The sequence below is a fragment of the Sorghum bicolor genome, chromosome 5 (assembly GCF_000003195.3).
Source record: "Sorghum bicolor cultivar BTx623 chromosome 5, Sorghum_bicolor_NCBIv3, whole genome shotgun sequence".
In the NCBI taxonomy this organism is placed as follows: domain Eukaryota; kingdom Viridiplantae; phylum Streptophyta; class Magnoliopsida; order Poales; family Poaceae; genus Sorghum; species Sorghum bicolor.
In genome coordinates this window covers 62,319,271-62,390,618 of record NC_012874.2, presented here as the reverse complement: position 1 = coordinate 62,390,618, position 71,348 = coordinate 62,319,271, and the positions used below count along the sequence as shown (strand labels likewise).

General features: G+C 41.8%; 6 protein-coding genes, 1 long non-coding RNA gene and 1 pseudogene across 9 annotated transcripts; 3 read left to right on the top strand and 5 right to left on the bottom strand.

Moving 5' to 3' along the window:
• LOC8058610 (DUF724 domain-containing protein 6) lies at positions 25,217-31,998 on the top strand. 2 transcript variants are annotated; one of them, XM_021461863.1, is made up of 7 exons: positions 25,217-26,379; positions 29,313-29,855; positions 29,965-30,060; positions 30,149-30,203; positions 30,281-30,402; positions 30,477-30,612; positions 30,730-31,998. In XM_021461863.1, the coding sequence occupies exons 1-7, from the start codon at positions 25,276-25,278 to the stop codon at positions 31,635-31,637; spliced, it is 2,964 nt and encodes a 987-aa protein (XP_021317538.1). In that variant the 5' UTR covers positions 25,217-25,275; the 3' UTR covers positions 31,638-31,998. The 2 variants fall into 2 exon arrangements, with proteins under 2 accessions (XP_021317538.1, XP_021317537.1); XM_021461862.1 differs by having other exon boundaries at positions 25,218-26,379; positions 29,307-29,855.
• On the bottom strand, positions 37,217-37,694 carry LOC110435525 (floral defensin-like protein 2). The gene is made up of 2 exons (XM_021461146.1): positions 37,624-37,694; positions 37,217-37,545 (listed from the first exon to the last, which is right to left on the bottom strand). The coding sequence occupies exons 1-2, from the start codon at positions 37,679-37,681 to the stop codon at positions 37,313-37,315; spliced, it is 291 nt and encodes a 96-aa protein (XP_021316821.1). The 5' UTR covers positions 37,682-37,694; the 3' UTR covers positions 37,217-37,312.
• Positions 40,966-43,414, top strand: LOC110435259. Of its 2 annotated transcripts, none has more exons than XR_002452874.1 (4): positions 40,966-41,391; positions 41,489-41,607; positions 42,307-42,414; positions 42,518-43,414. It is a non-coding gene; the product is annotated as an uncharacterized LOC110435259 (long non-coding RNA). The 2 variants fall into 2 exon arrangements; XR_002452873.1 differs by having other exon boundaries at positions 41,489-41,612.
• LOC8059344 lies at positions 46,676-49,491 on the top strand (annotated as a pseudogene).
• On the bottom strand, positions 50,218-50,798 carry LOC110435362. Its single transcript, XM_021460831.1, has 2 exons — positions 50,689-50,798; positions 50,218-50,591 (listed from the first exon to the last, which is right to left on the bottom strand). The coding sequence occupies exons 1-2, from the start codon at positions 50,759-50,761 to the stop codon at positions 50,335-50,337; spliced, it is 330 nt and encodes a 109-aa protein (XP_021316506.1). The 5' UTR covers positions 50,762-50,798; the 3' UTR covers positions 50,218-50,334.
• Positions 53,440-54,039, bottom strand: LOC110435799. The gene is made up of 2 exons (XM_021461846.1): positions 53,932-54,039; positions 53,440-53,832 (listed from the first exon to the last, which is right to left on the bottom strand). The coding sequence occupies exons 1-2, from the start codon at positions 54,002-54,004 to the stop codon at positions 53,600-53,602; spliced, it is 306 nt and encodes a 101-aa protein (XP_021317521.1). The 5' UTR covers positions 54,005-54,039; the 3' UTR covers positions 53,440-53,599.
• LOC8058609 lies at positions 54,518-67,252 on the bottom strand. The gene is made up of 5 exons (XM_002449641.2): positions 67,243-67,252; positions 66,925-67,017; positions 66,514-66,557; positions 65,427-65,676; positions 54,518-55,018 (listed from the first exon to the last, which is right to left on the bottom strand). Exons 1-5 carry the CDS (start codon positions 67,250-67,252, stop codon positions 54,681-54,683), a joined length of 735 nt encoding a protein of 244 aa, XP_002449686.2. The 3' UTR covers positions 54,518-54,680.
• On the bottom strand, positions 69,954-70,497 carry LOC110435492. The gene is made up of 2 exons (XM_021461084.1): positions 70,383-70,497; positions 69,954-70,269 (listed from the first exon to the last, which is right to left on the bottom strand). Exons 1-2 carry the CDS (start codon positions 70,471-70,473, stop codon positions 70,028-70,030), a joined length of 333 nt encoding a protein of 110 aa, XP_021316759.1. The 5' UTR covers positions 70,474-70,497; the 3' UTR covers positions 69,954-70,027.

Genomic DNA, 71,348 nt, shown 5'->3' with positions numbered 1-71,348 from the left:
GTGCCAATAGGAGTGAGCAGACCCTGCAGTGTAGCCTGATCCAGAATTTTCTGTATTGGGTCCATAGCAAGCATGAATAGCATTGGAGATAACGGGTCTCCTTGCCTAAGCCCTCTTCTATGTTTGACCGGCCTGCCTAGATCACCATTTAGGAGAATTCTGGATGTTGTTGATGCCCATAACAGCGATACCACTGTTGGAGCAAGAGCTGCTCCGGCGACTCTTGTCACGTTGCTGACAACGATCTACGATGGCGAGAGCTGGACGGTGACCACGGAAAGTATATAGATGGAGAATACGATAAGTTAGGGTTTTGTGCTGCCCAAGCCGCAGCTCCTTCGGTCCACTTTATTCATATATATAGAACATGATCTCAAGCACAGACCGCCTGGATCAGGACTCCCGCGCCACGACGTGCATCGAGTGTCCGACATTTCACCGTGTCATCCACCGCGTGCGCGACGCCCGCCATGGCGCCTACCAAACCGACTCAGGATTGAGTCATGACCCGGCACGCCTCCGGTCATGCCCATCCTCTAATCTACCTGATATTCTACTTGATAATTTGGAAACAAAAAATTACAAGATGTGTAACAATTTAGCTAACATTTCTCCCCCTAAATTTGTTGCACATCCACCACGCCGATAGCCTTCCTCAACTGAAGAAATCTAGCTCGTCCCAAGGCCTTTGTGAACATATCTGCCAGCTGACCTGCTGTGCCTATATGCTCTACCTCGACCTTGCCTTGCTCCACACATTCACATAGAGAATGAAATCTCGTGTCTATGTGCTTACTTCTGTCATGATGCACAGGATTTTTACTCAGAGCAATTGCCGATTTGTTGTCCATGAGCAACCTTACCGATGCTTCCTTTGTTCCCAACAAGTCCTCTATCAGGCGACTCAGCCAGACACCTTGACATGCAGCTTCTGCACCTGCCACGTACTCTGCTTCACATGATGATAAAGTCACAATCTTCTGCTTTTGTGAAGTCCAGGTGACAAGATTATTGCCCAGGAAATAGACAACGCCAGTTGTGCTTTTTCTGTCTTCTATGTCCCCTGCAAAATCACTATCACTGAACCCAAACAAGAAAGGATTCGGTTCTTCACCTCTTGCTTGCATACCTGCAGCCCAAGCTTACTGTCCCCTTCAGGTATCTTAAAACTTGTTTTACAGCACCCCAATGAGTTTTGCTTGGTGCCTCCATGAACCTACTGACAACACCGACTGAAAAAGCAAGATCAGGTCTAGTGTTGACAAGGTACCTGAGGCTACCAACAATGCTTCTGTAGTCTGTGGACCTGACAACCTCATTTTCCATCTTCTTGCTGAGTTTGAGCCGAGCTTCCATTGGAGTTGCAGTGGAGTTACAATTCAGCATCCCTGCATTCTTCAATATTTTATTTGCATAAGCATATTGACTCAATGTGATCCCTTCTTCTCCTTGCTTGACCTCAATGCCAAGATAGTAACTCAGGAGGCCTAGATCACTCATGTTGAACTTCTTCTGCATTTCTTGCTTGAACCGACTTATGTCATTGACATCTGGTCCACATATCACTATATCATCAACATATACTCCCACAAGAAGTAGAGAACCTTTGTTGCTTCTTCTATATATTGCATGCTCTAGTTTACTTCTCTCAAAACCCAGAGCAACTAATTCTCTGTCAAGCTTAAAGTTCCAAGCTCTTGGAGCTTGTCTCAGGCCATAAAGAGCTTTTGTCAACTTTAAGACTTTGTCACCATTGCCAACAATAAATCTAGGAGGTTGCTTCACATACACATTTTATGTCAAATCTCCATTCAAGAAAGCGGACTTGACATCCATATGATGAACTTGCCAACCACCTTGTGCAGCTAAAGCTAGCAGCACCCTTACTGTTTCTATCCTGGCAACCGGAGCAGAAACTTCTTCAAAGTCTACTCCCTGTACCTGAGCATAGCCTTTTGCCACCAACCTGGCCTTATGCTTGACAACATTACCTTCAAGATCCTTTTTCAGTTTGAAAACCCATTTAAGGCCTATTGCCTTCTGCCCTTTTCGGCAGCTCACTGATATCCCAGGTTCTATTCTCTTCAATAGACTGCATCTCGGCTTTCATTGCTTGCTTCCAACAATCTTCACCTAACGCCTCCTCAACTGAGCTGGGCTCTTCTGCAGCAACTAAGCAAACTCCACTATACTCCACATCAATAGGATCTGTGGAATCTAGAAGATCAAGGACAATTCTATACCTGAGTGGTATGCTGCGCCACCAGTCGGAGGTGTGGCAAACTGTACTGGATGATGCAATGGTGTGGACCCTGGTGTGCCTGGTGTGCCAGTTTCACTTGCTTGGGATAGAATTGAAGATGTATTTGGAGAAGCTGGTGCAATTGCGCCATCATCGCTCAGTGAAACATCACCCTGACCTATCTCTTGGTTTATTGTCGGACCAGGAACAGTGTCTGCATCTGAATAATCCACTAAAAACGTGCTCAGTGCTGTTGTCGTTGCCTGTCTTCCATCATCTTTCTCCCCCCAATTCCATGCTTTCTTTTCATCAAACAGCACATCTCTGGACACCATTAAGCGACCCTTCGCTGGATCATACACCCTGAACCCTTTTGAGCCTGGTTCATAACCGAGAAACACCCCCGAAATCGTCCTGTCAGTCAATTTGGATATCCCTAGACCCAGCTTCTTTGCGTATGTTGTACACCCAAACACACGCAAATGTTTGACACCTGGTTTTCTTCCATACCAAGCTTCAAACGGTGTTTTGTCGTTCAGACTTTTTGTGGGTGCACGATTCAACAAATACACAGCTGTCTTGACAGCTTCACCCCAAAACATACCTGGGACACCCATCGATTTCAATAAACAGCATGCCATCTCCACGATGGTTTGATTTCGTCGTTCGACTATGCTATTTTGCTATGGTGTATATGGTGTTGTGGTATGATGTTTAATGCCTGAATCCCTGCAAAATGTCACAAACAAACCCGAGTTGAACTCCCCAGTCCCCACCACAGTCTGATCTGAAGGCTTTAAGCTGACGATCTGACTCCAACTCAGCTTCAGCTTTGATCTTCTTGAACTGGACAAACGCCTCAGCTTTTGTTGCCAAAAGTTCTAACCACATATATCGGCACTGGCGGAGCTAGGTGAGGGCCATACTGGGCCATGGCCCCCCCTTGCCTCCGTAATTTGCTGATGGAGCCCCTCTGTTCTTGCACCATAAAGTCTTCGAATTAGCTGTGACAGACTAGGCGTAGATCGGCTGAGGCTATGGTCATTGGTCAGCCATGCATGCCCCTAGATAGCAACCGTGTAGCACTCCCGCCATTTAGAAAAATAAAAAGCAGTTTTGTAGCAGTGCTCCCACCGCTGTTGCTAGGATCCATTACTTCATTACCGTTTTCTTTGCTTATGTTGCTATCGTCGTTATAAGTCATGTTGATTCTTCTAAAAGTACTAATTGCATTCTGTATACCGGGACTTAATTATGAGTACTAACACTATTTTTTTACTATACTTATGTTGATTCAATTAGCAAATTGGCTTCTGTATGCATGCGCGGAAGCATGCTTTTGATTTTTTTTGGCAAATTGGCCCCTGCTTTATCTTATTTCTGGCTCCGCCACTGTATATCGGCTATGATCATCAACTACCGGGAGAAAATAGGATTTACCCCCTGGTGTAGGTGGCATTATCTGTCCACAGAAATCAGCTCCAATCCTTCCTGAGCTCGATAAGCAGTTGCTCGAGGAAAAGGAGCTCTGTGGTGTTTGCCCAACACACAGCCATCACAGACCTGCTCTGGCTCTTTGATCTGTGGTAAGCCTCCCACCATGTCCCTTTTATAGAGTTCCTGCAGCGACCTGAAGTTCAGATGACCATATCTGGCATGCCACAGCCATGCGGTCTCTTCTAGCTTTGACAGCAGACATACGGGTGTGGTCAACTTGATCTTCATGACATAGAGACGATTCTTCCTTTCTGCCCTGATGAGCACTCCCCGCTGCCCGTTTGCAGTCTGGGTTCTATCGAAGACCTCCATCATGCCATGATCAATTTTCACCCGGCACCCTGCTTCTTCCAACTATCCAAGGCTAACAATGTTACATTTCAGCGATGGAATATAATACACATCAGTGAGAACACGATGTTCTTCATTCTTCCCTGAGATCGCCACTGCACCAATGCCCTGAGTCTGCACTGTTGATCCATCTCCAAAACGCACAGCGCCATGAACTGACTCATCTAGACTTGCCAAGGCTTCCCGGCAACCCATCATATGATTAGTTGCCCCCGTGTCAAGGATCCACGCTCCCTCGTGGTATTCTCTAGGGAATACGCGTTCCTGATTCAGGAACACACTCGGCGCTCGCCAGATTGGCGATCGCACCAACGAGCATACCTAGGCTACTAGCAGAGCCCTGGTCTCACCGTCTGCAGCAGCATGGTGAGCAACTTCCTTCCTCTCCTCATTTGGCTTCGTCTTACATTCTTTCGCATAGTGACCGTAGACTTTACATTTGTTGCATCTGCCCTTCCTCCTTGGGGTACCCATCGACGTGAGTCCGTTTCCATAATCACATGCGTCCTCGGTGCCCCTGTTCCAGACTTGTCCTTGCGGACATACCGGTTTACCTCCTTTGTGCCCTGATGAGGATGATGATGACTCAGATACGAGTTTCCATAATCTCTTGGTCGTCCACTCATCAGTTTTCTCTGTGACCTTCTTGACAGCAGATTCAAAACGTTCCTCAGCCGCCCTCAGACGACCAATCAATTCCTCAATGCTGAGCGTGTCAAGATCACAAAACATCTCAGTGGCCACTGCTATCTGATTGTAACGAGCAGGAACTACTCTGAGAAATTTCCTCACCACCCTTTTCTCATCGACACTCTTATCCCCAAGCCCTGACAGATCAGTTGAAATCTTGGTAATTCTGATGGCAAACTCCTCGATTGTTTCTCCAACCTTGAAGGTAATCCACTCAGATTCTGCCAACAGCTTCTGGGCACTCACCGCTTTGACACGATCTGCCCCAAGACACATCAATTTGATGGCCTCCCAAGCTTCCTTCACTGTCTTCTTGCTCAGCAACATGGGGTGCATCTCTGATGGCACGCCACGAAGCATGGCCCCAAGTGCCAACCTGTCCTGACGTCGCTCAACCTTGTCATCAGTGATCGCGTCCTAAAGGAACATGGCTTCTAGATTGCACTGAATATGCGATGACCACTCCTGATAGTTTCAGCGTGTTAACATCAGCCACATCAGGTTGTTCGATGCCTGATTGAATGCCTTCTCCATCGCCTCCTGGTTTGCCGACGTGCTCATCACGACAATCTTGGAATCCTCCTTCTTTTCATGGGTGTTCGTCTGCACCTAGCTTCTCCTCTTCTTCTACCTCCTGACACCGGCGTCTCCTTCTATCAGCCTCGACTCTAATACCACGTGTTGGAGCAAGAGCTGCTCCAGCGACTCTTGTCACATTGCTGACAACGATCTACGATGGCGAGAGCTGGATGGTGACCACGGAAAGTATATAGATGGAGAATACGATAAGTTAGGGTTTTGTGCTGCCCAAGCCGCAGCTCCTTCGGTCCACTTTATTCATATATATAGAACATGATCTCAAGCACGGACCACCTGGATTAGGACTCCTGTGCCACGACGTGCGCCGAGTGTCCGACATTTCACCGTGTCATCCACCGCGTGCGCGACGCCCGCCATGGCGCCTACCAAACCGACTCAGGATTGAGTCATGACCCGGCACGCCTCCGGTCATGCCCATCCTCTAATCTACCTGATATTCTACTTGATAACTTGGAAACAAAAGATTACAAGACGTGTAACAATTTAGCTAACAACCACGTCCCGCCATCTCTATCCGAACCCCAAGTGCTGCATCACTTCTAGCAGTTATTCCCAGCGAACATTGTCGAAGGCTTTCGCAATATCTAACTTGACAAAAAACCATTGGAGTTTTATTTCTGTGGAAGTGTCAAATTGCCCCTTGGACGTATTGGAAGTTGTCCTGAATGCTTCTCCCTTTTAAGAATGCACTCTGACTCTAGATACTATTGTTTCCAAATTTGGTGCAAGTCTGTTCGCCATCACCTTGGCCAAGATTTTTGCCACACTATGAATGAGGCTTATTGGTCTGTAGTCCTTGGCCGACTGAGTGTCCTCTTTTTTGGGCACCAAGGTATTGTTCGCTGTGTTGAGTAAATTCCAGTGGCGCCCTCTGAGATTGAAAATGTCTTCCAATGCTTTCATCAGATCTGTCTTCATGGTGTTCCAGCAATGCTTGTAGAACAATCCTATGTATCCATCTAGTCCCAGCGCCTTCTCTGTTGGAGCCTCCAAGATTGCCTGATGGACCTCCTCCTCGGTTAATGGTTCATCAAGGTGTTGCAGATTGTATGGCTGTATGTTTAATAGGTCCCAATTTATTGTCAGCACTCTTTGTGTTGTTGTTCCTAATAGTTCGGTAAAATAAGATTGCAGCGCTTGTGCTTTGTCAAGATGAGCTGTTAGCATTCGACCATCGTGCTGAAGGCTAGGAATGAAATTTTTCCTTCTTCGGCCATTGGCCCTTAGATGAAAAATTTTGTGTTAGCATCTCCCACTCATATCCATGTCAGCCGGGCCCTTTGTCGAATTTTAATTCTTCTTAGTGCAGCAATGCCTAGCAGCCTGTGTTTGGCTAATTTCCTTAGCTCTATTTCCGGTGCTGCGAGTTGTGGCTGTTCTTGAGCCTGGTCTAACCTGAGTATTATCTCCTGAGCAATGTGTGCTGTGGTTCGCAAGCTGCAGGAGATCATTTTGTTCTAGGTATTCAGTGATTTCCCCAACTGTGCAAGCTTTATGTGTAGAGTTCTTGCTGGATCCGTACTCCTACATGGTTTATTCCATGACTGCTGAACGACTTCCTGGAAACCCTCGAGCTGGACCCAATAGGACTCAAAACGGAAGCCCTTGTATCTGTGCTGTAAAGGTGTGCAAGTTAGAAGTAGCAGGCAGTGGTCTGACATGCTGGAAGAGATTGCCTGTAAGTAGTTGTTTGTATGCTGCACCTCCCATTCGCGTGTGCAAAGGAGATGATCAATTCTTGTCAATGTTGGGTTTGGTGTTTCACTTTGACCATGTGAACCTGCGTCCATGAAGTTTTATCTCCTTCAAATCCAATTCATCCACAGTCGCTCTGAACCTGCCCATCATTCGCCGGTTTACTCTATGGTTGTTTTTATTGGCTGCCCTTACAATTAGGTTGAAATCTCCGATGATAATCCACTGTGGCAACAAGTTTTGTCTTATATTCTTGATCTCTGCTAAGAACTGTAGTTTCTCGCTGTCCTCTTGGGGTCCATACACTCCTGTTAAACTCCAAGTTGAGTCATTTGTTCTGCACGTTCACTATGATATTGTAGAGGCTGTAAAAATCTCTGGAGACTGCAATAGTAACCCCTCCACAAACTCCTATTGCTGGTAGGAAGGCATATGCGCCTATGAACTGCTGTGCTGGCCCAGGGTCTGATTAATGATAAGTGAAAAAAGGATCCTTTTGGTGGAGGGACGTGGTCAAGTTGTTGGATAAATTCAAAGGTATGGCAAAAGTTCAAATAAATAATGGTAAAACTTGCTACCTTTGGGAAGACCTATGGGACAATGAACCAATGGCACACAAATTCCCAGAACTATACTCTTTTGTAAAAAAGAAAAAGATGGTACTCAAAGATGGTATATCCCAGACCCCGTTTCACAATCTATTCAATCTGCCTCTTTCTACTCAAGCCCACTCTCAGATGATCCAACTTCAGACTCGGTTGTAGCAAATTCAATTAGATAAATCAGCAGAGGAAAAAGTCTACATCACCCCCTGAACTATGGGGTGGTGTCTACTTTATTCCTCGAACTATGAAAGAGTCTAATTTACTCCATGAACTATCCAAAACCATTCAAATCACCCCCCCAGGTGGTTTTTTATGGTGGTTTTGCTACAGTAACCATGGTTTTGCTACAGTAACGGTGGTTTTGACTTTTTCTTTTGTTCTATTTGTTTTCATATAGTCTTTGAAAAATCATAGTAAATCACAGAAAAATCATAAAATAGAAAATTTAATTTTGTTGGACTCCACATGAGTAGATCTACGCAATGAATATATAATATGATATACTTTAGTACAATTTTTTCTATAGCTTTAAATTAGTTAGAAAAATCAAATTTTATCTGTAATTAATTGGAATAATTCATAGCTGCAGCTTCTGTGGTCAAATTGTGGTGAAATTTTTTGGGTGGACTAATTATTCTATGCTTGAACTATATTAAATATTTCAAACTCATCGGATCATGTATAACTTAGTTATAGATTTATTTATATTTAACAAGCATAAACCTGAATAAACTTAGTTATACATGATCCTATGAGTATCAAATATTTACTATAGTTCAAGCATAGAATAGTTAGTCCACCATAAAAATTTCACCACAATTGGACCACAGAAGCTGCAGCTATGAATTATTCCAATTAATTACAGATAAAATTTGATTTTTCTAACTAATTTAAAGCTACATAAAAAAATTTATATTAAAGTATATGATATTATATATTCATTGTGTAGATCTACTCATGCGGAGTCCAGCAAAATTAGACTTTTCTATTTTATGATTTTTCTGTGATTTACTATGATTTTTTAAAGATTATTAAAAACAAATAGGAAACAAGTCAAAACCACGGTACTGTAGCAAAACCGCCATCAAAAACCGTCCGGGGGGTGATTTGAACAGTTTTGGATAGTTCAAAGGGTAAATTAGACTGATTCATAGTGGGGGGGGGTAAAGTAGACACCACCCCATAGTTCAGGGGTGATGTAGACTTTTTCCAATCAGCAGACAAGTGGTCATATATTTGGAACTCCAGTAAATTTTAAGTTAAAAAGGCCTACAAACATTTGAAGGGACACAGTATCCTACATCCTGTTTATAAATGGCTGTGGAATTCATCATGTGAGAACAAGCATAAGGTATTTTTCTGGTTGCTAATAAATGACAGGTTAAGCACAAGAGAGCTCTTAAAAAGGAAAAACATGGAATTACAAGATTTTAGTTGTGTGCTCTGTCTAGGGGCTGTTGAAAGAATCCCTAGTCCATCTCTTTCTGGTGTCCCTATGCTGATCAGTGGTGGGCTTGGATTGGCATTTAAGTAGATACTGCAATTGGTCCCTTTCAAAATCTGCAAAACTTCAAAGACCAGCTCCAAGTCCCCTTCTTTATGGAGATCATTATCCTCATGTGTTGGTGCATCTGGAAGGCAAGAAATGACTGGATCTTCAGGCAAGTTCCCCCTAACTTGCAACTCTCAAAGGTGTGTTTCAAAGATGAACTTCATCTGCTTTCTTTAAGGATGAAGAGAAGAAATCTGTCGGACTTCAACCAATGGATTACAAACCTTGTTTAGCCTGGTTGACCTCAATCCTAAAGGCCATTTTCATTCTCAGTTTTTTTTTGTCCTGAGCTGGTCTTCTACCAAACCAAACTGGCTTCCTTTTTTTACTTACTTTCTTGTAACTTCTGTTTTGTACCTTTTACTTTGGCCTTGGCCTTTTACTAATAAAATACTATAGGGGTGTGCACCCCTCCAGTTTCCCTTCAAAAAGCTTTGTTTCCTGTAGGCAGATTACAGTGCCTCTGTGATCTGCTACCAAATCATGTACCACCTGCCTTCTTGCAGTTCCATTTAGCCCTCTGACATTCTGGTTTAGAATGGTGTAATTTTTGTCATTCATTGATTGAAATTGTAGCATAGTTTTAAATCTCTCGCTATAGCTGCCGTTATAGCCCGCTATAGCCTTTTGAGACAAGGTACTACTATTTATGTTCATGTACAATTTAGCCGCTATATTTCGTTATAGCCCAATTTAGCTCCACTATTAGCTGTTTTAGACATAAGCCACTAAACAGCTTAGCCCGCTATTTAAAACCTTGAATTGTAGACAACCTTGGGAGACATCCAGAAAACAGGACTAATTTTAAGACTAATGACCTGGCTCTCATACATGGAGCCTAAAAAAACACACCACCAGAACAATCCACCTACTTTGATATCCATCCTACCCAAACTCTACCTCGTCCCATGGAAGAACAAAGGCCCCTAACACAATCAGATATTGTCATCCCAGACAAGACTAACAACTAACATACCCTCTGCTACAATCAGTTCTGTGGCGATGGTGAAACAGCCTCCGTCGCTGCGTTGCCACCTCCAAGCATGTCCTCAATGGCCTGTAGTGCATTTGCTGGGAGCGGTGAGCGGAACATCGCCAGATACTTGTTTTTCTAACTTTCCCCTGGGTTCTTGCCCTCATCCAGTGCCTCCAGCTTCTTCATGAGGACCTCCTGTGCACGCTTCACCGGATCAAGCTTCTGAGTTGTCTTCTTGGAGAAGCGTACGCTGCGGCGAGGCTGTGAGGCTTTTAGAGCAGCAATTTCTAGAGCTGCGTCCTCCACTTGTGGGATTGGCACCTCCTCTGCATCCCCCAGGTCCATCTCCCCAGCCGGCAGCAACAGCGGAGGGGGTAGGACTTGAGGGATCTCTGGTTGTGGTGCGCCCTCCACTGCAGCTTGCTGAGGTAGAGGCAATGGTGGCGGAAGGTCTCTCGGTGGTGGCGCATCCCCCACTGCCAAATGCCGAAGTAGAGGCAGTGGCGGGGCCACGATGAACGAGCAGAGGAAGGAGGAAATCTCTGATGCCGTCGCATTTGGCCCTGCAGAGGTCAGCGGGGCCCTCATGTCGCCGAAGACGTTGTTGTTGCGCGGAGGTGAGTCAAGTAACCATAGTTTTAAATCTCTCGCTATAGCTGCCGTTATAGCCCGCTATAGCCTTTTGAGACAAGGTACCGCTATTTATGTTCATGTACAATTTAGCCGCTATATTTCGCTATAGTCCAATTTAACTCCACTATTAGCTGTTTTAGAATAAGCCGCTAAACAGCTTAGCCCGCTATTTAAAACCTTGCAAGTAACCCCTTTGGAAGTGCGCTCGGAGTCTCGAGAGCAGCCTCCAACAGCATTGGGTCAGAGGGTCTGACAATATGCTCGTTCGCGATGTGGAGGCCCTGCATGCCATCCCTGCATGCCTCCCAGCTCGCTGAAGGCACTTGAAGCAGTTGGCATCTTGTGGGCTGTCATCTCTTCAGTCTGGCCCGCATGCTGCTGCACTGGAGAGGCAGCAGCAGCAGGCACCATCTTGGAGGCTTGTTGACGTCGTGGTCTCACAGTGACCCAACGCATGATGCCGCATGTAGGTCCGCTGTTGGCGTAGTTGCTGCCTGTGGTGTTCCGGTGTTCTGACGTTGCAGTGTCTTCCTCACTAGTTCTGCCACCTCAGCCGCCACCCCCGGCTGGAGAGCGGTCCCGCTTGCAGTCGCCGTAGCGATGATTTGCTGAAGCGCACTGCAGCAGTGGTAGCACCCCATCCACGAAGCCTAGGTTCCAGATGAACTCATGTCGTTGAGGCCAAGCAACCCCAGGGGATGCCTCAGGCTGAGAACAAATATGCAAAAAAGCAAAGTTTTTCCCATACAGTGCTCAGAGGAAGATAAGGCCTTTTTACAGGACTGTCTTCCTTGCCAACTTTTGGACTTCCCTTGCAAATACCTGGGGGTTCCCCTCTCACTGCACAAATTGAACAAGCAGCAACTCCAGCCAACCATAGACCAGACTGCAGATATGCTGCCTGGTTGGAAAGCGGAGCTGCTCACACAAGGGCTGGCAGATAAGTGGTGGCTCAGTTTGTGCTCACATCCATGCTGGTACCTGGGCCCTTAAAGCCATTGACAACATCCGATGAGGCTTTCTTTGGAGAGGCCGGAAGGATGTGAAGGGAGGTCACTGCCTGGTCACCAGGCCAACTGAACTTGGTGATCTTGATATCTCCAACCTGCAGCAATTGGGTTGGGCCCTTAGGATGCGTTGGCTCTGGCTAAGACAGAACCTGATCTACCGTGGGCATCTTTTCAAATACAGGTTCACTCCTCAGCAAAGGCTTTCTTCTCATTATATTGGCTATAATTTCAGAGGTAGGCAATGGCAAAGATACCCTATTGTGGACTGATAGATGGCTGCATGGTCAGAGCGTAGCCCAACTGGCACCTAATCTATTTGGGGAAGTCTATAACAGAGCAACAAAGAGAACAGTTCATTAAGCTCTTGATGAGTTAAGATGGTTCAAGATATTCAGGGGCAATTACAGTAACTGTCATGTTAGAATACCTCAGCATATGGGATTTGCTATCAGAGGTAGCATTACAGCCTGACGTGGATGACTCTCATATTTGGCGGTTCTCTACCTTAGGAACATACTCTGAGAAATCTGCATATGAGGAGTTATTTGTTGGGGGTCATGCAGTTTGATCCATGGGAGAGAATTTGGAAAAAAATGGGCTCCAGGTAAATGCAAGTTTTTTATGTGGTTAGTGGCACACAACAAGGTGCTGAACAGCAGACCGCCTCACAAGAAGAGGGCTGCCTCATCCTGAATGTTGTGTGATCAAGATAAGGAAACTATTGACCACCAGTTATGCTCTTGTGTCTTCTCCTGCCACGTATGGTACAGAGTTCTACATAAAGTCGGTGTGCAGGATCTGTCCCCCCGTCCTGAGAAGTCGGTGTACATAAAGTTCTACATAAAGTCTTCTCCTGCCACGTATGTCATGAGAAGTAATATTAACTAGATGGATTACCAGTGCGTGCCGCAGGAATTTGAGGTTAGTTTTGGCGACCATTTGATGAGAACTGCATACACATAAACCTTGAGGTCTCAAGGATCAAGAATGCATATATATTAGGGATGTAACGAAGAAATGCTACGAATCAGATATTGGTGATATATGAAATCATCGGTTTAATTCGTAGATGATCGGTGACCAAATGTGGCCTAGTGGGCATACCTATAAGCTATGAGCTTAGATAGCATATACTGGTGGCTTTATTACAAACAAAAAGATACAACATATAGCAGTATCCATATTGCATATAGATATGAGGTAAACTAATCCTTAATCCTGTGAAATATCCCAGCATAAAAAACAAAAGCATGTGATCAGATAAACAAATCCACTTGATGAAGTAAACAAATCTCAAAAGTCAAAAGTTTAAAAGCAGTACAAATTGATATATTTTTTAGAACATACAGCATGGCCTATGTCGACCAAAGAGTTGATCAAGACCACACACATTAAGACTTGTTACAATAAGAATACCAGAGGTTCGTGAAAGTCTGTGAACAAACAAATAAGGATTAGAGGAAAGGATAGCTAGTTTTCATTTTATGAAACTTACCAGTATTGTTATTTGACTCAATCGTACTCGATCTGCTCCAAAAAAAATGAGACAAATAATACGACTATTACCGCTGGGATTGTGAGATGATGAGTGGAGGTATTGGATAGCATTATTGGGATTGGGTAGCGCATGGCCTCATCAGGGACTCAGAGATCAAATTGTCGGATTAGCTTTCAAAGAGTAGACTGCATTTGGTTCGCTCGTAGTATAGGAGCCATTTAACAGAGAAGTTAAGTGGACTGGGGAAGGAAAAGGCTTTTGATAACTGATTTGAGTAATTGTTGTATGATGGGACTTGTTCGGTGGAATTTAAAGCAGCTTGTAATGGGATGGTGTGGGATCCGCCTGCATACATGAAAACTCTAATAGCCGGACAGATTTAGCTGAGAAAAAAGAATTAGATGGTTTAAATTACTTGATGACATGGAGGGCTGTGGATTGAGAAAAATTGCTAATGGGTTTTTTCTTTATAAGAGTATAGGATAGAATTTGAATACTAAGAAGTAACATTAATTTGAAATGTCATATGTACCAATGCTTTCATACTTTCGGCACGAACATGTTATGGTCCTGTCCTCAGAGTTAAGGATAATTGTTGCTTCATCATTGAATCGGCTTTTTTGCACCTTCTATATTTCGCAGCCTCACTCTTTAATGTTGATGTGGGATATAAATAATTGGGTTAGAGTGTCGTGACTTATAATCCGCATCCAACTCATTCTCCCGTAGACTATAGCAGCACACTTCTCACATTCTTCTATGACCTCCGAAAGACAGAGTTTCCTTCGAAATCTTTCCTTGAAAACATTATTTATACAGTCACTCCTTTGAGTTGAGGTCATATCAGCGGTAAAGATTCATGAAAGAGAGCAGCCCAATGCCCCCTTAGCTCATACAAGTAACTAAGCCATTTGGTTTGCTTTAGATTATATTTAGTCAACAACTCATGCCAAATCTCAGTGAAGCATTCCACAGACCTCTCTTCATAGACACATCTCTTAAATTCAGCGAGAAACTTTGGATTATCCTCAATTACATGAATGAGATGTTTAGCAGCATTATTTTGGAAAATATGCCACAAACAAAGTCGATGCCTTGTGTTAGGGAATACAATTCTAATGGCAGCAGACATGGCAGCACATTGATCTGTGAAAATTGTGCTAGGATTCTTGCCAGACATTGCCGTTAGAAAAGTGTTCAAAGCCAAACAAATGTTTCGCTGGTCTCATTATATATTAGTGCAGCTCCAAACTATAATTGTGTCCTTGTAATGGTTGGTTCCAAGGAGTGGGGCAAAAGGCATCTCAAATTTATTGGTGCTAAATGCAGTGTCAAATGACACTGCATCAGCAAAAAGATATATCATCCATTATAGCTTGACCATCTGCCCAAAAGAAATTCACTATCCGATCTTCATCCTCATCTATTTGTATAGCATAAAAGAAAGTTGGATCCTCTAATTGCTTGTTCTTCAAGTATTCTAGTAGTGTTTGTGCATCGTTGGATGGTAAGTATTTCTTGCGTTCACAACCAATCAGATTACTGCAATTCATGTGAGCAAAAATATTCTCAACTCCATCATACCATTGCTTGAAAAATTCATACACTTGTGACAACAGTATTCTAACCCCTCGTATTTGAGAAATTAGTTGTTTATCCACCTCTGTAATATGTCGTTGTGACCTCAACTTGTGTGCCTTATTTAGACTAGCAAGATAGTGATTCTGATCAAGTATAACCTTTTGAAATTTCCAAATTCTTTCTCGACTTATACTGAATTGGACACGAGCATTGCAACAAGTCCTTGCATTTTCTTTTGAAGTCTCATGTGATGAATGTGTACCTCGTTCTTGGTTGCTGCAAACTATATATGCTTCTGATATAAAGTCTTATCGGCTCTCAGTCTTATGGTGGTACTTGCCACCTGTGACCTTTCCGAGATTGGACGGAGTTCTTGCTCCTCTGGTTTAGATTTCTGACCTCGGGTACTGGCTCTGATGCTAATTGTTAGAACCGGTGATGTCCACCAAGTTCTCAATTTTGGAGCTGGCTTGAAGCCGGCCAGGCTGCGCTCCACATGGTCCTAGGTCCACCGGAGCTGACAACATATAAGGCCTTGAGTCCAACTCAACCCAAAAGACTAGTCTGGTAGGTGAGGACTTCCCCCACCTTATATGTTGTGCTCTCCCACCATCGCGACACGATGTGGGACTAAACCCCAACAGAAGAGAAGATGAGACTAGAGAATGGCGGCACATCGAGTAGATGAGACTAGAAATTTGCTCAATCAGTTCCTCCGGGAAAACTAATTAACTGCCGGCTCGTTTTCACTGGCTTGCAGGAACCTTGGCATCTCCTCTGTTATCTCATAATGATTTGCATCGCTGGACACTGTCAAGTCCTCACTTCGCAATCATCATAATCAGCAGCAAGCCTACTTGTTTTAACAACACCATTGATTGTTGTTGCACATTGCACACAGTTGGCCTCTGCTCCTGCACTTCTGCACGTTTTAGGATAGCTACTCCATGCATATGTATTGTCAACTAATCACTACTCATGCTATACCGGCTCATTAGTTCTCTTCAAACGCCTGAACCATTTTCCTTTGCAGATTTTGATTTCCCATCTCAAACTTCAGCAGGGCTAAACTATTTTGCTTATCCGGCCATCAAACAAATGACCGATGCATGCAAACACAGGCACTAGACATATATGCTTTGCCAATTTACATTCTTCTCTTTACTGCTTCATATATTTGCTCCTCGTAGAGATTAAGCTCCTCTTTACTGAATCATCTCACTAAGTGCCCACATTATGCTACTGCAACTTTCTGCCGCTGCACCTCCCCTTCGCCACTTCTCTGTCTGAATCTTCACATGCCAGCCATTGGGTATCCCTACTTCCTTCTCAGCGTTCATTCTTTCATCTACACTGACTATGTCCATCTCTCCTATCTAATGTAATCTTGTGATAATCACCATATTGACGGTCTGTAATTCTATCACTCCTTCACTCGCACATCTGCACTGCAACTAACAGCGACACTCTTTCTTCACCTGGCAACTCTCTGACTTGCATCTATATGCGCATTTCTCCTCTCTGTACCTCTGCCTTCTCATGAAATTCAGACTCGGCCTACTTTCTCTGAACACACAAGTTCGCTAACATATCAGGCCCACTACTCTGTCAAACTATCACTGCTCTGATCACTTGTTGCATTCTTCAGGCTTTCTCCTCTACGAATTCCTATATCTATCTTCTTTCTAACTGCAGCTCGACACTTCTACTGGCCATCAACATTCAGACTCCCTGGCTCCCTGCTGCCCAACCGCTTCTCTTACTTCTACAGCCTCTTCACTTCCCATAAAATTGCTCTCTAATTTGCTGCAGCAAAACTACATCTACTACTCCATTTGTAACAGGGCTTCTTCAATCAAATCCTCTGAACATCAACATCACTTGCAATCTGTATACCGCCTTGTCTTGATTTGCTACTTCCTAAACTGCTACTTCTTCCAAATTTGACTTGAATCATCAACAGCCACCTCTGAACTCACACTAACACCACTACAGGAACCAAATTACAGGCAAACTGTGTAATTAGTTTTTGTTTTCATTTATATTTAGTGCTTCATGCATGTGTCTAAAGATTCGATGTGACAGAAAATCTTAAAAAAATTTAGGTTTTGATGAGAAACTAAACAAGGCCTAAGTTGACACTACAACTTTTTCCCCCACACCTGCACTACGATCCACACATGCAACCTTCCAACTTCCAGCTCTTTCTCTACAGCTGCAAGAACTACGCCATGGCAAGACCAGTCGCCTCCTGGCCATCACTCTCTCCGCTCATCTCCACCTCGGATGTCCAACAACACACCAGGCAAAAGAAAAGAACCCAATCAATCATAGGCATTCTCACCATTGAGACCTGCCATCAGGATTGATCTCGGGTGGGCGGTGGTGCGACCCCGACATCGATTTTGTTGCTATTTCTGACAAGTCACCTATGTTCCTGAGAGCTGGTAATTGTGAAGGTGAGTACAAAACCAAAGAGTGTATTGCTAAAAGTTTAATAGGGATAATTGAAGAAGTAGGTTGACATAATGTAGTTCAAATCATCACACACAATGCTGCAAATTGCAAAGGTGCTGGTCTCATAATAGAATCTGAGTATGATAACAGATTTTGGACACCATGTGAACCTAAAATAGGAAACAATCGTTCTGAAGAAGAATTATTTGTTTGGGGGCAAGTTAAATTTATATATGATGTTAAAATTGAGGCTGCTTTGATAAAGAATTCCATTATGAATCATGGCATGCGGCTTTCAATGTTCAATGAGTTCAGTCATTTGAAGTTACTTTCTATTGCTGAAACAAGATTTGCCTCTGTTGTGTGTATGTTGAAGCAATTTATTGAGGTAAAATCAGCCCTCCAACAAATGGTGATTAGTGACAAATGGTGTGTGTACAACAGAGATGATTCTCCAACTCCAATAGCACAAATTGTCAAGGACTTCATACTTAATTGTGTATGGTGGGACCACTAATACACAAAAGCTCTACGCTGGCGGTGAAGCATAATTTTTACAGGCAATTTAAATTAAAAAACGCATGCAAAAAGAAATTGGCGGGCCTGACTCAAAGACCACCAGTGGAAACACATTTTCACTAGCAGTTTTCTCAAGAAAACCGCCAGTACAAATGGTGCATTTCCACTAGCGGTTCTCTTAAGAAAAGCGCCAGTGAAAATAGATTTGCACAGGCGGTTTTCCTAACAAAATTGCATGTAGAAATCATAAATTTATACAAGCGGTTTTCTTAAGAAACCGCCACTAAAATTAGATTCCTAGTGGTGGTTTCTTAAGAAAACCGCATGTAGAAATAATTTAAAATTGATTTTTTTAGTTTTTCAAATGACCTCGTATGAAAAATTGCCAAAATAAAAGCTGTAGATCTCAAAAAGTTATGAAACTTTGTAGTTGATAATTTTTTCATTTGAAATCATCTTGTCATCGAAAACTATGTTCAAATTTGTTAAATTTAAAATTCAAAATTTGTAAATTACCTGAGATGGAGAACTATCAATATAAATGTTGTAGATCTTGAAAAGTTATATAACTTCGTAGTTGACAACTTTTTCATTTAAATTCATTTAGGACCTCAAACAATCAATGTTTGCTCGTTTTAGGATAATATGTGGGAAACCTCAAGAATAGACACAAGCGAGTGATGGGTGGAGCGGTAGACGAGGCTATGTGTGATAAAGAGGTTGCGGGTTCGAATCCACCGACCTCGTAGCACGCGATTTTATATGAAAAATGCACTCCACTGGCTGATTTCATTTTGAAAGATTCATCTTCACTGACCCCTAGCACTGGCGGTTCTAAAAAATAATTGTACAAATAGGTTAGGAAAGAAAGTCATATATAAAATAACTGTACAAATAGGTTAGGAAAGAAAGTCATATATCGAGGGCAAGCAAGAAGATGAGGAGTCAGACTTGTACTCGGTTATTTATTACATATTGATGGATATTGATTGCTAGGTGGACAAACGAAAATAACTCACTTCATTGTTTAGCTCATTCACTTAATCCGAAGTATAAATTGCCATTTAGATTCTTTTCATTCACTTAAATGGTCTGTACATATTTTTTATTCACTAAAATCATAATGCAAAATTGCTAATTGCAGATATTATAGCAAAAAGTAGCTTGAAGAAGGTCCTGGCTGTGAACCACCCCACAAGGATAAAGAGGTACCAAAAATGAGGATGGTTTGTTTTAAGAAGTTTTTTCCTATGCCAGAAGAATTGGCTAAAGTAAAAGAAGAGTACTCAATGTTCTCTAGTTGTTTTTGAAGAATTTAGTGATCCTAACTCAATCCATGGAAGATGGGTTGTTTTCCCTATGACTTGGTGGACAAATCATGGATAATCTGCTCCCTTACTGATGCGTTTGGCCATGAAATTGCTTAGGCAGCTAGCCTCATCTTCTTGCTATGAAAGAAACTGGAGCACCTATAGCTTTTGTCCATAGTGTCAAGAGAAATGCCTTAACTCCATAGCGTGCGGAAGATTTGGTCTTTGTGCACTCAAATCTAAGACATCTGTCAAGAAGAAGTGATGCATACAAGACAGGAGAGACAAGGAATGTGGAATGTAGGCAGGGATTATTTTGATTCACTTGGTGGTGTTGGGATTCTTGAAGTGGCTGATCTATCCCTTGATGAACCTAAACTCCAAGTTGTGTCTTTTGGTCTCGATGAGCCACCGGTTGATATTGTGGATGACAATGAAACAAATGAGGAATAGAAACTTGCTGCTGCATGAATTGCAAGTCTGAATGCCTTTTATTAATTTGAGACTACTATATTTGGGAGTTGATGAGATGTGCATAACTTTTTATGTGATAATTTATCACCATAACTTTTCATCATAACTTTTATTTTATTTTTCTCTTTTTGAAAAAACTTATTTTTTTCATTTTTTGACGTTATAAAGTCATATGCACAACTTTTTACGGAACAACTTATCAACATAATTTATAATCATAATTTTTTTGATATTTCTTTTTTTTTTGAAAAAAAATATTTTCATAACTTTCTATTTTTAGAAAATTACAAAATTATGTTCACAACTTATGCGCGCAACTTCTCATTGTCACTTTTGGTGGATTCGTGGTCGTAAGATTCAATTAAATTGGAAGAAGAGAAAATGTGAAAAAAAAAAAGAGGAAAAAAATGGTGAAAAAGAAAAAGAAACATGGTGCATGATATCATATTATACGTCTACAACTACTACATGAATATATTGGGCCTAAGCTAGCTCCGACCTTCATCTAACGGTGCCTCCGAGCAGAGGTGTTTAGAGCATGGTCGCCACACGTTGAGATAATGAGATTCTCTTGTGCCGATAAGATACATTAGGCCACTCTTAGTGGCCTGTTTTAATCTACTGTTTCCAAAATAAATCCGCTGACAGGGTATCAATGAAACGAATAATGAAACAACCTCCACAATGCATGAGTTTCACCTTGACGTTTCCTAGCCTAGTCAAAACATTTAATTAGTGCAAAATGATTGGATCACATGCAAGATGGTGAAACGATTTAGCCCTCAGTGGGGATTTCATCCCGTTTCACCGCGTGGGAAAACAACGTCCGCAGGGTTTCACCATGTTGAAACTACTTCCTTCTCTCTCCTCTTCGTTTCATGCAAAAAGTGTACTTTTACTGACATGGCGCTCTAATAAATGTGTATGACATCCTAGTGAAACCCCACTGAAACTGCCCTTATGGATAATGATAAGAAAGCAGATAGTAACAAATACCGACATGGTAGCACTATTATTGGATAAGAAGGAATAGAAAATATTATTCTCTCTCTCCACCCTGTTCTTTGTCCTTCTCAAGTGAGGTGAGGCCATAGGATTGGATTTTTATTGTTTTGTTTAGTAGGGATAGGACCCACCTTTCTTACGTGTACATTGTGGAGCTAAAATTTGTGCAATTACCTAGGGACAGAAAGCCCACCCTTACTATTTGATCACGTAAGATACATTGTTGGTGCTCTTACAGCTTGTTTGGTAGGACTCGAGCTCTTCCACAAAAGCTGGAGCCGTTTTGTGGCTTCACCAAAACGGCTCCGGTTCCTCTGCTTTTTTACTTAAAACGGGTTTTTTTAGAAAACGTTTAGCAGGACTCCTCTAGAAGAGCTAGAGCCGGAGCCGGAGAGAAACTCTGCCAAACAGACTCTTGAGTATCCTTGGTGACTAGGGCCTTGTTTAGATCCAAATTTTTTTAGAATTTTGACACTGTAGTACTTTCATTTTTATTTGACAAACATTATCTAATCATGGAGTTACTAGGCTTAAAAGCACGACTTACAGTCAAATTGTGCAATTAGTTTTGTTTTTATCTATATTTAATGTTCCATACATATGCCGTAAGATTCGATGTGATGGGAAATCTTGAAAAAGTTTTTGGTTTTTGGTGAACTGAATGAGAGAGGTGAGGCAAGTGTAATGGTCGAGATGGAGCAGTATAGCGCGTAGGGGCACACGATGAAAGTGTTAGGTGGATGAAAACTTTGACTTGTTTTAGGCTTTGCCTAAAAGCCAAAAACTTTTCAAAATTTCCTATCACCTTGAATCTTGTACCACATGCATAGAGAATTAAATATAAATAAAAATAAAAATTAATTGTACAGTTTGTCTATAAATCACGAGACTAATCGTTTAAGCCTAATTACTTTATGATTGGACAATGTTTGTCAAATAAAAACGAAAGTGCTACAGTGTCAAAACAAGGCCTAATAGTTCACCCCAAAAACCAAAAACTTTTCAAGATTCTCTGTCACATCAAATCTTGTGGCACATGCATAAAGCACTAAATATATATGAAAATATAAACTAATTGCACAGTTTGTCCGTAAATCGCGAGATGAATCTTTTGAGTCTAGTTAGTCCATAATTAGATAATAATTGTCAAATAAAAAACGGAAGCGTTACAATACCCAAAACAAAAAGAAACTTTCAAAATTAAACAAGGCCTTAGTTGTAGAGATTTGACAAAGTTTTAGATAATTAATTTAGGGAGAAACTAGAGACGACTGCATTCAGAAAAATATGCGCAAACACTCTCTTCATGCCTATAAAGAAAGTCGTTTTGGACAAGATTTAGGTCAAATATTAGAAATATAAATCATGAATAACTTTTAAGTTATTGAGTTTAAAAATGTGAAAACCATATGAATAGATTTGTCTTGAGAAATATTTTCATAAAAATATACATATACCACTTTTTGATAAATGTTTTTATAAAAAAGAGTCAAAGTTAGGCTTTAAAAACTGTGTTACTGTTCTAAACGACTTTTTTTAGGTATTGGAGAGTGCCCGTGTGTTGCAACGGGTTTCAAAATCCATATGCTCCTATGTATTTTTCAGCTAATAACACATAAAAGAAATGTCTTCTGTGCATCATGATTTTGATTTGAGTACATGCATAGAATCGAAATATTTTATATATGGTGAAACGACTTGCAAGCACAACATATAGTTCACCATGCCCACCCAAGGCGTTTAGATCGCAGTGGAGACTATCATCTTTGTGAACCGCAAACTTTTCAAATCAACCTTCAACTTCAATAGAGGTAGCATAGAATTACATTGCAATATACTCCTTACTTAGGTAGAGCATGCGTTCAAAGCACTCACTACCTATAGGACAAGATCACTGGCTCTAGTAAGAACCAACACAAGCTTACATCAAGATATGAATTTCTTGGATGACGACAAAGGAGAAATGAAATTGATGCAAGGTGGGCTGAAAGAACCTAGATACACATAGTTGAGGGGTTGAGGCTAAGGACCTACTCCTTCGTCGAGTCCTGGAGTCACTTTCCCAGCTTGGATCGAGACATAAACAAAACATACAACTAAATGATGTCCACAAAGCAGTTAATAAGCCATTAAAATTCGGAAAATATACTTACAAGTTACAGGCTACAGGATTACTTGCTAGGCCACTGGCTTGCTATGTGGTACTACCTTTTGCGCCTCCGCCTGGCTCTTGCTGCGGGCTGCGGTCGACTGGTGGTTGGTCGGCTGGGCTTGGGTAAGCCTGGACAAACTACCCGATACCCGTATTCGGACCCGAATTATCCGAATCCGAGGTACCTGATCCTAAATTCGGATACCAAATTTGATTACTCGAAATTAGTTTGGGTAATTCGGGTAATATCTCCCGGTACCCGAACTACCCGAATTACCCAAATATTTGTCTATATCTTTGTATTTATCGTGTGTTGTTAGTTAAATATTAGAACTTATCAATTTAATAGAACATAATTCTCTTTATTTGAACAAGTGCTAGTAATATATTATTCTCTACAAAATGCTATTGAAATTATATACAAATTGCTGCTGAAATTATATATAAATTGCTATTGAAATTTTGTGTATTGTGTTGTTTTTTGAAAATTCGGGTAAATCGGGAATACCCGAACCCGAACCTGAATTATCGGGTACCCGAAATTGTGGGTAGTGTTTTTTCAGGACTAATATCGGGTAACAATTTTCATTACCTGAATTTTGAATTACCCAAATTACCCGACCCAAAAAAATCGGGTAACCCGAATGCCCAGGCTTAGGCTTGGGGCTGTCAGGTTGGCTTGCGGTGCTGCCCGCTGTGGCCTTGTTTAGTTTTTTAAAAAAATTTGCTATTTTTTTAGATTCTTCGTCACATCAAATTTTACGGCAGATGCATGAAAACATTAAATATAGGTAAAAAAGATAACTAATACACAGTTTGCATGTAATTTACGAGACGAATATTTTAAGCTTACTTAGACTATGAGTGGACAATATTTGTCAAATACAAACGAAAGTGCTACTGTTTCACGTTTTGCAAAATTTTTTTGCAAGTAAACAAGGCAGCTCTGGTGTGGCCTCCTGCCCGCGGCTCGTCGGAGCCGACCTACTGCCTGCGTGCAGCGCCTGCCCTGCCGCTGCCGGAGACCAGAGTGTTGGTTGCCTGTGCAGCGCCTCGACTGCCTTCTGCTCGCCGCGGGCTACGCCGCCCCAATAGGTGTGAGGTTAGCAACAGCCGATGCTATGTGCTCTTGTTCACGGACTCGTGGTCGTAGTGCCGATTCTCGAAACAGAAAGGGTGAGGAGAAAGCAAACAAGAAAAGAAAAAGCTACTCGCTCCTCAGTTGCAACAATCGTGAACCTAGAAGGAGGGGAGAGGTCGGTCCTCCAATGTCTAGTGGTGACGGCTCACCATCGACGTCGGGGCCGCGCTGGTCGTCCGCTGCGTGCACTCCGTGGCAGCGGTCCGTGCTGCCCAAGAACTTGGACCGAGAGATGGTCTACTTGGACCTAGGAGCAGGGTCGGTGGCACTGTCGGCGGCGGGATGCAGGCAGCAGCGAAGCGACGGTGTTGGTGGGCAAAGGCGGGCTTCCGTGAAGCAATCACGGATCGAGTGAAGCGCATTACGCCAATCTCAACAGCAGTTGTGTGTGGTGGGAGGAAAGGAGGGCGATAGAAGGCGGCAAGTCGAACTGGGCGGGCAACGGTTATACCGACGCAGAAGGAGTGGGGCGGGGCGGCGGTTTTGCGATAGATTAGAGCGGGGCGGGGTGCTGCTGGCGCAGACGATAACATTTGATTCTTTTTAGTTGTAGAGACTGACGAAGTATCTATTATATGAAATTATATATATTCATTAGATACAGCATTAATGTACATTATAATTATGATCTTAAATTTATTTGATACTACTGACAATTTGAAACAAATCAGTCCTTTTCCCACATACACCCTCCGAGCGGTCACATCGCTGATGATGCTGTAACGCCCCGCTTGACTCACGTAGGCCCCACGACACGATACCCGATGCGCCACATCCCTCGTCTCCCGCGACGACGTGGAGCCGCGACAAAACCACCGCACACGAGCACGCCTCACGCCCGCCCTCCTCCCCAGTACCGTACCCGTGTGTCGCTCGCGCTTTCTCATCTCGACCCCACTGACAGCGGGTCCCGCCGAAACGTCCCACCACCACCCCTGCCAATTGTCCAGCACCGCGCCACGTGGCTCCCGCGCCCCGACCTGAGCTGCGTTGCAACGGCTTCCTCGCTTCCGTCCACACACATCGGAGCACGGGCCGTGACGCCTGGCTTACAGGCGGGGCCCTCCACCCGTTGCCCCTGCGGTGGCCCACACGTCGGTGACACAGGTCTACGCCCGTGCCGGTCGCCCCCACCACGCCTGCATCGAGCGCGCAAAAGCCTGGCCCCCGCCTGGAGTGCTCCGACGCCTGCCTCTCCCCCCACCCCATCCCATTCCCACCCTCCCACCCAAAACCCCAGTAGTACTTCCCCCAAACCCCCGCCCCTGAATCCCGTTCCGATCCCCAATGGCCGCCGCCGCATCCGGCAGCACGCCGCCGCCGAGGCGGCGCGGCCGCCCCCGCGGGAGCAAGAGCAAGAGCGGGCGCGGGCGCGGGCGCTCGCGGAGCCTGAGGTGGAGCAAGCCCACGAAGACGCACCGGCGGTCGCGGTCGCCACGCGGACGCGGGTCGCCCGACGGGGCCCATTCCGCGCGCCACGCGGTGGACCATCCGGTGCCGCTGCCTCCCGGCACCGCGGTCGAGGTCCGCGTCGACGACGACGGCTTCCACGGGTCCTGGTTCGAGGCCACCGTCCTCGACTTCGCGCCCGCGCGCGGGTACCGCAGCCCCGCGCGCTACACCGTCAGCTACGTGCACCTCCTCGCCGACGACGACGAAGGCGTGCTGGCCGAGCCCTTCGCGCCGTCCCACATCCGCCCGCGCCCGCCGCCGACCGACCCGCCGCGATTCCAGACCCACGACATCGTCGAGGCGTTCCACAACGAGGGGTGGTGGTCGGGCATCGTCGTGTCCGCCCCCGACTCCGACTCCGCCGCCGCCGGGGTCACCGTCGCGTTCCCCATCACCCGCGAGGTCATCGAGTTCGCGCCCGGCCTCGTCCGCCCCCGCCGCGACTACGTCGACGGGGACTGGATTCCTTCTACGGTCGCGATGGTTGTACGCCCCAAGCGCGCGGTCAAGGTCTACGAGGTCGGGGACAAGGTGGAGGTGGTGAGGCATCGGAAGGCGTACGGCGAGTCGTGGTTCCCCGCCACGGTGAGGGTCGTCGTCGACGACCTCAGCTACGTCGTCGAGTACTTCGATCTGGAGGAGGAGGGGGAAGGCGGGCCGGAGAAGGCTACCGAGTACCTGCATTGGCGTTTCATCAGGCCGGCTGTCGAGCATTCGCCAAGGGAGAGCGAGTTCCAGCTCCGGCCCGGCGCTGCCGTGGAGGCCTACTGTGATGGGGCATGGTCACCGGGAGTGGTGCGCCGGGTCCTTGGGGAGGGTGAGTATGAGATCGGTATTGTTGTTGCTAAGAAGTCGGAAATGCTGGTGACCAAGGTGGTGCCATTGCTCAAGCCGCAGTATAAGTGGAATGGCAAGCAATGGAGGATTGCGACCCCTAAGGTACTGCAACAGATCTGTTTGTCATAGCTGTCTTTATTAGCTCATTTCTGATTGTCTGCTGTTGTACTCTTTTGAGATGCAGATACTACATGGTTCCTTGCTGATTTGTTGCGATTGGCCTTTGCGCTCTTTATTGCATAACTTAGTTCATTGTCTCATTGTAATATTTGAATGTGATTGCCCGTAGGCCATAGCTATTCTTAGAAAGATAGAGTTGTTTGAAATACAAGTCTGAGATGGGTACAACTTGTCTAGTTAAGTTCATCACTGACACAGGGGTATTGTGCTTCACATGATTTGTAGTTCTCTCCAGCTTCAGCCAAATGGCAATATTTCCTCTCCTTGAGATTGTGCCTTTGTTCATCAAATTGTTATTTGTTTTATGGGTATGATGGAGTTTCTGGCAAATGATTAAGTTGACAAGCTGTTCCATTTGTGTTTTCTGTGTTTGGGCTGCTAATTTTGTATGATAGGGCCCTGAATACAGTTATGATCAACCTCATGTTTACATAATGTCCTCTAGGAGTATGGATGAAAACTGGCAGGAATGGGTGGGAAAACCGCTCATCATTTCTATGTTCACATTTTGTCACCAGGAATGGGAATGGGAATGGGAGCAGGAACAGGATAGCCAGGAGCAGCGATGACATGGGATATATGGATAGAAGTAAACAAGTAAATATAGGCGGTTATTCAACAGAAACAGAAGGATGCAGAACTCACATTGATTCTAGAGTTCACAAGTTCACCCTATATATCAGTCACAGCATAGGCACACAATTCACAAGTTCACACACAACTCTCACTAACTCACAAATCTCAAGGGTCACAGCTCATAGCAAGCACACCACTGCGCTCAATACTTGGACTGCAGCAGTTCACACTTCACAGCACTGTATGGCTGCATCAAACCACACACCACACCACCAATTCACTGCATGGCTGCAGCACTTCGCAGCACCAGTTCACATCACAGCACCAGTTCGCAAGTTCAAAAGTCACACAAACACATTAACTAGTAGTAGAGAACTTCTGAAAGAAAGTGAATCGAAACCGAGAAGCAGCAGAAATAATTACTGATTAGAAGTGTAGGAGATGAAGTGATTAATTGATAACTTATGGACATGGATTGCTTTGGCTCAGCCACTGTCTACCTGCAAGGCACATGAGCAGGCAATTCTCAGTTGCACCCGTGGGCCATGGTACAACACGGTGCACCAGTGGTGGAGCCAGAAATTTTGCATAGGGGGGGCTCACCAAAAAGATCAAACTTGTAAACAAAACTGGGCTCACATTTTCTTATATATGTTATAGGATCATAGGCATTTCTTTAGTGGGAGCCAACAACTTAACAGCAAGGCGTCTAGGGTGATTTCTTGAACCTCGAGATCTCTCATTCTTTCTAGTATTATCTAGTTGTATTTTGTATGATTTTTATTAGAGTATATATGACAATAATTTTACTATATTATTCCTCTTAAAATAAATAAAAACAATAAATTTATACTAGTATAAAAATGTTTTGACATGTTAGGGGGGGCCATGGCCCCTGCCAGCCCCCCTTGCCTCCGCCACTGCGGTGCACATGTACCTTCAGTCTGCAGTCACACATGCTGCACACCACGAACCTGAATCACCTGCATACCTCGCGCTTGCTCTTGCCAATGTGGCATTGAGCACCTGCACCGATGACACAGCTGCCCATCCTTGTGAACCAGATTACCTGCAATGTGGCCCTGCATGGCAATATCTCATTTGTGTCCGCTAAGCTGAGGGCCGAGGGGGATGTGAGGCGGTCGGTCCCAATACTCTGTGGTGGCATGATAGCATAGGCATGGCCTTGCCTCATTTGCTGCTCGCTTATGGGTGGTGGTGTGATGTGGCCTCGCCTCATACACAGTGATGGAGCAGCTGCATTGCATAGTGTAGATACAGGGAGGTACAGGAGGATGAATAGAGGATGCCAAATTACTATTTCTGTCCTGAAATATAAGTATCGAAGGTTCTCCCATGTCAAATTTTCCTTAGTCTGACCAAGTTTATGGAGAAAAGTATTACTCCCTCCATTCCAAATTATAAGACGTTTTGGCGTTTCTAGATACATAGCTGTTGCTATGCACTTATATATACACTGTATCTAGATACATTTCATAATGAATCTAGTGAAGCTAATTTGATGTCATAAATATTATTCTTACTTTCTATAAACTCATTCAAACTTATGATAGTTTGATTTTAAGCAAACTTTGATCAGTGACGCAAGAGGGCTAGGCCATGAACCGGGTATAGGCTTAATTTTGTGGTTTACCGCGTGTAAACAGGCCTATATGTGGATTTGTGGACTAGCCCACTTCCTTATTTCACGATAGTGGGCATATATCATAGGATCCTCATGCGGGGTCAGTTGGGGGAGTGTGTTGGTAATGGGGTGGGGGCTGTTCAGCATGAATTACATTGTGTGATAGATTCAATGATACTCAAGCTTTATCCTATTTACTAGTACTCTGTTTCTGGCGTATTATACTTTGATTGAATATTGTCATTGCTATAAACTCAATGTTGTATCTAAACATATGTTGGTTACGAATACAGTGATACAACTTTTGCACACTCAACATGGATATACTTTGGCTAATTGCCTAATTGTTAGGCAGGAGTTCTGAAGTCTAACTTTTTAGAACTTAACATGCCCTATAAAAATGGAGATAGTATTATTGATCATCAATAGATATCTATGATGTTTAAGTGTATTGGCTGTCAGCTGTCTTGCGAGTTTAAGAATTTTGTTTTAACCATTGGCATGCAATATGTATATAGCATTATAGCACATCGCTAAAGAATGGTATCTCTTTGAAATTTTAGCATATAGCAGTAAAACATCTTACCATTCAAATTGCATGATCTGTTCTAAATATTTCCTTGTGCAGAGGCAGGCTAACTCGAGGCGGCGGTCTGTTTCTGGTAAAAGTCCAAGGTCACCAGTTGAGGTGTCATCCGGTAATGAAGAACACAGTCTAGAAAAGAACACATTAACTGAAGGTTCTGAACATGCTTCAGTCTCTGAGATGGACATTCCTTTGTCTGCTCTGTGCAAGTCACCAGAAAGCACTCATTCACCGAATTCTTTTGTCTCTGAAAAGAACAGTCCTCGAGGTTCACATGGGATATTTAATTCGGTACCAATGAATGGACTCCTTTGTGCTTCTCCAGGACATTCAGCACCAGTGGACAATCAAGATATCCTGTCTGATATGGTTGTTACTGATGGTGAGCTTAATGGACCTGCCTCTGGAAGAAGTGCTGATGGCCATGATACGCTTTCCATTACTGAACTAAGAAAGAAAATGGCTTTAGCGCGCAGAAATAGTGCTGTCAACCGCAAACAGGAGAACCTTGTCAAATCACTTAGGCTGAAGAAATGTATATCGAGCATTAAAGCTGTGAAAACACACCCTATTGAAGAACTTCAGGGAAAGGTCGGTCCCTCTAATAATTTTAGTCCCATTCATTATGTTTTGTAGCTGGACTAAGGATGCCTGCATACAATTTATTATTTCTGTTAATTTGAGTTTTTTGCTTGTGCAGATTCAGCTGAAGGGAAACATGAATTTATCTCCAGACATTGTTTTAGCTTTGGGTGTCTCTGGGACTGGCCGGACTATTTTGTCTCCAGATAGACCGGTACAGACTTATGATTGGCTTTTAAAACGTCCTTTCTGTATTCATATTCATGTGTTCTTGTTCTGTTCTGTTTGTCAATCTATATTAGGTGTCAATAGGGACAAAAAGGGGTTCAAGTACAAAGGTTCTTGCCTGTAAGAAATGTAAGCGTTTTCTGTGGAACACAATCATCTTTATAGGTGGTAATTAAAATCTAATACAGTTGCCGTACAATCTGCAGTGGCTAAAAGGAGAGGATCCAAAGAACTGTGCAGTCCAAATAACTCATTGGATGTGACTAGGACTGTCCAGCAGAGAGGAAGCAAGGAAGTGGCAGAGCCAATGGAAGAATGTCCCTTAGCAGTAAGAACATTCTTTTTCAAACTAATACTTATATTAGCCATCACCTTCTCACCCTTGTACTATTTTGCATGTAGTTTGAGTGTCTGAATTCTGGTACGCAAGAGAAGCTTGATAGAACTTTGGAGGATGCACAGAACATAACTGAATTATCGAATCAGGACCTGTTCCCGTTGGTGCCTCCTGGCTTTAAATCAATGGATAATGGGAAAGGTATGAGCTGTGGAAAATCTACCCATGGTCAAATTATGCAAAGTTTGCTACTTAGTTGAAGGCATACATACATGATAGTTGTAGACCAATGCTTAATGACTGGATTTCTGTGTGCAGGTACTAATATACATGATACTCAATTTGATGAAGAGCCAATTGGTACGACCAACAGCTTTGTTGAACCAAAGGGAAATGGTGACATGTGCTCAGACCATGCTGGTACCAAATTAGCTGAAAGCGACCATGTTATGGAAACAGGCATCGTATCTCTTGATTGTCCGGCTCAACAATCCCGTGGAAAAGTTTTACAGAATGATGGGAGTTCACAGTGCGTTATCGACAGCTCTCCATTGAGGAGCTGCTCTGCTTTTGAGAGCTTGTTGCCTTCACCACAGCCTCTCTCTCAAGTATCTAATCACCAGGCTTTGTTCGTCAAGAACTTACCTATGTGGCATCTAGTTGAAGCAATGCATGTGTTTAAGGAGCTTCCTCAACAACCGCATTTCCTTCCACTCCAAGAGCATCCCGCATTACTGCGTGAAGGAATAGCATTAGGTCTGACGTTGTCATTCGCGGACTTAGTGAAGATTACATTGGAAGCAAGCATAGACAACAGCATGGAATGGTTCGAGGACAATCTCAGGACAATCTCCTATCTAGAGGCAAATGGATTTAGTGTGCAATTTTTGCAGAGCGCCATGACCGAAATGGTCAAGATAAAATCTCAGCTCACCAGTTATCATGGAGAAATGGGCAAGCTGGATTCGAAGTTTGTGGAGAAGACTGCTTCATCCTCCCGAGTTGGTGCACTGCTTGATGAAAAAGATATAGCTGCAGCTGAGCTCGAGCAAGAACTTGGGCGCATTCGCCAGGAAAGCCAGAAGATTGCCAAGGAGAAGGAAAAAATAGATGCGGAGGTCGCTAGTCTCAAGACAGCGGTTAGCAGGTACGAGGATCTGTGCAACGGTGCGGAAAGTAAGTTTAAAGACGTCTTGGCTGGGCTGCGGCTGAAGAGGCTAACCTGATGCGCAAGCTTTGGATATAGTTTCAGTGCTTCTAACTTGACATCTGTTTATTTATGCTGTTGGGCTGTAGTAGGGCTATCTATGCATCACAGTGGGTTCAGATCGATGTGCTGTGGTTATGTTGTGCAAGTCATTCGGTACCTTTTTTATGTATCTGTAGGTATCTATGGCTTAGGGAGCCTGATGAAGTTTCTGACTCTTATAATAGCTACTGCTATATTAATTGCCAGCTAGTTGGACTGTACTTATTAGCCTGTAACATATTTAGTTTGAAGGCAATCTGTTTCCGTTCTTGTAAACTTTGATTCCCCTGACTTTTGCCGTCAGATGGTAGCGATCCAACATGATATAGTACCACTTTTTTGTTTGGTTTGGGAACAAGGAGAGATGTGATAGAACCATTTCACTTTTGTGGGATGAAGACGTCTCTGTTGTATGTTTGGGGCGTTTGGGTTCTATGTTTGGTCGTTGCGGGGATGAAGATGTGTGCCTAGATGCTTGTTCTGCGTTTGGTCGAATGTTTCTATGTTTATTAGTGGAGGGGACGAAGATGTCTCTAGATGTTTGTTCTCCATTTTGGTTGACAGGATAAATAAAAAAAGGTAAAAGATGGATTGGATGGAGCTTGTTGCGCAATTACCTTCCGTTAATTGTGGTGCCTACTTATCAGCCGCTTACCAGTTACCACACACACATGGGACTGTTGTGCCTATGACCAGAGCCTGTGCCCTGTGGCAACTAGAGCCCGTGCCCCACGACTGCATGCAAAGCATCACCGCCGTGATGACTGGCGACCGGACATCGCCTCAACGACCAGTGGCGGCGTAGCGTGGCCATGAAGTGGGGGGGGGGGGGGGGGCAATTCAGTGGCAATGAATGACAATACGTCTACATAGCCTAACTTTGGCTCTTTGTTTTTATAAAAATATTTATCAAAAAATGGTATATGTATATTTTTTAAAAGTATTTTTAATCGAATTTATTCATATAGTTTTTCACATTTTAAAACTCAAAAACTTAAAAGTTATTCATGATTTATATTCCTAACGTTTGATGTCCAAAACGACTTTCTTTACAAGTATATAGGGAGTACAATACAAAGTTGTTTCTTTTTTCACGATGTAAAGTTAAAATGACTGCAGTGGATAAATAACAAAACCATCATTTCAGTGTAGAATGAGCCAGTAATTACGGCCGAGAAGATTTACATCTAGGTGTTTAACTGTATGGCAAAACTTTAGCCATGCAGACATAGCATGCACTCCTACAACGTTTTTTGTCCAGTTTTGGGCCACTTGGGTCCTAAATGCCAAAAGTTCTGCAACCCAAGTTTTTTTTTGCCCATGCTGTTTAGATCCATTTTGCTAAACAATGGGATAAAACAGTAAAAGTTTTGGCAAAAGAAGAGAACTAAACACCCCGTAGTAATAAACTACTCCCTCCGTCCCTGAAAGCTGCAATTTCTAAAGTTGTCCTAAGTCAAACTTTTACAACTTTGACTAAATTTATAGAAAAAAATATTAAGATTTATAGTACCAAATTAATACCATTAAATTTATTATAGAATATATTTTCGTAAGATACTTATTTTATGTCATAGATATTGATACTTTTTTTCTATAAAGTTGGTCAAAGTTAGAAAAGTTTGACTGGCACGGATTCTAGGAGTTGAAGCTTTCGGGGACGGAGGGAGTAGTACATTTGAAGCACCTCGAACACAGTAGACAGTACACAAATCGAAACAACATGTTTCGCATCGAATCATCAAGTAATTGCCTTTTGCACATTTACCACTCTTGGAAATAGTAATAAAAAAATTCTCAATTGATACTCCTTATGTCCCTGAAAGAATAGATTTTGAGGCTGAAAATTTGTATGTAAATAAATCAACTTCTAGGTTCTCACCACTCATCACACCTATGTATTTATTTCCTCAAAGTTTCCACTGGTCAACATACTCATTTATTTCTACTTGACATCGTGCTCTAATGGTTGATGTAGGCCTTGTTTAGATGTGAAATCTTTTTGGATTTCGTTACTGTAGTACTTTCGTTTGTTTGTGATAAATATTGTCCAATCATAGATTAACTAGGATCAAAAGATTTGTCTCGCGATTTACAGACAAACTGTATAATTAGTTTTTTTTGTTTTCGTCTATATTTAATGCTTTATGCATGTGCTGTAATATTCGATATAACGGGGAATCTTGAAAACTTTTTGGTTTTTGGGTGAACTATAAAATAACATTTATTATATTATTATTGGAAACAGCTAAACTTCTTGCTCCAACTTCTCGATAAGTGGTGAATGCAGTTAAAGTTGCGAAGCTTAATGTAGAGTAGTAAGATTTTTTGTCTTCTTTGCTAATCTGTCCTAAACTTACTAGGAACTACATTCTTTTCACTACATCAGATCTGTACATCACCAGTAACTCAAAATCGCCAGTGATGTGGGACAGAGAGGGTCCTTTTTTTTGTGAAGTGGACAGAGAGGGTCCTTGTGGTGGCTTTGTGTACATCAAGCACACATGCCAGTTGATGTGGCGAGAACATTCCTCTAGGTAATTCGTTGACCATTTCTTTATTTTCAAAGGTTAATGTGAATATATTATCGATAAAAAATGTGGATAGCCATTATTTTTGCCTAGATCAGAAATACGCTATGTGCACATCTATCCCTAACATATAATTGTGAAAATTTCAGTCTGTCACCATCATTCTATCCACATCCGGAATCGGTCCGGTCCGCGCAATCGGCGCGTGGCTTCAACGGTGGAAGAGAGAAAAAAGAATAGAGCTTTTCTAGGCTTCCAATGCAAAATCTCCTGTACATATGAGAGCACGTGGAGAATAAGGAAAGTACAGGAGCCTAAGTGCAAAGTGTTTGTCCTATTAATTTATTTTTTATTCTTTAAATCGGTTGAAAATTGATAAATGCGTAGTAATTCATAGAAAAATCTAAAAATTACAAAACAAATTTTGTTCAGCTCCACATATGTAGATCCATGCAGTAAACAAAAAATATCACAAATTTTAATATATATTTTTTTTGCTGGAGATGCTTGCCTATGCTTTTTAGTGTAAAATTGATTGGCTGAAAATTTGATAATTATGTAGTAATTCTTAGAAAAATCTAAAAATTACAAAACAAAATTTTCAGCTCCACATATGTAGATCAATGCAGTAAACAAAAAATATCACAAATTTTAGTATATTTTTTTGCTGGAGATGCTTGCCTATGCTTTTTAGTGTAAAATTAAAATTGTAGTTATCTTGCTCCAATTATTATGAAAATTTTATGGTAGCCTATTTAATGTGATGCTTGATTTGTGGTAAAAGTTTTAGCACCATTACTGCATATCTCACTGATTTACTAATTTACTTAAATTTATACTTGAGGATGCTTCCACTATCTTTGCACGATGTGTTGTTATATCATATGAACACTTTATAAGCCCATGTGTTCATAATCTACATATATTTAACTAATATATCATATTTCATTGGAATTCTAATCTAAATAAAAAAAATGCTAGCAACAAACTTCTCATGTTTTAATATAATACTAAGGTATATTAAGAGGTAATCACTGCTGCATGTTGAGGCATTAGCACCGGTCGGGAAGGGCCTGTTGCCCCGGTTTCCGAGCCGGTGCTGCCCTTCTAGGACTAAAGGCCCACCCTTTAGTCCCGGTTCGGGGAACCGGGGCTAAAGCCCCCCCTTTAACAACGGTTGGTAATACCAACCAGTGTTAAAGGGTCCTGCCAGAGTTGCCACGTTGCAGGACCCTTTAACACTGGTTGGTATTACCAACCGGTGTTAAAGGGTTTCTTTTTTTTGGTTCACTTCTTCGGTTCTGTTTATTGTTTTTATATAATAATAATAGGTTTTTCAATACATATTTTTTGCTGATACAATAACATATTTATATTACACGCATATTAAACATATATAAATGAAAATTAGAGGCTTAGCTTTCTAATTAAGCTTTGCCTATAATAAAATGAATAGGCCACATCAAAAATTAAATAGATATATAAAAATCTTTATATATAGTTTTATAAGTACAAAATTTGTACACATATATACATAAAGTTTTTTCTCCCAATGTCTAAAACCTGTACATCCGTCGGTGCAAAAGATTTCTTAATGTGTTTAATGTATTCTTCCTCCCAGTACCAACCTGTACATCCGCCGATACCGTCCCACTGAAATTAAAAGAGAGAATCAAAAGTTTAATTAATATCATTTAAAAAAATAAGCACATATATAAGCAAATGTCTAGAAATAACTCATATTACGATCCGGACACTTGTAGAATATACGACCCTTGTTTACTCCCTCTTTCGACACTTTGTACTCCATCACAATCTTCTGCCAACACTTGCCACAAGTAATGAGAGGGAGTTTCGGCCGGTATCGCTTTTGAACCCATTGAGAAACCGAAGACCCGGTCACGGTTGCCATCTACTATCCATACTCAATTTTTAAACAATTATAAATTCCACATTTACTAGTAAACATGTATGATTAAAGAAGAACCTAATAATATCCTTTATTTGTCTAGTTACTTCAATAAATCTTCTAAATTATACAATGGACATTATGTAGTAATAAAAATAAATCAAGTGATATTAACAAACCAATTAATTTGAATTATTCTACTTTCTAAGATCATAAAAAGATACTATAATTCATTCTTGCAAACTACATTAATACTAGGTCAACCATGATATATATATATATATATATATATATATATATATATATGGATACTAATTCATGTGAATGATTCAAAATAACAAAGTGGATTTGAGCTAAAAATGATGGGAACATCACAAACCAAAAACAACATGAAAAAGACAAGAAAGGCTGAAGTTAGTCACCTCCAAACACGAAGAGACGATGGCGGAGTCGAAGAAGATCAACGATGGGCGTCGGAGATGAAGAACAAATGAAGAACAAGCAAGAAGAAGCTCCAAGAACAACAATGGTGCTCGACCCTTTAGCACCGGTTTGTTTGTGTTACAAACCGGTGCTAAAGGCTTTGCCTCGGCCCGTGGCACTGGCCGGTGCTAAAGGGGACCCTTTAGCACCGGTTGGTAACACAAACCGGTTCTAAAGCGTCCCTGCCCCGACAGCACCTGTCAATAGCCGTTGGGCAGGACCCTTGTTAAAGGGGCCTTTAGCCCCGGGCCGCAAAAAAAGCCGAGGTTTTTGACGATTTTGGGCATCGACCAATGCCTCATTCTGTAGTAGTGAATATTAGAGTAAGATAAGGTTTGACTAATTTCTATTTTTAGTATTAAATAAATATGTCTTCAAGATATATATTATTGTAAATATTGACTATCTAATACCATAAATGTCATGGTTATCAATAAAATAAATTATGGATTTTAAATGTTATAAAAAGAATAAATATAAATAGATATGTAACATTATGTCATCACTTTCTACAGCTATTTGATGTTTTTCTCCCGTTGCAACGCACGGATATATTTGCTAGTATATAGCTAGTAAAAACTACTCCTTCTGCACCAAATTAAAACGATCAATTTTATTCCGACGCGATTGGCTAGACATGAGCAGATCGGTGTGGATCGAAAGTCATGATTTTACATGGTTTGATATGCCTCCTATTACCTAGCCAAAATCCGGCGCGACGTACTATAATCAGTTGGCCATTCCCATCGTCCTGCCGCCGTCTCCGTTGCCGGCCAGCTGCGGCTTCTCCGCCGGAGTCACCGATTGCGCAGCGCACGGCCTGGTGCACACGCAATAGAGGAAGGCCGTGGAGCAGTAGCCGCCGGTGTAGCCGCCGGCCCGCTGCAGGCACATGTCCACGCACACGTCGTTGAATCTGCACTTGATTCCCGTCGTCGTCGTCTCGCAGTCTGCTGTCGCGCCTGCAAGCATATATATATGCATGCACCAGGTCACAACAAGTTTATACGATGAAATATATCTTAGTGGGGACTACTTACGATGCGAGGCGACGATGAGCAATGCCAAGGTCAGTAGATTCTTGTTGAACGACGACATGGTTGTGTTTGGACTTTTGGAGGACTGCTATATATGTCTATAGTTATAATATACATGTATATATATACACGAGGAGAGCCAAAATATTCGATATCTCCATGGATATGCAGATCTAGTTATATTACTGTTCATTACTAATACTTTGGGTATGGTGTGATTTGGAGACCCAAATATATGGTGTAAATTAAATCACGGGAGTGTCTATTGATCTGTCGACATATTTTATGTGGTTAAATCTGTCAGATATTTTTATAAGTATGACCCAATAGTTTACAAATCCAGTAAATTGACAGTTGGAGCAAAAATCCCAAAGCACAATCACATATATAGAAATCGGACAGATTTAGTAAAAAAAATCTGTCAACTGTCAACAGATAAATAGCTGGCCATTGATTTACTGAGGAATGCTTGCACTACCCTATGGGCCTATTTATTTCCGATCAAAATAGGATACAGTGGCCCATGAAAATACTACCAAACATCTTGGGCCTTGTTTAGATGTGAAATTTTTTTGAATTTCGCTACTGTAGCACTTTCGTTTGTTTGTGACAAATATTATCTAATCATGGACTAACTAGGATCAAAAGATTCGACTCGCGATTTACAGCTAAACTATGCAATTAGTTTTTGTTTTTGTCTATATTTAATACTTGATGTATGTGCCGCAAGATTCGATGTGACGGAGAATCTTAAAAATTTTTTGGTTTTTGGGGTGAACTAAACAAGACCGAGACACCTATGATTCTGTCCATGCGACAAGACACAGGGACAACCAGATTGAACTAGCACCCGCATTTTCCATGCCGCGGGGTGGAGGCTGCGGTGCTCTATCACAACGCAATACGGCAATACCTAATCCGTCACTACTGCACAGAAAAATATGAATACAGACAAAAATATTTTTCTAGCGGCGTAGAGTCAAAAAATAACACACAAAAATATAATGACAGAAAAATTTATCACATGTAAATTCTCGGTGTTTCCAAACTATTTTTATCACATGTAAATTCTCGGTGTTTCCAAACTATTTTTATCACATGTAAATTCTCGATGTTTCCAAACTATTTTTATTGTACGTAAAAACCGGAAGGTTGTGTTTATCCACTATAATATGATATCATTGTTGTCATGCAAGTAATCTTTATTTGGTATCAGATTTTCATCACAATCATATTTTTTATTTTAAATTATAATATGTGATTGATGATTTTTTTAAAAATCACCAATGCATTTACACCATTTTGATTGTTTAATTTATGCTGTCCTAAATATTACCACAGCTTTAGCACAAACAATATAGAGTATATATAGAGGGTGGGGTTGGTCATATATATCCTAGCAATGATCCCTTCCATTTTCCAAGTTTTTCACAAGTCTGGAAAAGTACAAATTGGAATCTTTCAACGTACATAGGACCTTCCAACATGGGGATGCCGCTGGGCAATGAAGCAATTTTTTTCTTTCTTGTGTTTCTCAGAATTTCTTCTGACATGGGTCAAAACTTCGGATGCTGAAAAAGTATTTTCCCGAGAGCATAACTCACATCTAGACTCTGAATTATACGTTACATATATATTTTTGACCATCTCTAGATGGTGAGGTCGATTTTATATTTTAACAACTTTAAAAAAGGACAATTTTATTTGGTTGTCAAAGGTTCGGTTGGTGTAGGTGCGCTGGCTTCCACCTGGCAATAAAATGGATTACCTGTGGTGGCCTTGTTTAGTTCGTGAAAATTTTTGGCTTTGCCTACTGTAGCACGTTTGTTTGTGTTTGACAATTATTGTTCAATCATGAACTAACTAGGCTTAAATGATTCGTCTCGCAAATTACAATCAAATTGTATAATTAGTTTTTATTTTCGTCTATGTTTAGTACTCTATGCATAAGTCCAAAAATTTGGGCCTTGTTTAGTTCGCAAATTTTTTTTGTTTTTGGCTACTGTAGTATTTCGTTTTTATTTTACAAACATTGTCCAATCATAGAGTAACTAGACTTAAAAGATTCATCTCACAAATTACAGGTAAGCTGTACAATTAGTTTTTATTTTCGTCTATATTTAATGCTTTATGCATACGACCAAAGATTCGATGTGACGGGGAATCTTGAAAATTTTTGCGAACTAAACAAGGCCTTGATATGTCAGGGAATCTTGAAAATTTTTAGAAATTAAACAAGGCTTAAGCTACTGCAGTATATGTATATCCCTTGTAGATATAGTAATAAACTAGTGCTTTGAAGCATCTCGAACACAGTACAAAAAACGATACACCTTGTTTCCATCTCTAACAGTTTGGTAAAGCTCACTTGCCAAATCTTGTGATTTAGCAAGTTGCTAAAACATATGACAAGTGAGATTTTCTTCTGTCTCTAACAGTTTGCCAATTGGACTTGATAAACTTTAAAAAAAGACCCACAACCAACAACCAAATCAACTAATCTGCTGGATAACAAGTTGACAAATATGGGCGCGCGGTGCTGCTGGATGGCAAGTTGCCAAAAGATGACAACCCATTTACCAAACTGTTGGAGTGGCTATTTTCTAGTTTTGTCAAATAAACAAGAAATAACAAGTTCATTTAGGAAACTGTTGGAGAGAATCATGAAATTAATTACCTTTTGCACATTTAGCGCTCTTGGAAACATTAATATAAAATTCTCAATTAATTGGTATTGTTGCCACATAACTCCATTGTGGTGGCTTTGTGTACATCATGCGCAGATATGCTAGTTGATGTGGCGAGGACATTCCTCACTAAATCGTTGGCCTCTTCTTGATTTTTGAAGATTAATGTGAATTATCGATCAAAATGTGGATAGCCATTATATTTACCCAGACCAAATATAAGTACGCTACGTGCACATATTGTAAAAACTACCCCTGCCGTACCAAAATAAATTGACTTCTTAATCAGAAGTTGATTTTTATTTTTGGAATTAATTAAGGGAATATGTATTTAGTAAAAATGAAACGATTTATAATTTAAAATGTAGGATGTATATAGATATGAACACTACAGCATGTATGTTAATAGAAGGCATTTTGTTAAAGGCATTTTCTCACAACGCCTTAGTTTCCTAATACATAAAGGCATTTTTGTAAAAATGCCACTAGAAAGCACATTTTCAAAGGCCGATAAAAAAACGCCTTCTTAGCTAAACCAATCGTAGTCCTGTGACATATACGTACAGAAGAATCGGTCAGTTTACATGTGGGTCCCATGCTTCAGCCAAATCAACTACCCTTATCCTCTTCTTCCTCCGTAAACAACTGACCACAGACGACCCTTCTCAGCCCGCCCCCGGCCACCCCCACCCGCTCCTCCATGGCCGCCCCTGCCTGCGCGCCGCCCCGGCCGCCCTGCCCGCACCTCCCCAGCTGTATCTGATTGCCTCCGCGACCAAGTGTTCGGCCGTCTCTGACCACCCTAGGCTCGCCCTTCTCCAATCACCAGATCTAGCCAGGCCGCGCATGGATAAACCCGCCCTAGCATCAGGTCGGACGGTGCTACGCCTGACCATGGTCGCGAATCCACACGTTCCGGCTTCGAGTCCGGGGATACAGGTGTAGATCTACTCCCCATATCACCTGGAGGCACACTGCACCCTCCGCTATCCCAGTGCACCGTCCGTCGTCTCAGTGCGCTGTCATGTGGCTCGTAACGCCTGGAGCAGCACCGCCCCGACACCCCCTTTGATCCATCCAGTCGGTGAGTTGATACCCGCCTCCCCACCTCACTCTATTTTGACTCCATTGTTTTTGCTTTTTTTCGTCTCAAACTCTGCTCTGTTGATTCCGTACTGCAGCTCTGCAGTTTACATTCAGGAAGAATTTGCTTGTCATTCAGACTTTGGCCCAACCCCTCCATGGCTCTACCATCAACCGGCTAGCCAACTGATATACTCGTCCCCCATCTATCGAGTCGGTGAGGTGATACCCCTTTTCTCTTGTGTCCTTGAATCACCTGCTGAAGAATTTAGTCTTCTAATTAGTCCACATATACATCCAAGCTAGGTCGACAAACACTGCAAGGGCTAATCCTTTTGGTTTATATTGAGCAGGTTCACAACCTTAACATTACAAATTTAAACTGTAGTATATTCAGATTGCTATAACACATTTGACAGTAGTATACACATTTGACAGCATACCTTTACATTACAAATTTTACAGTAGTATAACACATTTGACAGAGCATAGGCATGCTTCAACTTGAGTGGCCTCACCTCTGGTGCCGTGCAGTAAGGGCTCCCTTTGATGGATTTCATAGATGTATATGCTCGTATCTGTATAAATAACTAGTTTAGTGATTAAAAGTATAACATAAGAAAGGTAGGCCGCCAACTATAAAATTATGATATGCTCGACAGAGTTTAGAAGTTACATGCTTGGCCATACCAAAATCAGCAAGCTTGATGTCACCATTAGGATCGACAAGTATGTTTTCCCCTTTCATATCCCTGTTAGAAAAGTGAACTTTCATTAATAATTAATGACACTACGAATGACATGCAGTTCTGCAAACAGTAAAAGGAAAATGCATTATACATTGATTCTTTGCTTCTCCCAAAGTGAACATATTAGCTAAAGGCTAAATTCTTCCTTTTCATGTCAAAATTTTTAGGTTATTATGAATACCCATGGTAACAGGTGTTCAATAGAAATTTGAGGTCTTCGCTGCACCATTCTTGAGATGGCACCAACAAAGCATCCTTGGAGTCAGTATGAAGGGGTGAGTTATTAACTGAATGGATGCAATTAGTTTTACATGCTTATCAATTACATGATGCAAATTCTTCCATTGGTTAGCGGGTAATCTTGGATGGATTTCACAGGTGGCTGCAATATCCAATGTTGGGAACAACAAAGACATATCCCGGATAATCTTGCTTTTGAGGCAAACAACTTTCTGAGACGTACACCCCCCTCATCCTCTCTGCATCTATTCTTTTCTGTGCGTGTTGTCAGCTTCAAATTTATTTTGAATTTTGAAAGGATCATGTTTGTCAAATGCATGTCGTGCATCACGCCATTTCGTTTGTTTCGGAAGCAAAAAAATACTATTGTTTATATATGACGTGCATGTGTACAGGACAGGTGGAAACACAAGGCCCCCTGATACACAATTCAGCAAATATTTTGTTAGGTGCATATTATTTCTCCCTATTTCACATATCTTACGACCTACCTAACTTAAAATTTTATGGAAAATAAGACTTCCATCACTTACCTGCTAGATTAGTTTGCCTCAGCCGTGTTTTCTTATGCATGCTATGTGTCTGGCTTTTCTCATGTACCCTTTCAATATTTCTTACAATATTTATATACTCGAAGCATCATGGTTCTATGATACCCCTTCTGTCTTGGATGCCGTAGATCTGTAAGCTACATCATGAAATTCAGTTTGGTTTCAGTTTCTGGTTTTTGAAGTCATTTCTGAAAATACATTCACTCATTGAGACATGTTTGGTTTAAGCAGGAGCAATTGCCAAGTGAGGACAATAGGAACTAGGAAGGCTGGTAGTGAGGCAACATATATTCAGTTGTATTTACACTTGTGATGTGAACATGTTAGGCTTTTTATCTCTCTTAAAGGGAGCAATGCAATCTGGTTACAAATGTAACTATGTATGTCTGCAAGATTAAAATAAAAATGTTTGGAGTATATAGTGTTAATTTGTGTTGTTAATTGGTACATTCTCGAATAGTATTCATTGGGACATGTTGGGCTTTTTATCTCTCTTAGTGTTAATGCAATCTGGTTAAGAATGGATTGTGTTGATTTTATATTGCTAGTAGTTTCATATGAATAGCTTGATTTTGGAGGCATTTCTAATAATGCCTCCATTAATGTTTGAAGGTGTTGTATAGAATGCCTCTAAATAGTATTTTGCCATCGTCTCCTTCGCCGGCCAGCTGCTTCACCGCCGGAGCCGCCACCACTCTGCACGGGGAGCACACGCACGAGGGGTCGCCCACGACGTGCTCTGTGGAGCAGCGGCCGCCGGTGTAGCCGCCCCTCTGCAGGCAGATGGGCACGCACATCTCATCGGATGTGCACATGATCCCCGTCCTGTCCTCGCAGTCTGCTGTCGCACCTGCATCCATGCAATGCAGCCACAACAAAGTTTATTATATGGAGTTTTTCAAAGAATGATCTACTACACCTGCATCTCGATGAATATATTAGTACTTTTCTGGGAACTTACGATGCGACGCGACGATGAACAATGCCAAGGTGAACCCAACGACCAATAGATTCTTGTTGAACGACGACATGGCTGTGTTTGGAGGAGTGCTATGTGACTAGTATGTCTAATATTATAATATGTATACACACACATGAAGAGAGCAATATGTTCGGTATATATAGGGAGAGCGTGGTTGGCTCCATCGGTGGCCTTCAATTGATTGATTCAATGTAATCTATATGGATATGGAAATCACTTATGTTGTTTATTATATTATTGTCTATATATTACAAATACTTTGGGTATGGTGTGATGTGGAGATCCAAATATGGTGTAAATCATTGCAACAGCAATCTAAGCATATGATTTTAAATACGGTGTAATATCATTGTACCAGCTATCTACGTGCCTTTAAGTATATATATGGTAGTTTTAGCCATCGGGCCTATCGTGATTTTGTTATGATCTTAAATTTGTTACTAATTAGATGGCCATTCATTACTTAGGCATGCTTGCACTACCATAGAATGAGCGTATTTGTTTTCCATTATAATTCCAAATCCAATTATATCGTTTATTACTAATTACTAATATACTTTGGTACGGTGTGATGTGGAGATCCAAATATGATGTAAATCATTGCAACAACAATCTAAGCATATCATTTTAAATATGGTGCAACATTATTGTACCAGCTATCTACGCGCTTTCAAGTATATATATGGTAGTTTTAGCCTGGGCCTATTGTGATTTTGTTATGATCTTAAATTTGTTATTAATTAGATGGCCATTCATTACTTAGGCATGCTTGCACTACCATAAATGAGCCTATTTGTTTTCCATTATAATTCCAAATACAATTATATTGTTGATCACTAATTACTAATATACTTAAGGTATGGTGTGATGTGGAGATCCAAATATGGTGGGTGTATTAGTTATCTGTCGACAGATTTTATATAGTCAAATCAGACTTTTTTTATATATGTAACCCAATAGTTACAAACCCATTAAAGTGGCAGTTGTAGCAAAAATCCTAAAGCACAATCAAACGTATAGAAATCTCACAGATTTAGTACCAAAAAAAGATCTGTCAACATACAAATTGCAAAGTCTTAAACCATTGTAACAACAATCTAAGCGTCCTTTGCACCAGCTATCTACGCGCCTTTAAGCATATATGGTATACAATCATTGTATTTCAACCAATTCCTGAAACGAGTTTTTGGCCAATTGTGATTTTGCTCGTGTTTTTCATGCCACCGGGTGGAGGCTGCGGTGCTATATCACACTGCATGGTCGTCACCACTTCGCAGTCCGAAACACATACAATACGGCAATATCTAATCCATATATATCGGCTTCAGCTTTTGCCTCTAATGATTTTTAAGTCCACAATATAAATATATAATGAGACAGTATCTGTTTATCTACTTGTTGGCATCCGACACTTATAGTATCTCCAAGAGTATTTCTAATATTTAGTCTCTAAATTATCATTTAGGGAGTTATTTGAATAAAAATCTTTTTTTATATCTTCGTATGGTCCAACAGCTTTTTTATATCTCGTTCGTACTCTAGAGAGCCATCCTCACTCTTCATCTTTAGCTAGCAAGAAGTCTGAGAGGGCGTCTATATTTGGTGATCCAATTAAAGAGGTTGTTGGAGAGTATTTTTTTCATCAAAATCTCTATTGCTATAAATTAAAAAAGGATATAGGGAATCTCTTCGTTGATGTGCTCTTATGTGTGTTTCTAGAGCTGACAGAGATGCTAGAAGAAAACAAAAACAAAAACATGTTTAAACCTAAATTTTTCATATAAAAGGATGACACCAATCTAAATGTTGCGTCATGCTCACATGACACGTCATTTTGTCCACTGTTTAAATTCTATTTAACATCTCAACCACTTCAAGATATTGTTTAAACCTACATTTTTCATATAAAGTTTATCTTTGTTCTTTCTTGTATGAAAAGTTATAAAGTTTAGAAAGAAGTGGAAATTCAAATTACAAGCGTGGCAAATTAACATAGTACACCAGCGTCACACATGAGTTGGCACAAAATGGACAAATGTTGTTATTTGTAGCCATTATAGTCATGCTCCCAATAACATCTGCATATTGTAACAAATGGTGCATTGACCCAAAATGATCATCTTACAAAGATATCAACTTGATAATAGCAATTTAAATGAGGTAAATTGGGCGATCTTGCAGCTACGTAAACTGTATTATTATTCTAGACATATGTACTCTATTGCACCTGTGACTAACCACTCAAATTTACCATCTACTGTTTGGATTCTTTCATGTGGCCATGGTTGGTTTTCTCCTTCTCTCTAGGTGGGTTCCAAATTGACATGGCTCGCATTGTTTAGCATTCATTCGCTTCCTGTGATAATATGCATTGCTGCATACTATCGCACAAGATCCAAACAGCCAAGAATGGATTACTAAATCTGCTATTTTGAGTTTGTTTGAATCGGCGGTGGCCATTATTCTGTCCACTTTGTCTACTAATGTATATATATGTTGCCTTTCGACCGTGAGGTAATCGCTGACAAGTGACAAACGCCGTGGAGGGTTTGGTGGTTGGTGCCTGTAGCAAGATAAGCAAGTATGTTTGAGGGAGGTGCCACCTCACAAAAGGTTTGCTTTCAGTCTAAGATGCTGTAGGATGACTACTGTTAGCATGCTAAAGTGTCACAAGAATACATTAGAAAATTAATAAAATTGTGTGTCATCGTGTATTGCAAAATTTCATATTTGTTCATGTGTTATATATTACAACTGGTCCAGATGGTGATCGAGGCTGACAGCGGCGGTGGCGGCGCGCGGACCCTGGTCCAGATGGCCCAGGCTGACCTGTCAGTGTTTCCGTGCTTCCGCACGACGCCAGAGGCCGTGTACACCGTTGCCGGCACGCTGCAGTCCAGGGAGCACAACTGCTACCCCACCTGCGTCGGCCTTGAGCCCACACGGAGGTGATGTCGACGTCATGGCTGCAAGTTTTTCTTTTTTGAAACAAACTACTTGATGCTGAAATAATACGATGAGTAGACTGGCGCAGGCACTTCACAATCAGAATTCCTTTTTCAGCGTTGAGCGGCATGATTCACTAGGCATATATGTCTGTGTCACAAGCACTTGGCATTTGAGCAAAATCAGACAAAAAAACTTTTGAAAATCCGACTGTCAGACAAATATCTCTAAACAGAGCACCAACACATAGATTTTTATAGAAAAAAATAGAACAGTTTCATATTTTATCTATTTGAAATGAATTAGTTATTATGATTTTCTTAGTCATGAAACTGGAATTTTATTATTTTAAGAAACTAGAATAGCACCCGTCAGAGAACTAAATTTGTCCGGTTTCTACGTTAGGAGGGTGATGGTTATCCGGTTTCATGGTTGAAATTGTATTGACGTGCAACTTGAAGGCTGAAAATATACTTTACCCCCTTTTGAAAACATCATGTTGACAACAATTGTCAATTATCAGAAAAGGATATTACACAATTAACTGATTACATCTGAAATCAACATGCTTTCAATTCCCAAGATTTATAAATCGACGTCTATTTAATAGCAAGTTCTAGTTACCAAAGTCTATGCTCTGTCTTTTTGAAAACACGGAACCTTTTATCAGGTTGATCTTCTTATCACCGCAAGTTGAGAAGTGCATCTGCCACTCTTTTTTTATAAAGGAAATTTTTAGTACTTCCTGAATACCAATACATCAAGATGATACAAAAGGTTTGAAAAACTATTCTTGTCTTGGTCAAACTACTGTTATATGTATCACAAGGAAAATCTCTTTCCCTTATGCTTCGTGTTCCAACTATAATGTTCTATTCCTTAGAGCATCTCTAAGAGTACCTAAAAGAGTCTCCAATCCAGGAATTTTGGTAAGATTGATGAAAAAACTCATCTCAAACAACTCTCAAACCCACCTCCCAATCTTTTGGCACATGGAAAAAAACACCCCCTCATGCGTATCGTCGCCCCAATCTGAGGTGGAAGGACATGGGGAAGAAAAAAGAGTCGGACAGGGTTCCTGATAGAAATGCACAAGAGAGACGTAAAGTACAAAAGTGAATATTTAGGATTCCTGATATAAAATTACCTTCTACCTTTTAGGCGCGAGATTTTGGAAACTGTTGGAGTTCTAGCTTTTTGTTTCCCAATATATTTTGGTTGGAAAACCTATTGTTTGGAAGTACTTTTTTAGATACTGTTGGAGATGCTCTTACATTGTGTTAAGCATATCAGTTTTTCATGTTTTCATGAAAGAGAATTTCTTCTCCCATGATTAATGCGACTGTCATGGTCATAAAAAACAATGACTAAATCCTGCACCTGTGGTCTAGTGCTTTGTGTTCAGATCAGTAATGCTGTCAATGGACATTGAGTCCTCTTGAAGCCTTGATATCTTGGAGCTTGGACACTGGTTCTTTTTGACAAATTATATTTTTTTTAGATAATATTTGACAAATTATATGGTTTACTTCAATTGTATACCGCCTTTCTAAACCATTTTGAACAGAGTTAGCTCACATTGCAATGGCCTAAAACCTAACATTCAAATTGAATTTCGGGTCCATCGCGCAGCACTTATCCCCTGATCTGCCATACGAATTATCGCCAGATGATGTCTACCTCACAAGTGGCTTCGATCAAGCAATTGAGATAACCTGCTTCGCCATATTGTTCCCAAGGCCTGGCAACGGGCCGGGTTCTATGAGGCGCACACTGTTTTCAATGGCATGGAAGCCTGTTACTTCGATCTTCTACCTGAGAAAGACTGGTAGGTTGTACATGCTCATGCTGACAAGAACACATATTGCCACGAGGAAATCCTTGTGGCAATGTGTACTCATATGAGCACCTAGCTAAGGTAAGTTTTAACGGTTCATTGTTCTGCAATAGTTGATGAGCTCTTGGGGAATAATCTGAACGCCTAGTTTCAGTAAATGATTTTCTAGGTTGCTGAGACTGCATGGAACCTTGGCATATTTGTTATATATAACAGATGAGGTATATGCACACTTGACATTTGGTGAGAGGGAATTTATACCGACGGGTTTTGTTTGGGGCAGTGGCTCCAGTGTTCACACTGGGGTCCATATCAAAGAGATGGGCCGTGCCTGGATGGTGGCTTGGATATTGTTACCAATGATCCTAATGGTGTGTTTCAGAATACTAAGGTTAATTCTTTCACATCTCTTGCTTCGTCATTGGTTATGTTATAATCAGTAGTGGAAAGGGCTTGCATTTCATTTATTTAGCTAAATGCCAGAGGTGCTAACATGACTGGCTAATGGCAAAGCCATTATTGTGATTGAGGAATTAAGTGAAGGTACCATGCAAAATGCGTACACCTCTTTTTCTTCTTTCAGGTAGTGGTCAGCATCAAGATCTACCTTGATGGTATCTCTACTGATCCTCCAACATTTGTCCAGGTGACACTAACTGCACTGTCATTTTCCTTCAGGACTTAAAAATGTCCACAGAAAGAAAAACAAGGGTTCCCTACTTTGTTTCCACGTAAACACAGAATTTTGTTTGTTTGTCAGGGAGCAATTCCAAACCTCCTCCATAACACAAATTGAGGGGGATTACAGAGTAAATGTATTGGGATCACACATTAGAAAAATCACAAATTGGGGGGGGGGGGGGGCGAACACATAAGTAACTTTACTTAGTTGCACACACTAAGAACAAATTTAATATCTATGTCCCTTAATTAAGGGACCATTTGGATCCCTTCATTTTAGAGGAATTTGAGATTAGACTATTTGGTTTGGAATTTGAGATTCCATAACTTTTCAAAGTTCACATATAAGTCTATCTCAAACTCATAGGGTGGGAGACAGAAATTGATTTGATAGATCACCATTCTATGTTTCTATTCTCCAACTTATAGCACACTTTTCAACTCACTTCGCTATAGTACAAACGCAACATATAAGCATCACTCTTGCATGGTTAACAATAGTATACAAATATATTCCAAAACAACCATATTAGCTTCTAATATGTGCATAAATTATAGTATATTAAAATGGATTCAATTCCAAGGATCAAAATGGAGCCTAAGATTATTTTAGGGACCATGCAGGAGCACATGACTTAGGGACCGTTTGGAAGCCAGGTTCAGAGTTTCAGCTGGTTCTGCGGTTTTTTTCCTGGGCTGGTTCCGCTGGATTCTATTTCTATTTAATTTTTGGAATTAGAATCCAACCTACCAGCCAAATGACTTCATAAAGTCATTCTGATTAATCAACTGAAACATTTCTTCAGAGAACATGGATCTGAAACATTTCTAAGACAATATCGATCCCTGCCAAACGGACCTTTATTCACTTCAAATTTTTGCATGCAATTATCAGAACAAGAGAATATCGACCCAAGCATCGCAATGTTCTACTATACACTGCTCGATGCCTCCTACTTTATGAATTGAGCATTCTATTCTCATCCAGCGCCATCCTACCGTATGCCTCTTCCACTGCCGGCTTCTCCCCCGGTGGAGCCATGGTTGATTGCGCACTGCAGGGTTTGGTGCATACACATAATGAGTCGTCGGAGCAGTGGCCACCGGTGTAGCCGCAGTTCTGTTGGTCGCAGTTCACTTGCTGGCAGATCATCTCACACATCTTGTCGACCGTGCAAGTATACTTGGTCCTCGTTCCGCAGAGTGCTGCTGAGCCTGCATGCAACCACAAAATTAAATTAAGGTTGTTCATTTGGAGATTCCGAAGCAATAATATATTAGCTAGCTAACTCGTGTCCTGCTGGGAACTCACAATATGATGCCATGAGCAAGGTCAAGTTGATGAAGAAGAAGCCAGCGACCAAATGTTTCCTGTTCATCGACATGGTCACTTGTGGAGCTAACGCTAGTACATGTGTACGAACAAAGAGGATGTGTTTGATATTTATAGTGAACAGCGTTAAAAGGAGATAGAGCTATATAGAAAAGAAATAGATGTATAGATATAGTTTTAGTTAGAAGTTAATGGTTTCCCCACTAGCCAATTAGTGATAGAAATCATTGTCACGGCAATATATGCCACCAATAAGTGTGGTGAAAAATCATTGTACCAGCTATTAATTCGACCATTGAATATGGTGACCTCCGTCCTGAAATATTAAGGATCTTCAGTTATGCTAAGTTAAACCATTCCTAGTTTAATCAAGTTTATGAGAAAGAGTATTAATATCTATCTAGTAATAATCTCCATCCTGAGATATATAAGGGATTTTCATTTATTCTAAGTTAAACCAGTCTTAGTTTAATCAAGTTTATGAGACAGAGTATTAATATCTATCGTCTAATAAGGAGTATTCCAAATTCAAATCAAGCCATACTGTCTTCTTTAGAGACACAGATTTTACCATTTATCGAGACATAATGTATATCTAATTGCATAGTAAAATTATATATCTATAAAGGCTAGAATGACCAATTTTTAATGAAGGGAATACATTCTATAGAGTATCTAATGAAGCTTCAAATTAAATGGTTTGGCCGAGGACAACTGAAATCATTTATTCTTTCACATTTGAAATTAGTAAATACATTTTTTTATCTTAATGGCCTGGCCCATACTTTTATCTCTTTTTCTCTCTTCTCTCTTTCTTCCGTATATTTTAAAGAAATGGTTCCCATCCTATTCCTCAACAGCTTCTTGCTGTTCCAGTTCTACCTAATCAGGGCCCAACTCTAAGGGCAGGACAGGACATGCGACAACCTTTGGCCCATATTAGAGAGCAGCCTATGACCTCAAATATACAGTATGTTACATGCATATGCATTGTCACACTATAGTTGAGGCCCACATACCATCCACTGTCGTGAGCCAATCACATATCCAAAACTCTACCTCAAGCGACAGTCAATAGACGGATCACAGTCTTGAGGCAATAGATCCGTGTGGATCACTGTCCATGGCAACAAATCATAATTATCACTTCATCGTCAAAACAATCTTTTATCATCTCGTCCGAGATCTTGTCTGTACCATCCAAGATTATGCCTTGTTTCTCTTTCCTACACTCCTAGTGCTTAATCCTTTATTGTTGTTGGGCCCTGAGTATAAATGTAATACAAGATTTAGACTCTCTATGTTCTTTTTGAAAGGCTTTGAATTGTCTTAGCATGTTTTGGATTCACTAGATTCAGCTCTAGATGTCTCAGCCATAGTTTTGCTATATTGGCCAACAACATTAGAATGTGTATTTGTTAATGGTTCAATAGCATCTGATTTTGCATTAACGTTAACAATAATCGACTCTTCTACTGATTTACTTCCTCGAGTACCGTAATTTTGAATATTAGAAACTAGATCTCTATACTATTACATTCACCAATAGTCTTAAGCATAGTATTAAAATTATTGGATTGATGACTGGATAAAGTACCTGAAGACCGCATCTCCCTAAATACATTGGTGTTGTCAGGTGGCTGCAACTTCTTTACATCAACAACACTGGCCATCTTTGCTTTTCCGGTGATAGGACAGAAACAATCTTGTAGTTGCTTAATCAAATCCTTGCATGTACTACTTATATAGCATATTGACAACATATTGCATTAGTTGATGCAAATTTGGTCCCATACTAAAGGAAAAAGCACGCCTAGATCACACGAGAATCATTCAGACTGCTCAAGGAAGTAGGGAAAACCAGCTTATTAGCTGGTTTCAGCAGATCTACCACGGCAAAGATTCTAGAAATGCCTCCCAGGGAGGTTTTGACTCTCCAGAATCCTTCAATGTCTTATAATTTGGGATGGAGGGAGTACCAAACATCTTGTGGCACCTATGGTCCTTTCCACTACAACGAAGGCAAGGGACCATGAGACTGAAGTAGCACTCGCACTTACCATGCAGTGGGGCGGACGCCGTAGTGCTATATCCCACCATGCAGTCACCATGCTGCAGTCCCAAACAGACACACAATACGGCAATACCTAATCCATATCGGCTTCGGCTCTTGTCTTTTATGGTTTTCTTAGTCCATAACATAAATATTTAATGAGATTGTCATCCTGCACATAGAGTATCTCCACGAATCTTTCTAAAATTTACTCTCTAAGTCAAATAATTTATAGAGCCAACTGAGTAAAAAAATCGCTTTCTATATCTTTGTAGACTACAACAGATTTTCTATATCTTTACGCACTCTAGAGAGCCATCCTCGCTAGCGAGAAATCTGAAATAGAGGACGTCTATATTTGGAGATCTAATTAATGAGGTTGTTGGACGGTATTTGTTTACTAAAATCTCTATTCCAATAAATTAGGAAGGATATAGAGAGTCTTTTTAAGTTGCTTTTATGTGACTTTCTTGAGCGGATAAAATATACTAGAACAAAGTACAAACAAAAACACATATAATCGTACTTTTCTCATACAAAACCAAGCCACCAATCTAAACCTTGCATCCCCTCGCCTCACACCTCACTATATTTACCTTGATCATATATACGCTATGTGCACGTATAGAAAAAACTACTCCTTAACAAAATATAAACCGATGTCTGAAGTTAATTCATTTTGGGACAAGGGAGTATGTATTTAGAAAAATTAAAATGGTCGAATTTATTCGGATATGATTGGCTAGACATATGAGCTGATCGGTGGATCATAAGTCCTAATTTTCAATGCTCGATATGCCTCCTACATACATAGCGAAAATCCGGCGGGGCGTTTGATCAGTTGGCCATTCCCATCCCGCCGGCATCTCCGTTGCCAGCCAGCTGCTTCTCCGCCGGAGCTGCCGTTATCGATTGTGCAGGGCTTGGCTTGGTGCACACGCACGAGGGGTCGCCCACGACGTGCTTCCTGGAGCAGTAGCCGCCGGTGTAGCCCCTCTGCAGGCAGATGGACTTGCACATCTGGTCAGACGTGCACATGATCCCCGTCCTCTCCTCAAGTGCTGTCGCGCCTGCATCCATGCATTCAGCCACAACAAGTTTGATATGGAGTTTTTTTCCAAGAACAATCTACTACGATGAATATATTAGTGTTATTCTCTGGGACTTACGATGCGACGCGGCGATGAGCAATGCCAAGGTGAACCCAGCGACCAATAGATTCTTGTTGAAGGACGACAACATTGCTGTTTTTGGACTTTGGAGGAGTGCTATATGTCTATAATTATAATATACATGTACATATATATACATACACGAAGAGATATCTCTATCCATATGCCTATCCTTATCCCTATCTCTATCCCTATCCCTATCCCTATCCCTATCCCTATCCCTATCGCTATCTCTATTTCTACTTCTAACATTTCATGTTCTTCTCTTTTCTTTTTGTACTACTTTACTAATTAACTTTAAATAGCATAATAATGTCCATTGTACTCATCCTCTCAACATTGTGCTTCCATCTAGCTAATTCAAACTCAAAGCTAAAAAGAATGAAACACTAACTATTCTACTCGGCCGTGTTACGTTTCCCGTTCAGTTACCACCTAATGACAAAACACGAGTATCTATCTCACCAAATAGAAATAAAAATAAAACAGTGGGAGTAAAACCGAAATAAACTTGCTGTTTCTAGGGGCAGAGCTACACACAGTGTAGAAGGTGCAGCCACACCCATGCAGAAAACACAGAAACAGATGGTTGTTTAGAGATAATGGGCATAGCCCGGGCCTTTATATCCCAAAGCCCATCAGTTAAAGCATTCAATACATCAAGATACCAAACCGACAGTGTAAAACAAACACACCCACCACGGAGAAACTATAGTTGCAAAACGAAACTGAAACTAAAGCCCACATTACATTCCCCAGGCCTCGCCATCATCAGATAGATTATTCCATTTCCTTTCCATCACTACCTTCTCCAAGTTGTCGCCTTCCAAAAACAGAGCTTTTGCTTCTTCAGGTACAACTACTTTCTTCCAATCAGGCCCAGTTTGGTAAAGGAAATGCTCCCCCTTGTTACTCATTAGATTCAACAAGGTAACCTGTGAGGCCTTGTTGATAGATACTTCAATTTGTCCAAAGGCATCAAAAACACCTGCATCATCTCTTTTGGACAAAGGACAGTCCAGCTTTGAAGCATGGCTACTATTACCATTAGTAACAGCACACGCCCGTCCTTCCATAGAAGCACCTGAAAGCACAAACTATTTCTCAGTTCCTTAGACCCCACAGAGCAGCAGCACTTCCAAAAATTTCCTATTTGTCAGCCGCATAGTAAACAAAATACATCCCCACATGTATATCCAAAACCTCAGATGTAAAATTCCACAATTGTGTCTAGCTACCACACACTCAGAAATACAAATGGTTAACTGATTCAGCCTCAGAACTAAACAAACAAGACTGATCTTCAACCTTTCTCCTAAGACTTAAGTTGTCTCTAGTTAGAAGCAGTAAACCATAGAAATGATAGGAATCTTTGAAAGAAATAACCAAAGAAGTTGAAATCCAGTAAACCATCAACCTTGGTAGGAACCTTAATTGGTGACATCCTTATAACCAATTTTAACTTTGACATACTCATATCTATTCAGATTTTCCCTGTCAACCTCTAGAGCCAGTCCCACCTTGGAGGCCACCATGCACACATTGGGTCTGTTTGGTTTGTTGGTCTCATACTATGCAGCACAGATACGGATACGCGTATCGGTATCGGAAGGATACGGATACGCGGATACGGAAATTTCTCAAAAAACATGATACGCGGATACGTTTTACTTTTTTTTAATAAATAAAATAAATAATAATGTAAACTAAAATTGTGGAAGTGTAGAATTTTAGTAATCACTAATTCTTAGTTTATAGTACATACAATCATATATGATACATCACCAGATCAGCTTGTAGGTTTCTTAATTTCACAAGAGATGAGGAGAGTGAAGTCAGGAAACAGGATTGTATCTGTTATGATTGTGGCCAGTGGATCCTATGCTACGACTAGCGGACTAGGACTAGCACTTGCATGTTGCGTCAGCACTGCTGAAATTTGCAGAGGCCATCTAGATGGAAGCAACAAGTAGAGAAGTAAAGTACATCAAGAATGGAAAGGGAGTGTACTCATGGGAGATCGGCGGAAGCTAGCTTCGCTGTTGAGTTCCGAATCGTCCTCTTCCATGCATCTCCCCCCTGCATCGTGGGAGCTAGCCGCATCTGTAGCGGACTGGTAGGTGCTCCCCAGGGCGCCGCGCGTGGGGACTGGGGACGAGTGGACAGGATGCGGCGTGAGGGGGCATGGGCACGTTGCAGGTGCGGAAACTCGTCGCTGGCAGCCGGCGAGCCAGGACGGAGGCTCGTCGACGGCGAGCGAAGAGGCAGAGGCTCGTAGCCAGTCGCCGGCGGCTGGCGCACAGGATGCGGCGGGATGCGGGCGAGGCGCAGGGTTGCGGCGCGAGGCGTGCGGGAATCGAGAGGCCAGCCGGCCATGGCGTCGGGGACAGGATAAGGTACTTTTGTTCAGCTGGGCCGTATCGGTGATGAGGATACGTATCAGACCACGTATCCAATATTCGTGAAAAAAAGAAAAAACGGATACTCTGCGGACACGTATCGGCGGCGTATCCGACGCGTATTCGTATCGGATACGTATCCGATACGCGATACGAGGTCCCAGTGACGTATCCATGTAACGTAGGTCTCATAGAGCCTGGCTAGCAAATGTAGCCTAGGCAGCCCAGGCCTGCTCCTAGGGAGCCAACAGGCATGTGTTTGGTTGTGTGCAAAGATGGCTAAGTTTAGTTCTTGTTTGGTTGGTTGTGTTTCTTTCATAGAACCATCACACCTGAACACACTGGTAAGTTCACCCTAGAGAAGCAATTCATCGAACACCTTCTAAGCACATAGTAGGCAGCACTGCCAATCTTTCCTCGAGCCCCCGCACCGCACCACCGCCATGACGGTAAATCTCGAGGAGGCGGTTGGGCTGATAGCACAGGTAACGAGGCCTTGGGGAGAGGTAATTCGTCTTGGGGTCATATGGCGCTGCCATGGCCTCCACGTCCGTCGAAGCTGCCACCGGGTGGTGGTCGTTCCTGGAGACGGGATTCTCAACCACCACGGCGGCCTCGTCTCCTTCGAACGACCGGCGGACGACGCGTGAGACAAACGGCCCAACAGCGGGAGGAGGAGGGGCAGACGCCCCGTCGAGCGAGAGCCGCAGACGCCTCGGTGGGCCAAGAGCCTGCTCGTAGGGCGGTTGCTGATGCGGGCCCCTAGGCTTGCTGCTGCTGTGCGCGAGGTCGAGTGGTGAGGAGGGGACGAAGGAGCTTGCCAAGGACTGAAGGAAGGCTCGTGAAAGGCATCTCCCTCCTGTGCGCCACCAGCGGCGACATCGCAAACCTCTCCGGCCAATGCCGCAACCTGGGTCGCCGCACGCCTGCCTGCCTCATCATCAGCCATCTCTTCCGTCTCCATCGGCAATGAGGTCCTCTTTGTTGACGCCTTGCTCGCCTCGCAGCTCATCCCGACCATGTAGAAGGAAGACGGCAACCGACACTTTGGACAGTGCGGAGGGCCGTGCAGTGATGTGAACCTCATGGAGGCTGGCCAGAGCCTGGCCAAGAAAAAACAACCACCAGTTGCGTTTTTCTAGAGCCAGGCTATAGGGCTGAAATTGGCTTATCTGGGCCTAGCTTCGGCCTGTTTCTAGACAACCAAACAACTACAAGATGGCTTTGGAGCATGGTTAGGAGTTAGCCACCCAACCAAACATACCCATTAAGAAAGGATCTCTTATATGGAATCCCCTTGATCCTGAACCAAGCCACATCCAGGGCTCCATTGGAACCAATAGCAGGGTTCCACTTCTCAACCTTGAAAACCAATGGCATATACCTTATGTGCATCTCTGTGAAAAGGCCAAATCCTAAGTGGTTTGAACATTTGGGAACGCCATTTAGAACTTATTGTGACCAATTCTCTTAACATACCACCTCCATGTAGATGTTGGCCCAGATTTTACCTTGAACACATTTCCTAAGCCTCCTGACAGTGATGGTAATCAAAGCAGTGTTAGACATGTCTTTGACACCATCATCGGACACAAAGTACTTACAATCACATGGAAACCTGGCCCACAAGTAGACAATCCACAGAAAGGGGAGATAAACTCCCATGGCATCATACAGACTGTTGGCACATGCCCCCTCCTTATTACATCTAGAGCAAATCACAAGATTTGGACAACCTTCTGTTGTCAGTCCACACAAGTAGTCAGGAAACCTATCTTTTGATGTCTCAACTTGCCCTCGCCCTCGATCTTGTGACTCGGAGTGCCGCCGCCGCTGCTGCTGCCCCCTGCTTCCACCTTGTTGGTTCTCCTCCCTCATCCCTCTGGCATATCAACGGAAGCTAGAAGGAGTGCGGATCCATCATTTTTAATAAGTTTTTCAGTAGATCAAGTCCTTAGGGTTAGGTTTCTCCATGCTAAGTTTTTTGGTATTGGGGATTTATTTATCTCCTCCTCCTCTCTGGCAACGGTGATGGGGAAGGGTAGAATCGTTTTCTCAATGGCGGCTCTATTGAAGATGAGGGCGATGACTATGGCATCAACATCCTCAATGGTATGACGACATAGAAACTTTTATTTCTAGACAACGATATCAAGGCGGAGATGGCGTTGCTGCCATGGAATAATTTTCTTCGGTCACTTCTCTGTTTTATTGTGATTGGATTTGGCCACAATCAAGGACTAGGGATAATAAGTTTTAGATCAGTATTCCCCATTCTTCGGTGGTAGAAAGAAGAAGAGAGACATCAAAAAGAAGAAATTTCTCAACTGCACCAAAATGAATGTTCTCCGTCGTTCATTGGGCCTATGTTCTCAGGTCTTTTGCCGAGTGTTTGCCTTTGCAATCCATACTGCAAAGCATCTTGCAGGTTTGGTTTTAAGATTTGGAGCTATTCACAGCGTGGGTACAATTTATATGAACAATAGTTTTTGGATATTTGTATTGTAGTACAAAGTGCTTGTAACATGTCAACGTACCCAGCTTTTATATAATATAAGTCTTCTTTCATCTCAAAAAAATGGATTTCGACAACCTTCAGCAGTGTATCCAACTTTATTACAACTAATACATATGTTCTTCCCAACCCTAGACACCTATCTTGGAAATTCTCTGTTAGCCATCGCCACCCTAGCTAGGCACTTCTGCTGAGTTTTCTCCAACCATCAGCACCTCTTCTTGGAACTTCTATGTTAGACTTCATAGGCCTGGGTACCTTTATTAGCACTTCCTTGACAGCCATCACCAATCCATCGGCAGCAACTATCTAGATAGTGATGTTCACCAATGTTTTAGCATCAGTGGAGTCCTCGTGCACATCAATATGAGCATCCACTATAGGTTCCACATACTGACCACCTTGTTCATCCTGTTGACACTAGTAGAAAATTGATCTCTAGTCTTGGATGGAAAAGTCTTTTAGTACTCCCAGGATTAAAGGTCCTCAGGTTTTTGTTGCACCTTGAACTCAAACTAAAGGTCCTCGAGGCTAAAAAAGCCACCCACCCCCGTGCTTCATGGGATTCGAACCCAGACCTCATGCATTGCCTCGCATGTACCTTTTCACCGTACCTACACAACACATGTAACTTATGTTGGGATGCTTTCCTTTTGAACTAACCTATAAGTGGAATTTTTAGTCTGGTTTGGTAACACCAACTCGGACTAAAAGGTCCTTTAGTCTGGGTTGCTAACACCAACCGGAACTAAATATACTATATTAGTATATCTGGTGTTATCAACTGGGACTAAAGGTTCAAGGCTCTTTAGACTGGGTTTGTAACACAAACTGAGACCAATATAGACCTTTTAGTTTGTGTGGTGTTACTATCTAGGACTAAAGGTCCTTTGGCGCCCAAGAAACATGGACCTGGGACTAATGCTCATATTAGTCCTGGGTTCAATTCTATCTAAGACTAATGTGTTAAAGCAAAGGTCTGTTCTGTATTAGTGTGAGCCTAGTCTCTTGCTCTGCTATCCCTATTCTACTGATTTCCTTGATGCCCACAATCCTACCACCTTTATATCTCCCCAATGAGGGTCCATCCATGGTTGCCATGACTATTTCAGCCATGTCCACCTATGTTTCCCCTAAATCCCCTATCAAACCTTCCATAGTTTGGATTTCTAGTATCCATGGTTCGCCTAAGCTGTGGAGCAGCCTAGAGATCCTGTACAAATGAGCAAGTATCTCCACTTAGCATCGACCACCTCTCTCCCAAAATAGTACCACAAAGGGATCTTGCCCTAGAAGCTTCAGCAATGATGAATCAACTGCTCCCACCTTGACAACCCTACAAATTAAACCCCAACCTTCGCACCACGAGTGCTCAGATCTGCATTAGGGTGCTCATTGACCTCATGAGGAATCACCACCATGCCTTCCCCTTCAGGGTCATAGAGGAGCTGCTAGTCCTAAGAAAGTGTACAAAATCACCCAAGGCCGAAGAAGCAGAGAGAGAGGAGAGAGGGAGACAAAGAGGCGTGGCAAAAAGTGGAGGTAAGAGGGGATGCCGTGTAAGACACCAACTCTAGAAGCATCCTTATCACCTAGGGACCACCATGGGGCATACTTCAGCGAGTGCAGAGAGCTTGGTCCATGCATCACGTCCACACAAGGCAAAACCACCCTCCATCACACTGCGTGACCACGCATGGTGTCGCACTCACACCCATCTTCCTCGTGTCGCCCAGGTCGCACAGGTCACCCTGGAGGGATTTTCACGGAGCTTTGGCATCCTTAGAAACATCTTATGAACAGTGCCAAATCCATCCTATGAATAGTGCCAAAAAATGGTTGAGCTGGTTTTTCTTGGTGGTTTCGTTGTTTCGTCCTGTTTTTGAGCCCCTTTATAGCGTCTTTCGCTAATTTGCTTTTCTGTCTCTTTTGCAGTGTTATCGGGTCTATCTTGAGTATATCTAGTCATTAGTTGACCTTTGGACTCACATTGGAAAACTTGGGGTTTATTTATGATTGCTTTGGGGTCGTGTTGGGATAGTCGGAAGTTTTTCTTCCTCGGTGAAGAAATTTTGATTGGCTCATATTCATCCCCCTCTGGTTGCCTGCTTGGTCCATAACTTACTGAATAGAAATAAAAAATATGTCCCTCAGAGTAAAACCAAAATAAACATGTTGTTTCTAGGAGTAGAGTCGCACTCATGCAGAAAACGCAGAATTAATGTATATCTAATTGCACAGTAAAAGTTATATATCCAATGAAGGGAGTACATTCTAAAGAGTACCTAATGAAGCTTCAAACTAAATAGTTCGGTTGAGGATAACTGAAATCATTTAATTTTTTTTACATTTTTATTTGTAATTTCATTTTTTATCTTGATGACCTAGTATTTTATATCCTATTCTCTCTTCTCTTTTTCTACCAGATACTTTAAAGAAATTGTTCTATTTTTATTCCACAACATCTTCTTCCTGTTCCACTTCTACCTAATTAGGGCCCAACTCTAGGGCCTGGACAACATGCAACCACCTTTGGCCCATATCGGAGAGCAGCCTATGACCTCAAATATGCATGCATATGCATTGCCACACTAGAGTTGAGGCCCACATACCATCCACGGTTGTGAGGCAATCACAAATGCAAAACACTATGTCAAGCCACAGTCAATAGACGGATCATAGTCATGAAGCACTCCATCCTTGTGGATCACTGTCCATGCATGGTGACAAATCACAATTATCACTTCATCATCAAAAAATAAATCCTTTATCATCTCGCTCGAGATCTTGTCGATATCCATACAAGATTATGCAATTTTCTCTTGCCTACACTCGCCGTGCTTAATAATTTATTTTTGTTGAGCCCTGAGTATAAAAGTAGTACTAGATTTAGACTCTCTATGCTCTTTTTGAAAGGCCATGAATTGTCTGAGCCATAGTTTTGGATTCACTAGATTCGGCTCTAGATATCTGAGCCATAGTTTTGCTATATTGGCCGACAACATTAGAATGTCTAATTTTGCATGGTTTGATAGCATCTGATTTTGCAATACCATTAACAATAATTGACTCAAGTAGTGATTTACTTCCTCGAGTACCATAATTTTGAATATTAGAAACTAGATCTCTATACTATTATATTCACCAATAGTCATATCAAAAGTATTAAGCATAGTATTAACAAGATTGGATTGATGATTGGATGAAGAACCTAAAGACTGCATCTCTCTCAATAGATTGGTGTTGTTGGGTAGCTGCAACTTCTTTACATTAATGACACTGACCTTCTTTGCTTTTTCAGTGATTGGAAGAAACAATCTTGTAGTTGCTTATTCAAATTCTTGCATGTACTACTTATATAGAATCTAAGGTGACAACATATTGCTTTAGTTGATTTTGGCCATGAAAAGCAAAACAACTCCTCCATTAGAGTCGTCAAAAGTGTATAGATGCAAATTTGGTCCCACACTCAAAGAAAATAAGCACGCCTAGAGAATCATTCAGACTGCTTGAGGAACCAGGGAAAACCAGCTTAGCAGGTTTCAGCAGATCTACTGCTGCCAAGATCCTAGAAACGCCTATCAGGAAGGTGCCTGTGGATGCACACCTAGCTTGTTCTAGGGTCAGAAAGGGCACCTAAAATACTGTCAAACACAGTTGAGATAAGTAGGCAATGTTAGGGTACGAAGATGTTGGGGAACCTAAACCAGCTAATAGAACAACAAATGGAAGCGAGAAGATACGTTACGGCAAAAAGAGTAAAAGAGAAAGGTTGTGACACTTTTATATTTATGGTCAGGTTGTGGTAGACTTATCCTATGGGGGTTGATGTCCATTACAGATCGTTTTGAAATACAACTCAAACATAACTTGCTGCATCAAAACCGAATTAGCCAGTTTCAGTGGGCTAGATCTTCCATGAAGCAAGATTTCCTCATATGGACAAAACAATTATCTTTCTATATATCACAAAGTCAGTTAAGGGTTGTAATTCTTACCCAATCTCTAATACTAATTGAAGGACCAAAACAGATGAATAGAGGGGTGGGGGTGGGGGTGGGGGTGGATGGGAGCCTCGAATGTTTCTTGCCAAGCAAATGAGTGATAAATAGACAATGTCCCAAAAACCAACAAGACCCTCTCTTCTAGTTATTGCTAAGATCATATAGTCACAATGGATCTACTGACCTCAGAAAGAAGGCCAGGGTGATGCAGAAGCCAAACAAACAAAAATGACAAAACCTCTATAAAACCCAGCTAACTCTATTTCGAAACCCACCTTAGCATACAGCGACGAAGCCAGCAGTGGGGCTAGGGGGGCGCTACTGGCCCAGTGGAATCCCTAGTGTTCTCCTTCTAATTTTAGACACAAATTTATAATGTAGCGTGAACTGAGAATTTTATTTTTAGATATATTTTATAAATTTCATCATATATTTTAAATATAAGACTACTTTAATCTAATATTTTTTTCTATTACGAGGGGTAATAGTAGAGCTAAGTCGATGTAGAACTTTTGTTCAGCCCCCCCTAAATTTTTTCATGGCTTCGTCCCTGTTAGCATATATGAACCTGACCATCTAGGCTAGGCCGCCTTTGTGAACTCATGCCAACCAGCTAAGCCTATATGTATATGCAAACTTGGCACTGGTCATATGCACTGGTTATGAACTTGGCACTGCTCATATTCCTATACCTATGTGCACTGGTCATATGCACTGGTTATGGGTTCTAGAGACTTCGCAAAACATGCTGAAATCAGCTTTAAGGCACTAGCCATCACCTGTGTGCACCAGTCATATGCACCTGTGACAGTTCCAGTGAAGCTGCAAATCATTTGGAAAAGGACCAAAGGTCATATATACCGTCCATATACACGAGTGAACATTGTGTTGTAACGGTGAGATTGTCAGCACCAATAGCTTGTAGATGTGGCACGCACTGGTAGCACTGGTGCATATGCAGAAATTCTGTGTTTTGCCCCCCAATGGCTAGTTCTCCATTCGGGGCTACATAAAGGATTCCAACAAACGTCCAACTGAGAAGAGAGGAAGTAAGGGAAAGGTAGATGGGTGTTGCTACACCACATTTGTGCTCTCCACATGTATAGGGCTTAAAGATCACTAGGTGATTAGTGTAGGTGCTTTGCGAAGTGCTTAGGTTAGTTAAACCATAATCATATGTACTTGCTCTGGGATTAGGCTTAGCTGCTAGTGATTGAGATTAGCATACCTCTTGAACAAAGGTGCATGCGTGCACCATGTTTGTTCTCAGTAGGGCTTGTAGTCTTATGAGACCACACCAACCACATTTGTGGTGTGGCCGCCACCGTGTATCAGAGGAAACAAGGCCCATGGTGTTTTGGCCCAAAGCTTGATAGTGAAGACAGAGAGGTTTGCCGGAAGGCACATCGGAGATTCACTTGCGTGTGGAGAAGACCCGAAGCTATCGATGGAGTTCCCTGACTAGGAGCTTGGCCCTTGTGAGAGACTCCAATGAGGACTAGTGGAAACTTGCACGCTTCTCAATACCTCGGTAAAAATACCAAAGTCATCGACGGAAGTTTGTAGCTCTATATCATCTTTAGTTTTTGCATTTATATTGCTATCTTGGTTGTGTCATGTGCTTTACTTTCCTAGCTTAGTTGATAGGATTGGAACTTAGGTTGCATAACTCCCTTGTTGTAGATATAGCAACAACTAGCAAAACCTTACTTGCACATCGAGCATCTCCAATAGTTTGCTATTTCTCACTTGCTAAATCCTGTGTTTTAGCAAGTTACTATAATTACTTACCAAGTTAAAAAGAGGCAATCTCCAACAATTTGCTATATCTCACTTGCCAAATAAAAAAAAAGAGGATAACCCACTAGATTCGGTTGTTGACCAGTACCCCAACGCAGGCCATCAGTCTGCAGGATCAAATCTTCTATTTCCTATCAGTCTGCAGGTTCTGTACAGTCCATCAGCGACAAGATGACCACGGCGTTAGGCAATAGCAGGCCATCAGAGGTTCAACTGAATGTCCTGCTGCATCAACTTAATCCAAGCTGCGTCGGGCTGAGGGCGTTCATGTCAGCCAACATAAATTCTTTTTCTTGTTTCAGCAACTGCGCTTCAGCTCTTTTTTTTCTACATCAGCTCTTTTGTGTTCTGCATAAGCTTTCAGTTGAGGTTGTGAAGGTTACAGATGAGATGAAGGCGTTTATGGTACAATGTTCTGAAATATTATCCCAAATATTTTTGCTTTCAACTGAACGCTTCTCAGAATATTGGCAGTACAATGTAGAATAGTATCATGGACCAATTCAGAATATTGACATCCAGTACAATTCAGAAAGTTTCATGGATCAATTCAACAAAGTACAATTCAGAATATTATCATCTATATATGCATATCTCCATGTTCCAAGGATCAGGCAATCTCGCAATCGAAGCTAGATATGAAGGAGCGCTTGAAGTGATGACAACAAAGAAAAACAACAGACTACCCTAAACTACAGCTGAACACGAGGTCGAACTCGAGCTACTAGATCGAGCAGGCATGGAGATCAACGAGGAAAAGATAACGCAGGATACCTGATTGCAGTGGCCGGGACCAGATCGGGGACAGGAGCGAGTTGACGTCTCTCTTCTCCGACGGGTACTTGATGGGCCTGGCGGTGCGGCTCGGGAACAGGAGCATGGTGGGGAAGCTCTGCAGCTGCAGCTTGGCCTGCGCGAACGGCTTCTGCTCGCCGTCGGCGCGGAACGTCTTCTCCAATGATCGATCCTTCACAACCGCGACGGCGGCGATCTCCCTACTGCGTTGTTTCCTACCGCGATCTCCCTACCGCGATCGTTCCCTCGACGACGGGGAGTTGGTCGCGGCGGCGGCTCCGTTCTTTGGTGCGGGCGCGACTCTAGACGCCGTGGAATTCTCCGACTGCGCGCGGGAACTAGCTCCGAGAAGCGCGGGCGAGCGATGGCAAGCCGGATACGCGCGTGCAAATATACGTGTGCAGCTCCGACGGATAGCAAGTGGGACAAGATGGCAAGCAAGTTTAGTAAACTGTTGGAGAACGTTTTTTACATGTTTTGCCAAATTTTGAAGTTTAACAAGTCATATACCAAACTGTTGGAGATGCTCTAAGTAAATTAATTGTTGTATAGGTTTTGCTTAGGAGAAAAATAAAGGCCATAGTTAGATAGTTTTTAAGTTGCCTAATTTATCCCCTCTTAAGCGCCATGGTCCTTTCCCACACAACATAAGAGATCTACTCTCGAGTGGGCATAGTGTACTCCATGTATACTTGAGCCAATATACATCTATGTAAAGTGTGCTACCCCCTGATTTGCTGCGCACAAAACTATAATATACATTATTGAGGATAAAACTTATGACAACATGACTAACTAATGTCTCTGCCATTGTTGACACCTTTGCCTTTTTCTTGACTTGACTGACTCCACCTTCATCACATATGTGCATCAGTAGATGCATGTCCAGCCTCCGTCAAATGCCACGATGTCATCGTCCTCCTCCTTGACTTTTTTGATACCGTGTTGCTCTTCTTCTGCCCGATGTGAGCAGTCCCATGGTCTATCCTCTGCCTCTCGATTCTTCAGTGCAAGCCTACTCATCTACCCATGGTCGCTTTCGATCCGTTCGGGATGGAATCCGCACTTGACCTTCTCCATTGTCGTTGACCTTCTTGCCGCACCTAACACCTGCACATTCAGAAGCCAAGAGAGGTGTTGCATAACACATTCAACATAACATGGCATCTTTGGTTAGCCATTATCATAATCAAGCATATATAAAATACAAACTCAACTAGAAATCGATTTATCTTCTTGCCAATGATTCATCACACATGGATGAGAATGGCATTTCTCAACTCAGTCTCTAAACATTTCAGTTTACTCCTATACGTTTAAATTTCATTGACACCATTTTTCCAAGGGAGTAAACCATTCGAAATATTTGTTTGCTATAGCATTTAGTTCACTGTATACATAAGGGGACAGTGAACGCTGTCCATTTCAAGTAGGTAGTTTTTGACGGAGAAACTTTTGGCGCTGCTGACGAGACTACTTATGCTGTTCATAGTGAAGAAGTATATTCTCTGGTTCGCATGCATAGTTTCCTTGCACTTGTCCTGCATTTTGTCTGCATCGATGCACTCCTCTGCATGAAAAAAAATTGTCATGAAAAAAATGTCTTGTTTATGTTTACTGCTACACGTACATATTCCTCTGCCGTGCGCCATCAGAAGTTCAGAGAGGTCTAAGGTAAACAAATGGGACAGCGCATAAACCTGAGAGAAAGGTAAACAAAATGGACAGCGCATAAGCCTGAGAGAAGGTAAACAATTTACAAATGGCATCAATCGTGCTGTGATATTATAATTACCTGTCTCCATCAGATAGCTGCGAACTAGATTAGACAAATCATGCATCAATGGCAATTTCCATGACCATTGCATATATAACTACTACATCTGAGAAGAAACCGGGACTAAACGCCTCCACTTTCATCTGATGATATACTAATAAGAGAATAATAAGCCCGGCATGCTTTCGTCCAGTCATCCCTCGCAATCGTCGCCGACGTTCACAGAGCAGCAGCTGAAGCAGCTCCGGGCACAGTGCCTCGTGTTCCTCGCCGTCAGGTAACACATTCATCGAGTTCCTCGATCGCTTGCACGATTAATTTAAGTTGTTCATCCGCAAGGCATGGCTTTCCTTTTGATCAACAGATGCCTGTAGAGCAGTAGTAACTAGTATACTACTTTTTCTTATCATTCATAGAGATCTGATATATATGGACGATGGTTGATGACGGATTGTGCTTGATACCTTGTTTAGATATATGATCAAATCTAAGCCGGAGTAAGTATACGTATTAGGAAAACTAATGAATTGTTTTGTTATGTAGAAACAACATGCAGCCCACGAAGAAGCATCTGGAAATTGCACTGGGCGAATCTTGTGCACAAGGTAAGAACTGAAATTCTGAAACCAGCAGGTTACTCCTTACTTGTGGGCTTCAGGCTGGCATACAAAACATTTTACGGTTCCATCTCGACGACCAGGCAGCAGTAGCAGCAGCGACGGCAGAGACAAGAGGGATGAAACCGAAACCGGCTCGTCTTCTTCGCCGGCGGTGTTCTCTATACCGACTGCTGTGTTGCCACCACCGGATCCTCTGGCCCTGTCCAGGCTGCAGCTGTCGTCTTCTCCCCGTCCCCGGAGTGGCCCAACCAGAAGAATTGTACGCGGGGGACCGCGCAAAATACAGTGATTCATGTATAGTAGTTGACTATACAAGCTATTGCCATACAAGTGTTGCGTATCGAAGTTAATTTGCTGGTATAGTAGAGGTAGTATTGGATGGATGTCATTCTATACTTCAAAACCAAACCGCGGGTGGATTAGACCATCACTGCCGGATTCAGATTGTGCAGTGATATGGGAACTGCCGGTCCTAGAGCTGACCGTGATAAGTGATAAGTGATAAAAATAAAAATGAAAACTTCTAGCTTTAGGTCTGGCTGTGATAAGTGATAAGAAAAAAGCAAAAAGAATACTGCCAGTTCTAGGTCAGGTAGTGATAATAATTGATAAAAAATCAGAAAGTATGTGTCATCAAGTACAACTTTACATAATATTTTGAGATATACAAATTATGTTTTGGCCGCTTCTTCATTTGAGATCCTTAACTAACTATAACTACACACTCACTTATGTCTATAAAGCAAATGGAGTTCTTTGGTGTTAACTTCTACAAAATCTTGTGAAACAAATAACTCAGCATCAAAACAACTTTAAATAAAAAGTTGTGAACTATAAAGTTGCATAACTTTTTAAGATTTACAACTTTTATTTTGGTTGTTTTTTCATCTAAGATCCTTTTTTGCAACTACACACTCACTTGTGATAGAGCATAGACTTATTTTGTTAACTCTGTAAAATATTGTGATACATATTTGGACATCCTAACAACCTTAAATCAAAAAGTTTGAACTGACAAAGTTCTAGATCTCGAAAAGTACTACAACTTCGGTATAAAGTTTGTCTTCATCAGACATCATATGAGAAAGTTATGAAGTTTTTCGTGCAGCCTATCGCTTTCGGTTCAAACCACAAACCAATAGTTATGACCTAATATCACTCGGTCCATGGTTAAAAACAGCAAGGATGACATGAATATCACTGTTGGTTTTTTGGAAACCGGCAGTGATGGGACCGGCAGTGAAAGTCAATTCTGTAGTAGTAACGGCTAGAGGGATTAGGGGGGTCTCTAATGTATCAAGTTGAACCTCATACTTATATGGGACCCACAACAAATGTGACATGATCAAATAAATTTGCTATAATTTATAGAATTATATTCTAGATCCATAGAAGAGACCCACGAGTGTGGTGTTGAATTTTTAAATATTTTTCTTTTGCTTAGGATTAGGTTTAATGCACAGAGCTGACTCCTATATAAACTCAACCACACAGTTTATAGAGCTGACTCCTATTTTGTATGAAAACACCTTAGAACCACCCATTGGAGAGACCCTTATTAGTTTCACCTTTAGAATGTTGGACCATTTTATTTGGTCATAGGAGCTAGTGGTTTGACTTGCTTTCAGTTATTTCTGATCAACTTAATGGTTTGATTTTGAGAATGGTTTCCGCTGGTATAACAACTTATAGGCTTCTCTTTTTATTCAAGTCTTGACTCATTTATGCACAAGGACGATAGAACCAGCCCATTTAGGATCTTGGACAGAACCAGCCCATCTAGACATCCAATACAATATCTAGATTTTTAACTAATTTTATTTTATCGAGAGTCAACTGATTTCGGATGACGTGGCGATGAATATGCAATCCAAAACCAAATGAATCAAATCTAAGTTTACCTAAACCACTATTGTTTGATTGGAATTTGAACGATCCATCCCCCTTATTTACTTGAATTTATGTATCAAATCTGCCAACCATTCCGAGTGTTTTTCTCTCGCAACAAATAAGCGAGGTCATGTCTTTTCACACAAGCGAACGAGCTCGAACGTCTTTTGACCCGCATGAATCGATTTGCTCCCACAATAGGACTGGGTACATTGCACAAGAGCAGATCGAGATGATATCAAAGGCGTTCAGCCATTCATGTCCAGATCCACTTAACAAAAAAAAAAAAACAATCAGTCTAGCATTCCCATCCTTGCCGGCGTCGTCGCCGTCGCCGGCTTCTCCAGCGGCGTCGGTTGTGCACCACACCTCTCGACGCACACGCATGAACGGCCGCCGCCCACGGCATTATTAGGCTCCGGGGAGCAGTAGCCATTGACGTAGTTTTGCCCAGCCCTTTGCTTGCAGATGGTCACGCAACCCGCGTCGGACGTGCAGGTGACACCCGTGCTCGAATCACAGAGTGCTGATCCGCCTGCAAAGTTCCAAAGTAGTTTATATTTGTTAATTTGGAGATCGATTCAGAGAGCAATTAGCGAGCTATATATGCTTTTCAGAGACTTTGCGTTGAGCTGCGAAAACTCTCACCGAATGAGGAAGTTTCTTCGCCATTTGACGCGACGAGCAAGGCCATGGCGAAGCCGACGACCACTGCAAGTTTCTTGAGGAACGACGCCATGGCTGTATCCTGTATGCATGTATGTTGGAGTGCAAGGTATAAACCAAGACATCTGATGTGTTGGTATTTATAGAGAGGCTGTTGTCCTATGAAGACATGCAAAAACACTTGTATTTTGGTAACTAGTAATTGTTAAATTTTGGTAACTAATAATTTGAGTAATGATTTGCGCCTGCAAATATATACGGTGTAAAACCATTGTAGCACCAATCTATGCCTCCTTTAAATATGGTGCAAAAATCATGGCAACAACAATCTGCGACTCCTTTAAATAAGGCGTACAATCCTTGTAGTACCAGCTATCTACGCCCGTTTAAAGTATGGCAGATTTTTGTGATTTCATAATTAAGGCCTTGTTTAGTTCTAAAAATTTTTAGGAAATAGCCACTGTGTAGCACTTTTGTTTGTATGTGATAAATATTGTCTAATTATAGACTAACTAGGCTTAAAAGATTCGTCTCGCAAATTATAGATAAACTATGTAATTAGTTTTTATTTTTATCTATATTTGGTGTTTAATGCATGTGTCCAAAGATTCGATGCGACAGAGAATCTTGAAAAATTTTAGATTTTTGGAAGGAACTAAACAAAGCCTAAAATTTGCTGTTTGGCCATAATAACGCCTTTTGTTTTAAGCACGAATCGCAGGGTGTTTCAAGTCCGCAAATAAAATGTAAATTACATGAATACTGACGAGTGACGAGTACTGTGTCTTCGATTCATCATTGGCAGCAGGGATGAAGAGAGAATGCAAATGTGTAGTCAAACAAACAAAAAATAGCAAACACTTTTTTTCCTTGACATTCTGTTCAATTGGCAGAAAAGTCATGACAGAAATTAATGTTTGCTGATTTGTTGTAAGAGAAAAACACTAT

Coding starts and splice junctions, on each gene's coding strand:
- LOC110435362 (XM_021460831.1), bottom strand. CDS start 50,761: ATGTCGATGAACAGGAAACATTTGGTCGCTGGCTTCTTCTTCATCAAC. Junction 50,592..50,688: donor CTTGCTCATGGCATCATATT/GTGAGTTCCCAG, acceptor GGTTGCATGCAG/GCTCAGCAGCACTCTGCGGA.
- LOC110435492 (XM_021461084.1), bottom strand. CDS start 70,473: ATGGCGTCGTTCCTCAAGAAACTTGCAGTGGTCGTCGGCTTCGCCATG. Junction 70,270..70,382: donor CGAAGAAACTTCCTCATTCG/GTGAGAGTTTTC, acceptor GGAACTTTGCAG/GCGGATCAGCACTCTGTGAT.
- LOC110435799 (XM_021461846.1), bottom strand. CDS start 54,004: ATGTTGTCGTCCTTCAACAAGAATCTATTGGTCGCTGGGTTCACCTTG. Junction 53,833..53,931: donor GCTCATCGCCGCGTCGCATC/GTAAGTCCCAGA, acceptor GCATGGATGCAG/GCGCGACAGCACTTGAGGAG.
- LOC8058610 (XM_021461862.1), top strand. CDS start 25,276: ATGGCCGCCGCCGCATCCGGCAGCACGCCGCCGCCGAGGCGGCGCGGC. Junction 26,380..29,306: donor GGAGGATTGCGACCCCTAAG/GTACTGCAACAG, acceptor TTCCTTGTGCAG/AGGCAGGCTAACTCGAGGCG. Junction 30,204..30,280: donor GGTTCTTGCCTGTAAGAAAT/GTAAGCGTTTTC, acceptor TACAATCTGCAG/TGGCTAAAAGGAGAGGATCC.
- LOC8058609 (XM_002449641.2), bottom strand. Junction 66,558..66,924: donor CTTCACTATGAACAGCATAA/GTAGTCTCGTCA, acceptor CTGAATGTGCAG/GTGTTAGGTGCGGCAAGAAG. Junction 65,677..66,513: donor ACGACAATGGAGAAGGTCAA/GTGCGGATTCCA, acceptor CGATCGCGGTAG/GGAGATCGCGGTAGGAAACA.
- LOC110435525 (XM_021461146.1), bottom strand. CDS start 37,681: ATGTCGTCGTTCAACAAGAATCTACTGACCTTGGCATTGCTCATCGTC. Junction 37,546..37,623: donor GCTCATCGTCGCCTCGCATC/GTAAGTAGTCCC, acceptor ATATGCTTGCAG/GCGCGACAGCAGACTGCGAG.